Source organism: Nyctereutes procyonoides, unplaced genomic scaffold (genome assembly GCF_905146905.1).
Source record: "Nyctereutes procyonoides isolate TBG_1078 unplaced genomic scaffold, NYPRO_anot_genome, whole genome shotgun sequence".
NCBI classification, from domain to species: Eukaryota; Metazoa; Chordata; class Mammalia; order Carnivora; family Canidae; genus Nyctereutes; species Nyctereutes procyonoides.
The window spans coordinates 31268570-31340658 of NW_026575132.1; the positions used below are offsets into that span (position 1 = coordinate 31268570).

Sequence of the window (72089 nt, forward strand, 5' to 3'; positions counted from 1 at the left end):
TCTTGCATGTGTGAAAATCCTTTTGGAAACTTCTTTTATCTCTAGAGTCCCCACTCCACACAGCAACTTAAAAGTTTATAACCAAGGCTCCTCATAATCCTGGTGAAGATCTTCATGCCCAGGGGTCCTGTCCCCATACTTTAATAAAAACACCTTTTTGCATGGAAAATGTCTCAAGGATTCTCTCTTGACCACAGGCTCCTGGCCCACAGTACATCACAGGTACATCTCTGAGTTAATTGCATCAGCACATCAGGAAAGTACAGAAGATTTTTGCCTATCTTCTTGTATGACAAATTCCGGAGGGGGATATTCCCATCTGTTCGATCTGGATTTTTCTCTTCCTGGGATATAGCTAGCTAGCTAGGTAGATGATCGAGTGATAGATCTACTGATAGATCAATCCCAGGAACATAAATAGATGTTTATATGAACAAACATATAAACATAAATCTATGTTTCCACGTAATATATTTATTAAATGTATTACTGATAATATAATAATTATTATCTATAAACAGAACTATATATTTATATTTAAATATGCAAAATAAATATTTCTATATCTAATCTCTATACGTCCATATATAGATCTCCCTAAAGAGATAGAGACAAAATGGTCAGAAATAGATGTGTGCATCTTCTCACAGGCATCTAATGTGGATGGTTGAAACCCATCCCCAGGCAGTGTGAAGGACAGGACGTCGGTTCAACTCTCCACAGTAAGTCCGCCTGGAAGACAGATCTCAGCTAGCCTCGCATTATGACGAATTAGAACCTAGCTCCATTCTGGTTGAGCATGTTCCCTGGAAATCCTTGTCTTGACCTCAGATACACCATGGCTCGTGGGCCCGCGACATCCACATGTTTTCACACACCTTCTGCCAGCATCGAAACTAAGGATGTTGGCAGCTACACCTAAAGACTGTTAGGATGTGGGAGGGTCCTGCGGGAAGCTCATCTCACAGAAGTAGATATGGCGTCAAGGCAGCTTTCCACTAGCTTCATTCTTCTTAATGTTAGAAGCCAGCTCGATTCTGGGTGAGGTGGTTCCACGAAATGTGCTGTACCGTACTTGGAGAAACAAGCCATCTAGGCCTTCAGCCTGCTATTTGCCTCTCATGGTACTTCTGAAAGGCATGTAAATGCAGGTGGTCGAAACGCTATCCACAGGCAGCGTAGCAATGAGAGGGACAGCACCTCCGCTCAGCTCTCAAAAGTAAGCGTGCCTGAAGACACATCTCAGCTAGTCTCTCATTTCGGCGAATTGGAACCTAGCTGCATTCTGAAAGAGCGTGTTCCTAGGGAATCCCGGTCTTGAACTCGGATACACCAAGCCTTCTGGCCTTGCAACATCCACATGCTTTCCCACACCATTTACTGGCATCTAAACTAAGGATGTTCGAGGCAAAGCCTATGAGGCATCATGATGCCGGGGGTCCTGCAGGAAGCTCAACTCACAGAGGTTTAGTATGTGTTGAAGTCAGCTTTCCACTAGATTCATTCTTACTAGTGTTAGAACCCAGCTCCTTTCTGGGTAATTGGTTCCATGAATTGTGCTATACTCTATGGGGAGAAACAAGCCATCTAGGCCTGCAGCCTGCTCTTTGGCTCTCATGTTCCTTCTGACAGGCATCCAAATGCAGGTGGTCAAAACACTATCTACAGGCAGTGTAGCAGTGAGAGGGACAGCACCTCGGCTCAACTCTCAAAAGTAAGCGCGCCTTGAAGACACATCTCAGCTAGCCTCTCATTTCGGTGAATTGGAAACTAGCTGCATTCTGAAAGAGCGTGTTCCTGGGGAATCCCGGTCTTGAACTCAGATACACCAAGCCTTCTGGCCTTGCACCATCCACATGCTTTCACGCACCGTCTGCTGGCATCTAATCTAAGGATGTTCGAGGCAAAGCCTATGAGGCGTCACGATGCAGGAGGGTCCTACAGGAAGCTCAACTCACAGAAGTAAGCATGCGGTGAAGGCAGTTTTCCACTAGTTTCATTCTTCTTTGAGTTACAACCAGGCTCGATTCTGAGTGAGGCGTTTCCATGAATTGCACTGTACTACACGAGGAGAAACAAGCCATACAGCCCGGAAGAGTCTTTCTTGCGCCTCTTGATTCTTCTCACAGGCATCTAATGCGGATGGTTGAAACACATCCCCAGGCAGTGTGAAGGACAGCACGTTGGTTCAACTCTCCACAGTAAGTCCGCCTGGAAGACAGATCTCAGCTAGACTCTCATTTTGATGAATTAGAACCTAGTTCCATTCTGGTTGAGCATGTTCCCTGGAAATCCTTGTCTTGACCTCGGATACACCATGGCTCGTGGGTGGGCCCGCGACATCCAAATGCTTTCACTCACCTTCTGCCAGCATCAAAACTAAGGATGTTGGCAGCTACACCTACAGACTGTTAGGATGCGGGAGGGTCCTTTGGGAAGCTCATCTCACAGAAGCAGATACGGTGTCAAGGCAGCTTTCCACTAGCTTCATTCTTCCTAGTGTTAGAAGCCAGTTCGATTCTGGGTGAGGTGGTTCCACGGAATGCGCTGTACCGTACTTGGAGAAACAAGCCATCTAGGCCTTCAGCCTGCTATTTGCCTCCCATGGTCCTTCTGAAAGGACCAAAACGCTATCCACAGGCAGTGTAACAGTGTGAGGGACAGCACCCTGGCTCAACTCTCACAAGTGAATAGGCCTTGAAGCCAGATTTCAGCTAGCCTATCATTTCTGAGAACTACAGCCTAGCTCCACTCTGAATGAGAATGTTCCTGGGAAATTGTAGACTTGAAGTGGATACACCAGTGTTCTGGGCCCGAAAAATCCAAATGCTATTATACACCTTCTGCCAGCATCTAAACTATGGATGTTCGCAGCTATGCCTATGGCCAATTAGAACCTACCCGAATTCTGAAAGAGATTGTTCCTGGGAAATCCCGGTCTTGAACTCGGATACACCAAGGCTTCTGGCTTTGCAACATCCACATGCTTTCACACACCGTCTGCTAGCATCTAAACTAAGGATGTTCGCAGCTGTGCCTTCGGCCTCTCAGGATGTGGGAGGGTCCTGCAGGAGCCTTCCCTCACAGAAGTAAGTATGTGGTGAAGGCAGTTTTCCACTAGCTTCATTTTTCTTCGAGGTAGAACCTAGCAGCTTTTCTGGATGAGGCGGTTCTATGAGATACGCTGTACTGTCCTCGGAGACACAATCCTCCCAGGCCCACTGGTTGCCGCTTGTCTCTTACACTGCTTCTGATATTCATTTAAAATGAACATGTTAGAAACTAAATCCCCAGGCAGGGTAGAACTCAGAGGGACAGGTCTTGTGCTCAACTCTCAGTCATAAGGATGCGTTTGAGTAAGTTTTCGACTAGCCTCTGGTTGATGGGACTTTGTATTTAGCTCCAATTTAAATGAGTCAATTTCTAGGAAATCGCTGCCTCTCATGCTAACTTGGAGATACAAGACTTCTTTCTCTGCTACTTTCACTTGCCTCTCACACAGGTTTTGTCAGGCATGGATTATAAGGATTTTAGAAGCAGGGTCTACAGGGAGTCTGGTCAAGGGAGAGTCCGGCCATAAGCTGAACTCATGCAGGAAATATGCTTATAAGCCAGGCTTCCGCTAGCCTCTCATTTCTGGGGCATAGAAACTAGCTCCATTCGAAGGGACAATGTTCTTTGGAAATGGCTGAATGGCACATGGAGACACCAGATCTCTTGGCTTGAAACATTCACTTGCCTCTCACACAACTTCTGACAGACATGTCCTATACATTATTTGGAAGATAATTACACATGCAGTGTTGTACCTTGAGGGATAGGCCCATTGCTCAACACTCAGATGTAATTATGCCTCAACGCCAGCTTTCAGCTAGATTCCTTATTATGGGAGTTAGAACCTAGCAGCTTTCTAGGTGCCTTCCATGGAAAGCACTCCAGAGTAACAGAGGGTAAAACCTTCCATGCTTGGAGCTTGCCGCTCGCCTCTCCTGCAGCTCTTTTTTTTAAAAATTTTTTTTTAATTTTATTTATGACAGTCACAGAGAGAGAGAGAGAGAGAGAGGGGCAGAGACACAGGCAGAGGGAGAAGCAGGCTCCATGCACTGGAAGCCCGACGTGGGATTTGATCCCGGGTCTCCAGGATCGCGCCCTGGGCCAAAGGCAGGCGCCAAACCGCTGCGCCACCCAGGGATCCCCTCTCCTGCAGCTTCTGATGATCATCTAAAATGAGGATGTTAAAAATGGATTGCACTGGCAGGGTGGAACTGTGAAGGACAGTACTGGTGTCCAACTGTCAGAAGGAAGTATGTCTTGAAGCCAGCTTTTACGAGCCTCTCATCTATGGGATTCAGAATGTAGCTCCATTCCTAGGGAGGAGGGTCCTAGGAAATCACTGTACTGAGCATGGAGACACAAGTCTTCTGGACCTGTAACTTTCACGTTCGTCTCACATGGCTACTGTCATGCTTTAAACATAAATATGTGAGACGGTAACTGTACAGGCAACCAGGATGCGGGAGGTCCAGACCATAAGCTCAACCCTCAGAAGGTAGTACGCCTTGAAGCCAGCTTACACGTAGGCTTGATCCTCTGGGAGGTAGTGGCTGACTTCATTCTGCCCTAGGATTTGCCTTGGCAAAAGCTGTATCGACATTGGAGACTCAAGGCTTCCAGAAATGCAGCTTGCTATTTGCCTCTCATGCTCCTTCTGACAGGCATGTAAATGAGGATGGTGGAATAGCAATCTGCAGGGAGTGTGGCAGTGTTAGGGACAGTACCTCACCTCAACTCTCAGAAGTAACTAGGCCTTGAAAACAGACTTCAGCTAGCCTCTCATTTTGCCAAATTAGAACCTAGCTCCATTCTGATTGAGGACGTTAATGGGAAATACACGTCTTGAAGTTGGATACACCAGCCTCCTGGGCCTACAAACCCACATGCTATCACACCCCTTCTGCCAGCATCTAAATTAAGGATGTTTACAGCTATGCCTATGGGCCACCAGGATGCGGGAGGGTCCTGCAGGAAGCTCAACTCACACAGTAAGTATGTTGTGAAGACAGCTTTCCACTAGCTTCATTCTTATTACAGTTATAACCTTGCACCTTTCTGGGTGAAGCTGTTCCATGAAATGTGCTGTACTGTACTTGGAGACACAAGCCTTCAGCTTGCTATTGGCCTCTCATGCTCCTTCTGACAGGCATCTAAATGGGGATGGTGGAATCGCAATCCACAGGGAGTGTGGCAGTGTGAGGGACAGCATCTCGGCTCAACTCTCAGAAGAAGGTAGGCCTTGAAGTCGGAATTCAGCTAGTGTCTCATTTCTGCGAATTAGAACCTTGTTCCATCCACATGCGTTCACACACTGTCTGCTGACATCTAATCTAAGGATGTTCGAGACAAAGCCTAGGAGGCTTCACGATGTGAGAGGGTCCTGCAGGAAGCTCAACTCACAGAAGTAAGTATGTCTTGAAGCCAGCTTTCATCTAGCTCATCCTTTTTTTTTAATTTATGATAGTCACACACACACACACAGAGAGAGAGAGAGAGAGAGAGAGGCAGAGACATAGGCAGAGGGAGAAGCAGGCTCCATGCACCGGGAGCCCGACATGGGACTCAATCCCGGGTCTTCAGGATCGCGCCCTGGGCTAAAGGCAGGCGCCAAACCACTGCGCCACCCAGGGATCCCCCATCTACCTCATCCTTATTGGATATAGCACTTAGCACCTTTCTGGGTGAAGTGGTTCCATGAAATGTGCTGTACTGTACTTGGAGACACAAGCCTTTCAGCCTATAGCTTGCCAGTTGCCTATCACGCAGGTCCTGAGAATATTCTAAAGTGAGCATGTTAGATACTAAATCCCCAGGCAGAGTAGAACTGCGAGGGACAAGACATGTGCTCAACTCTCAGAAGTAGGGATGCGTTGAAATCAGTTTTCGACTAGCCTCTCATTGATTGGACTTCGTATTTAACTCCGTTGTAAGTGAGTCAATTTCTAGGCAATTGTTGCCTTGAACTTGGAGACACAAGACTTCTTTCCCTGCTACCTTAATTTGCCTCTCACATAAGTTCTGCCAGGCATGGACTCTAAGGATTTTAAAAGCAAGGTCTACAGGGAGTCTGCATGCGGGAGGGAGTGGCCATGCCCTGATCGTGCACAAGGAAGTATGCCTTGAAGCCAGCTTTCTGCTAACTTCTGATTTCTGGGACATAGATTCTAGCTCTATTTGAGGGGATGATGTTCCTTGGAAATGGCTGTATGGCACATGGAGACACCAGATCTCTTGGCTTGAAACATTCACTTGCCTCTCACACAATTTCTGAAAGGCATGTCCTATAAGGTTTTTGGAAGATAAGTACACATGCAGTGTGGTACCACGAGGGATAGGCCCGTTGCTCAACACTCAGATGTAATTATGCCTCGAAGCCAGTTTTCAGCTAGCTTCCTTATTATGGGAGTTAAAACCTAGCAGCTTTCTAGGTGAGTGTCTTCCATGGAAAGCGCTCCACAGTAACAGAGGGTAAAAGCCTTCCATGCTTGGACCTTGCCGCTTGCCTCTCCCGCAGCTTCTGACGATCATCTAAAATGAGGGTGTTAGAAACGAATTGCACAGCTGGGTGGAACTGTGAAGGACAGTACTGATGTCCAACTGTCAGAAGGAAGTATGTCTTGAAGCCAGCTTTCATTGAGTCTTTCATTTATGGGAATCAGAATCTAGTTCCATTCGGAGGGAGGATGGTCCTAGGAAATCGCTGTACTGAGCATGGAGACATAAGTCTTCTGGACCTGTAACTTTCATGTTCATCTCACATGGCTCCTGTCATGCTTTAACATAAAGATGTGAGATGGTAACTGTACAGGCAACCAGGATGCAGGAGGTCCAGACCATAAGCTCAACCCTCAGAAAGAAGTATGCCTTGAAGTCAGCTTACACATAGGCTCGATCTTCTGGGAGGTAGTGGCTGACTTCATTCTGCCCTAGGATTTGCCTTGGCAAAAGCTGTATTGACCTCAGAGACACAAACCTTCCAGGCCTATTTCTCACTATTTGCCTCTCATGCTCCTTTTGTCACACATTTCAATGTGGATGGTGAAATTGCAATTCCAGGCAGTGTGGAAGTATGAGCTACTGTACTTTCACTTAACTCTCAAAAATAAGTACTCATTTAAGTCAGATTTCAGATAGCCTCTCATTTAGGCCTTTAAGAATCTAGGTTCTTTCTCATGGATGATGTTACTGGGGAATCACTCTTTTGAACTCGGGTACACCAGCCATCTGGGCCTGCGACATCCACATGCATTTCACACAACTTCTGCCAGCATCTAAGCTAAGGATATTGGAAGCCTCTACCATCTGTCAGGATTCGGGAGGGCCCTGCAAACCTCAAATGTCATAAATAAGTATGTTTTGAGACTAGCTTTCAACTACCCTCTCTCTGATGGGAGTTTGAAACTGGCTCGATTCTTGTGAGTAGGTCCATGGAGCATTCTGTATGAACTGGGAGACCAAATCTTTCCTGGTCTGCAGCTTATCATTTGTGAATCACAGACTTCTATCAGGTATCTCACACAAGGAGTTAGAAACTGAGTCCTCACACAGTGTGGAATTATGAAGGACTAGTGAGCCTGTTTGCTCAACCTCCAGAAATATGCATGCCTTGAAGCCAGCTTTCACCTAGCCTCCCTGCCATGGAAGTTACTGAGTAGCCCCATTTTAGATGAGTACATTCCATGGGAATCTTTGTCTTGGACTCGGAGACATAATCCTTGTAGGCCTGCAGTTTGCCACTAACCTCTAACACAGCTTCTGACAGACATCTACCATAAGGGTTTCAGTAGCTAAGTCCATAGGCAGTGTGGAGGCGCAAAGGACAGGCACTCTGCTCAAGTCTCAGAAGTAAGTAGGACGTGAGGCCAGCAGTCAAGCAATCTCTTTTCTATTAGAGTTAGAATCTACCTCCATTTAGTTTTTGAGGCTTTATGAGAGCACTGTGTTGAACTCGGACACACAGGACTTTTGGGCTTATAGCTGGCCAATTGCCTCTCACACAGCTTCTGACAAGCATCTGAGCTAAGGGAGCTAGAAACTATGTCCACAAGCAGTGTGGACGTTCAAGGGACAGAAGCTTTGGTCAACTTTCAGAAATAAGTAAGCTTTGAACACATCTTTCAACTAAAATGGCTCCTAGGGGAGTTAGAAGTTATCTCTATTCTAGGTGAGTAGGTTCCATGGAGAGTATATTGAACTGCTGACACAAGCTTTCCTGGTCTGAGATTGCCAGCTGCCTCTAACACAGGGTCCGTCAGACATCTAACATAAGATAGTTAGAAGCTAACTCCAAAGACAGTGTGGAACCGCAAGGGCAAGACCTCATGCTCAACTCTGTGAAAAAAGGATGCCTTGAAGCCAGGTTTCAACTACCCTCTTTCCTATGGGGGTTTGAACCTAGCTCAATTCTTGTGAGTAGTGGAGGAGCATGCTGTATGAACTGGGAGACCAAAGCTTTCCTGGTATGCAGCTTGCCACTTGACAATCACAGAGTTCTATAAGGCATCTAACATAAGGAGTTAGAAACTAAGTCCATGTGCAGTTTGGAGCTCCAAAGGACAGCCTGTTTGCTCAACTCGTGGAAATATGTATGCTTTGAAGCCAGCTTTCAACTAGCCTCGCTGCTATGGGACTTAGAGGGTAGCTCCATTTTAGATAAGTACCTTCCATGGAAATATCTGTATGGAACTCAGAGACAAGCCTCCTGCAGCTTTCCCCTTGCCTCTTACACAGCTTCTCACAAGCATCTAGTATAAGGGAGTTAGAAGCTTAGTTCACAGGCAGTATGTAGCCATGAGGGACAGTAACTGCACTCAACTCTCAGAAAAGTTTAAGCCTTGACCCAGCTCTCAACTGTATCTATGTGAGTTAGAACGTAGCTCCATTCCAGGTGAGGAGGTTCCTGGAAAGTGCTTTATTGAAGTCAGACAAACAAGATTCCAACCCTGCAGATTGTCCCTTGCCTCTCACACAGCTTCTGACAAGCATGTACTATACGGTGTCTGAGGATTAGTCCACAGGCGTTGTGAAGCCTCATGGGACAGGCACATTGCTCAACTATCAGAAGTAAGTATGCTTTGAAGCCAGAACTCAACTATCCTCATTTCTATGGGAGTTACAATCTACCTCCATTTTAGGTGTGGAGGTGCATTAGAAAACCCTCTATTGAACTCGGACACATAGGCCTCTTGGGCCTACAGCTTGCCACTTGCCTCTCACACAGCTTCTGTCAAGTATCTACCGTAAGGGAGTCTGAAGCTAGGTTCACTAGTAGTGTGGAGACATGAGGGACAGCACATGTGCTTTGTTCTCAGAACTAAATGTGCCTTGATGCCAGCTTTCTAGCATCTAGGCTCTCCCCTAATGGAGGTAGAACCTAGCTCCATTCGAGGTGAGGAGGTTCTATGGAAAGCGATGTATTGAACTCAGAGACAGAATCCTTCCAGCACTGAGGCTTGCCACTTGCCTGTCACACAGCTTCTCTTGGGCATGTGACTTAAAGGAGTTATAATCTAAGAGCACTGCAGTTGGAGCCGTGAGGGACAGTGCCTATGCTCAACTCTCAGAAATATGTCTACCTTGAAGCCATTTTTTAGCTAAACTCACTCCTTTAGGAGTTTGAAACTAACTCTATTGTACATCAGAGGGTTCATGGAAAGTGATGTATGGAACTGGGAGACAGAATCCTTCCTGGTATGAAGCCTGCCACTTGCCTCTCACTCACTGTCTCTCTGGCATTTAACATAAGGCATTTAGAAGCTAAGAGCACTGCAGTTTGCACCCGTGAGAGACAGTACCTGTGCTCAACTCTCAGAAATACGTATGCCTTGAACCCAGCGTTCAACTAGTCTTGCTCCTAGGGGTTTAGAACCTAGTACTTTTCTCAGTGAGGATGTGTCATGGAAAACTGTATTGAACTTGGTGACACAAGTCATATAAGCGTGCAGCTTGCGACTTGCCTCTAACACAGCTTCTGACAAAGCATCTAACATAAAGGAGTTAGAAACTAAGTGCCAGAGGATCCCTGGGTGGTGCAGCGGTTTGGCGCCTGCCTTTGGCCCAGGGCGCGATCCTGGAGACCCAGGATTGAATCCCACATCAGGCTCCCGGTGCATGGAGCCTGCTTCTCCCTCTGCCTGTGTCTCTGCCTCTGTCTCTGTCTCTCTCTCTCTCTCTCTGTGACTATCATAAATAAATAAAAAAATTGAAATAGTAAAATAATAATAATAAAAAAAAGAAACTAAGTGCCAGGTAAGGTGGAGCCATTAGGGACAACAAGTGTGCTCTACTCTCAGAAATAAGTAAGCTTTGAACACAGTTTTCAACTAGAATCACTCCTGTTAGAAACTAGCTCTATTCTACATGAGGAAGTTCCATGGAAAGTGAGGTACTGAACTCGTGACACAAGCCTTCCTGGTCTGCCCCTGGTCACTTGTCTCTAACACAGGGTCCGTCAGATATCTAACATAAGAGAGTTATAAACTAACTCCACAGGCAGTGTGGAGCTGCAAGGGAGAGGACTTTTGCTCAAGTTTCAGAAAGAAGTATGTCTTGAACACAGCTTTCAATTAACAGTGTTACCATGGGAATTAGAACCTAGCTCCATTCTACATGAGGAGGGTCCATGAAAAGCGATGTATTGAACATGGAGCCACAAGCCTCCTGGGCCTGAATTCCAATTGCCTCTCACACAGCTTCTGACAAGTATCCAACATAACCGTGTTAATTGCTAAGTCCAGATTTAGTGTAGAGGCCCTTTGCTCAACTATCAGAAGTAAGTATGCCTTGAGGCCAGCATTCAAATAGCCCCATTCCTATGGGAGTTAGAATCAAGCTCCATTCTAGGTGTGGAGATGCAATGGAAAGTGCTGTATTGAACTCCAACACACAGGCCTATTTGGGTCTACAGCTTGCTACTTGCCTCTCACACCATTTCTGCCAAACATCTACCTCTGGGAGTTTGAAACTCAGTTCACTAGCAGTGTGTAGGTATGAGGGACAGCACCTGTGCTTAATTCTCAGAATTAAGTGTGCCTTGATGCCAGATTTCAACTGCCCTCTCTCTTAATGGAGTTAGTACCTAGCTCTAGTCTAGGTGAGGAAGTTTTATGGAAGATGATAAGAAGCTTTTGCACAACAAAGGATACAGTCAACAAAACTAAAAAAGACAACCTACAGAATGGGAGAAGATATTTGCAAATGACATATCAGATAAAGGGCTAGTTTCCAAGATCTATAAAGAACTTATTAAACTCAACAGCAAAGAAACGAACAATCCAATCATGAAATGGGCAAAAGACATGAAAAGAAATCTCACAGAGGAAGACATAGACATGACCAACATGCACATGAGAAAATGCTCTGCATCACTTGCCATCAGGGAAATACAAATCCAAACCACAATGAGATACCACACACACCAGTGAGAATGGGGAAAAGTAACAAGGCAGGAGACCACAAATGTCAGAGAGGATGTGGAATAAAGGGAACCCTCTTACACTGTTGATGTGAATGTGAACTGGTGCAGCCACTCTGGAAACTGTGTGGAGGTTACTCAAATAGTTAAAAATAGATGTGCCCTACAACCCAGCAATTGCACTGCTTGGGATTTATCCCAAGGAACAGATGCAATGAAATGCTGGGATACCTGCACCCTGATGTTTCTAGCAGCAACGTCCACAATAGCCAAACTGTGGAAGGAGCCTCGATGTCCATTGAAAGATGAATGAATAAAGAAGCTGTGGTTTATGTATACAATGGAATATAACTCAGCCATTAGAAATGACAAATACCCACCATTTGCTTCGACGTGGATGGAACTGGAGGGTATTATGCTGAGTGAAATGAGTCAATCAGAGATGGACAAACATATCTTCTCATTCATTTGGGGAATATAAATAATATTAAAAGGGAATAGAAGGGAAGGGAGAAGAAATTGGTAGGAAATATCAGAAAGGGAGACAGAACATAAAGACTCCTAACTCTGGGAAACAAACTAGGGGTGGTGGAAGGGGAGGAGAGTGAGGGGTGGGAGTGAATGGGTGACGGGCACTGAGGGGGGCACTTGAAGGGATGAGCACTGGGTGCTATTCTGTATGTTGGCAAATTGAACACCAATAAAAAATTTATTATTAAAAAATGTGGTTTATGTATACAATGGAATATTCCTCAGCCATTAGAAACTACAAATACCCACTATTTGTTTTGACGTGGATGGAACTGGAGGGTATTATGCTGAGTGAAGTAAGTCAATTGGAGAAGGACAAACATTATATGGTCTCATTCATTTGGGGAATATAAAAAAATAGTGAAAGGGAATAAAGGGGAAAGGAGTAAAATGAGTGGGAAATATCAGAAAGGGAGATAGAACATGAAAGACTCCTAACTCTGGGAAATGAACTAGGGGTGGTGGAAGGGGAGGTGGGAGGGGGGTGGGGGTGACTGGGTGACCGGCACTGAGGGGGGCACTTCATGGGATGATCACTGGGTGTTATTCTTTACGTTGGCAAATTGAACACCAATAAAAAATAAATTTATAAAAATTTGAGATATATGTGACATAAAACAGCATAATAGTTTGATATACATAATGATTCAGTATTTGTATATCCTGCAGAACAATCCTCACAGTAAGTTCCGTTAACGTCCACACACAGTTAAATTTTTTTTCTTGGATTAGGACTTTTAAGATCTACTCTTTTAATGATTTTCAAATGTGGAACACAGTATTATTAACTCCAGTCACTCTGCTGTACATTAAATCACCTAGACTTCTTTTATAATGGAAAGTTTGTACCTTATTTGGTCCCCTTTACCTATATCGCCTACCTCTAACCCTCCCTATAACAGCCACCAATCTGTTTTCTATGAGTTTGGCTTTGTTTAAATTCCACGTATGGATGAGTCCATATCGTATTAATCTTTCTGACTTATTCCACTTAGCATAATGCCCTGAAGGTCCATCCATGTTGTCACAAATAGGAAAATTTCATTTTTTGTGTCTGTATTGTATTCATGTGTGTGTGTGTGTGTGTGTGTGTGTGTGTGTATCACATCTTTATTCATTCATCCATTGATAATCACTTGGGTTGTTTTCATATCTTGGTTATTATAAATAATGGTGTCTTTTCTATATATGTATTTAAGATTCTAAATTCTCTTCTAAATACTGCTTTAGCGGTCTCATAAGTTTCTCAATGTAATATTTTCATTACCAATTTAAGAGTGATTTGATTATGATTATTCTTTTGTTCTATTATTTGAAAATACATTTCTTAAGTTTCAATTATATGGGGCCTTCACAGTTATCAGTACTAATGTCTAGCATAATTGCATTTCGTTTAGAAAATGCCTATGATTTCAATATGAGTTTTGGAATAAATTGGAACTTACATTATGTTCCAAGGTATGGTCATTTTGGTGGGAGCATACTATATGGGTCACAAGGGTTTGAAAATTTACATTCTGCAGTAGTTGTGTGCAGCTACTATATATGTTCTTTGGTTGACTAAAGGTCCAAGAACAACGTGCCAGTAGGATTGATTTCTTCTGATGCTTCTCTCTGTAGTTTCAATATATTTTTTTAAAGATTTTATTTATTTATTCATGAGAGACATAGAGAGGCATAGGTAGAGGGAAAATCAGGCTCCCAATAAGGAGCAGGATATTGAACTAGATCTCTGGACCCCAGGATCACACCCTGAGCCAAAGGCAGATGCTCAACCAGTGAGCCACCCCAGGCATCCCTGTAGTTTCAATAATTTTTGTTCACTTGTTCTATTACCTACTAAGAGAGACTGGTGAAAATCTCCAACCATTATTTGTACTTGTCTATCTCTTTAGAATTTTCTAGTTTTAGAGAGAGGAGTAAGGATGGGAGACACACACACACACACACACATGCACACACACATGCACACACACAGACCCTATGCTTGTCTCATACCTCCAACACAGCTAGTTATCAAACAATTCTGAAGCCCCCAAGAAATCAGAGAGATGAAAGAACAAAAACTGTAAGTCTACATGTAGAATTTTCTTTTTTAAAATTTTATTTATGAGAGAGAGAGAGAGAGAGAGAGAGAGAGAGAGAGAGAGACATAGGCAGGGAGAGAAGCAGGCTCTATGTAGGAGCCTGAGGTGAGACTTGATCCCGGACCCTGGGATCACACCCTGAGTCAAAAGCAGATGTTCAACCACTGAGCCACCCCGGCATCCTTACCCGTAGAATTTTGTATATATGCTTTATGTATTTTAAGGTCCTGTTATTAGGCATATGCAAATTTAGAATGGTCATATACTTCCAGTGAACCTCTCCAATAATGCCTTTTGTCTGAATTCCATGCTGTCTAAAAGTAGCATACTACACCAACTTTCTTTTGGCTGGTATTTGCATCATTTTTTTTAATTTTATTTTCAGTCTTTTCATGTCTTTGTGTTTTAGATTTGTCTCTTGATGTTTTTCATCATTTACCTTAAGCACTTAACCCACATATCACTTATTGTAATAACTGATGTCTTTGGGCTTCAAGCTATTCTCTTACATGCTTTTTATTTGCACCACCCTCTATGTTTCTTTTCTTTGTTTTCTGTCCTGCCCATTGTTATTCTTCTTAGTTTGTAGATTACATGCTCTTTTTCTATTCTTTTAGCAGCTATAATAGATATCATAAAGAGCTTTTTAAAGTTATCAAAATGTAACACTAACTGGTAAATTTACCCTTCTCTTGGATAATGCAAGGACCTTAGAATGTTTTATTTTTATTTATTTTTCTTTTTTAATTTTTTTAATAATAAATTTATTTTTTATTGGTGTTCAATTTGCCAACATATAGAATAACATCCAGTGCTCATCCTGTCAAGTGCCCCCCTCAGTGCCCATCACCCAGTCACCCCCACCCCCCGCCCACCTCCCCTTCCACCACCCCTAGTTCGTTTCCCAGAGTTAGGAGTCTTCCATGTTCTGTCTCCCTTCCTGATATCTCCCACTCATTTTTTCTCCTTTCCCCTTTATTCCCTTTCACTATTTTTTTATATTTCCCAAATGAATGAGACCATATAATGTTTGTCCTTCTCCGATTGACTTATTTCACTCAGCAGAATACCCTCCAGTTCCATCCACGTCGAAGCAAATGGTGGGTATTTGTCAAATTCTAATGGCTGAGTAATATTCCATTGTATATGTAAACCACATCTTCTTTATTCATTCATCTTTCGATGGACACGGAGGCTTCATCCACAGTTTGGCTATTGTGGACATTGCTGCTAGAAAAATCGGGGTGCAGGTGTCCCGGCGTTTCATTGCATCTGTATCTTTGGGGTAAATCCCCAGCAGCGCAATTGCTGGGTTTTAGGGCAGATCTTTTTTTAACTCTTTGAGGAATCTCCACAGAGTTTTCCAGAGTGGCTGCACCATTTCACATTCCCACCAACAGTGCAAGAGGGTCCCCTTTCTCCACATCCTCTACAATATTTGTGGTTTCCTGCCTTGTTAATTTTCCCTATTCTCACTGGTGTGAGGTGGTATCTCATTGTGGTTTTGATTTGTATTTCCCTGATGGCAAGTGATGCGGAGCATTTTCTCATGTGCATGTTGGCCATGTCTATGTCTTCCTCTGTGAGATTTCTGTTCATGTCTTTTGCCCATTTCATGATTGGATTGTTTGTTTCATTGCCATTGAGTTTAATAAGTTCTTTTTTTAATAAATTAATTTTTATTGGTGTTCAATTTACCAACATACAGAATAACACCCAGTGCTCATCCCGTCAAGTGTCCCCCTCAGTGCCCGTCACTCACTCACCGCCACCCCCCGCCCTCCTCCCCTTCCACCACCCCTAGTTCATTTCCCAGAGTTAGGAGTCTTTCATGTTCTGTCTCCCTTTCTGATATTTCCCACACATTTCTTCTCCCTTCCCTTATATTCCCTTTCACTATTATTTATATTCCCCAAATGAATGAGAACATACACTGTTTGTCCTTCTCCGATTGACTTACTTCACTCAGCAGAATACCCTCCAGTTCCATCCATGTTGAAGCAAATGGTGGGTATTTGTCGTTTCTAATGGCTGAGTAATATTCCATTGTGTATATAAACCACATCTTCTTTATCCATTCATCTTTCGATGGACACTGAGGCTCCTTCCACAGTTTGGCTGTTGTGGACATGGCTGCTAGAAACATCGTGGTGCAGGTGTCCTGGCGTTTCATTGCATCTGTATCTTTGGGGTAAATCCCCAGCAGTGCAATTGCTGGGTCATAGGGCAGGTCTATTTTTAACTCTTTGAGGAACCTCCACAGAGTTTTCCAGAGTGGCTGCATCAGTTCACATTCCCACCAACAGTGTAAGAGGGTTCCCTTTTCTCCGCATCCTCTCCAATATTTGTGGTTTCCTGCCTTGTTAATTTTCCCCATTCTCACTGGTGTGAGGTGGTATCTCATTGTGGTTTTGATTTGTATTTCCCTGATGGCAAGTGATGCAGAGCATTTTCTCATGTGCATGTTGGTCATGTCTATGTCTTCCTCTGTGAGATTTCTTTTCATGTCTTTTGCCCATTTCATGATTGGATTGTTTGTTTCATTGCCATTGAGTTTAAGAAGTTCTTTATAGATATTGGAAACTAGCCCTTTATCTTATACATCATTTGCAAATATCTTCTTGCATTCTGTAGGTTGTCTTTGAGTTTTGTTGACTGTATCCTTTGCTGTGCAAAAGCTTCTTATCTTGATGAAGTCCCAATAGTTCATTTTTGCTTTTGTTTCTTTTGCCTTCGTGGATGTATCTTGCAAGAAGTTACTGTGGCCAAGTTCAAAAAGGGTGTTGCTTGTGTTCTCCTCTGGGATTTTGATGGAATCTTGTCTCACATTAAGATCTTTCATCCATTTTGAGTTTATCTTTGTGTATGGTGCAAGAGAGTGGTCCAGTTTCATTCCTCTGCATGTGGATGTCCAATTTTCCCCGCACCATTTATTGAAGAGACTGTCTTTTTTCCAGTGGATAGTCTTTCCTCCTTTGTCGAATATTAGTTGACCATAAAGTTGAGGGTCCACTTATGGATTGCTTTTTTAAAGATTTTTTTTATTCATTCATGAGAGACACAGAGAGAGAGGAGACACAGGCAGAGGGAGAAGCTCCCCTGAGGGGAGCCTGATGCAGGACTGGATCCCAGGACCTGGGGATCTCCACCTAGCCAAAGGCAGATGATAAACCAGTGAGCCAGGCTGAATCCCCTATGTTATAGCTTTAATCTGCTTTTTGGTCATGTCTTTCTGGTGTACCTTCGTTACCTGTAGGGATGCTATTTTAGTAATTTGTATGGAATTTAATCATGATACTTTTCTAGTGCTGTTTTTATGTGAATTTAATTCTCCTGAAATTTTAGGTGTTTTGTCCGTATAGCTCTGGTAACTTCATTGAGCTTACCTTCTGAGGTTTTCTGCCTCTGTTCCCCTGTTCACTTTTATATGGACCTTCTCTTCATTTCACCAATATTACCCCTGTTTTGCTCAATCTTGATTCCACAGTTTCTCCTCAGTGTGGGACTTGGTTATGGAAGGGAGTCTTAGCTGATGATCTTTTAGAATAGATAAAAGTTAGATTATCTCAATCCCTGTAGGCTTTACCAAGTGCTCCTTACACTTACTCACTTTTGAAGTGGACAATCATCTAGCTTCAGCTGCTATCCTCAAATTAGCCCACCACATTTCCCAGTAAATATCTGATGGGTATTTTGGCTGTTGGGGGTCCATCTGTTTGTAAACAAAGTGAGTTCTTTACGACAGAGTTTGAGAAACACTGATGAAGGAATCAGAGCAAGGAGAGATGAGTATTAGGAGGCTTCATGGAAGAGGTGGCTTTTAGGCTGGGCCATGAAGGGCAGTCAAGGAATGAATGTTGACATGCTCCAGGACTCTGCCCTTGGTCTCCATCTCACTTTCTTTGGGGAGCTCATCTATTCCCATACTTTAAAGTATTGCCTTCAAGGCAAACATTCTTCAGGATCTAGGTCTTCAGGCCAGACTTGCAGAGCCATTTGGAGGTCCCCCCATAAGCATAACAAATTCAGCATGGCCTAAGTTAAGCAAATGACTCTCTCCAAAATAAATGAAAATATGTCACTGCACTCCACATGTTCTGTTTTTATTTTCATTTATTTCAAAATATTTTCTAACTTCTCTTGTGATTTTTTTTCTTTGACTCATAAGTTATTTAGCAGTATACTGTCTAACTTCCAAATATTTTGGAATTTTTTTTTATAAATTAATTTTTATTGGTGTTCAATTTACCAACATACAGAATAACACCCAGTGCTCATCCCGTCAAGTGTCCCCCTCAGTGCCCGTCACCCATTCACCCCCACCCCCCGCCCTCCTCCCCCTCCACCACCCCTAGTTCATTTCCCAGAGTTAGAAGTCTTTATGTTCGGTCTCCCTTTCTGATATTTCTCACACATTTCTTCTCCCTTCCCTTATATTCCCTTTCACTATTATTCATATTCCCCAAATGAATGAGAACATACACTGTTTGTCCTTCTCCGGTTACTGTGGCCAAGTTCAAAAAGGGTGTTGCCTGAGTTCTCCTCTGGGATTTTGATGGAATCTTGTCTCACATTTAGATCTTTCATCTATTTTGAGTTTATCTTTGTGTATGGTGCAAGAGAGTGGTCCAGTTTCATTCTTCTGCATGTGGATGTCCAATTTTCCCAGCACCATTTATTGAAGAGACTGTCTTTCTTCCAGTGGATCGTCTTTCCTCCTTTATCGTATATTAGTTGACCATAAAGTTCAGGGTCCACTTCTGGGTTCTCTGTTCTGTTCCATTGATCTATATGTCTGTTTTTGTGCCAGTACCACACTGTCTTGATGAACATAGCTTTGTAGTACAACCTGAAATCTGGCATTGTGATGCCCCCAGATATGGTTTTCTTTTTTAAAATTCCCCTGGATATTCGGGGTCTTTTCTGATTCCACACAAATCTTAAAATAATTTGTTCTAACTCTCTGAAGAAAGTCCATGGTATTTTGATAGGGATTGCATTAAACGTGTAAGTTGCCCTGGGTAACATTGACATTTTCACAATATTAATTCTGCCAATCCATGAGCATGGAATATTTTTCCATCTCTTTGTGTCTTCCTCAATTTCTTTCAGAAGTGTTCTATAGTTTTTAGGGTATATTTTGAGAACCATTTGAATGGTAAATGGTTCTCCAACCTTTTATTTTCAGGTTGTAGGTGTCCTTCTGTCTAAAATGAGTCTCTTGTAGACAGCAAATAGATGGGTCCTGCTTTTTTATCCAGTCTGAAACCCTGCGCCTTTTGATGGGGTCATTAAACCCATTCACGTTCAGAGTTACTATTGACAGATATGAGTTTAGTGTCATCATGATATCTATTTAGTCCTTGTTTTTGTGGATTGTTCCACTGAACTTCTTCTTAAAGGGGAGTTTTAAGAGTCCCCCTTAAAATTTCTTGCAGAGCTGGTTTGGAGGTCACATATTCTTTCAGTTCCTGCCTGTCTTGGAAGCTCTTTATCTCTCCTTCCATTTTGAATGAGAGCCTTGCTGGATAAAGTATTCTTGGTTGCATGTTCTTCTCATTTAGGACCCTGAATATATCCTGCCAGCCCTTTCTGGCCTGCCACGTCTCTGTGGAGAGGTCGCTGTTACCCTAATATTCCTCCCCATGAAAGTCAGGGACTTCTTGTCTCTTGCTGCTTTAAGGATCTTCTCTTTATCTTTGGAATTTGCAAGCTTCACTATTAAATGTCGAGGTGTTGAACGGTTTTTATTGATTTTAGGGGGGGATCTCTCTATTTCCTGGATCTGAATGCCTGTTTCCCTTCCCAGATTGGGAAAGTTTTCAGCTAGGATTTGTTCAAATACATATTCTGGCCCTCTGGCCCTTTCGGTGCCCTCGGGAACCCCAATTAAACGTAGGTTTTTCTTCCTTAGACTGTCATTTATTTGCCTTAATCTGTCTTCATGGTCCCTTAATTGTTTGTTTCTTTTTTCCTCAGTTTCCCTCTTTGCCATTAACTTGTCTTCTATGTCACTCACTCGTTCTTCCACCTCGTTAACCCTCGTCGTTAGGACTTCTATTTTGGATTGCATCTCATTCAATTGATTTTTAATTTCTGCCTGATTGGATCTAAATTCTGCAGTCATGAAGTCTCGTGAGTCCTTAATGCTTTTTTCTAGAGCCATCAGTAGCTGTAGAATAGTGCTTCTGAATTGGCTTTCTGACATTGAAGTGTACTCCAGATTTTGTAACTCTGTGGGAGAGAGGGCTGTTTCTGATTCTTTCTTTTGAGGTGAGGTTTTCCTTCTAGTCATTTTGCTCAGTGCAGAGTGGCCAAAAACAAGTTGTATTGGAACACGGGGGAGTATCACTGGTCCGTCTAGCTGGTCTTCTGGGGGAGGGGCCTGCTGTGCTGATTTTCAGGTGTTAGCACTTGGGGGAGCTGCTCTGCCCCTGCCTGCTGCAGGGCTCAGCGGGGGTTGTTTACCCCGTGGGGCCCCAGGAGGAACAGCAGCAGTTGCTATGGCAACTCTGGAAGCCTGGATTTAGCCTCCGCAGGAACTACGGGGCTCGGGCTCTCGGTTCTCCGGTTCTCCGTCCGCAGGGCTTGGAGGCTCCGGGGCGGGGCCGCTGATCTGCTCAGCTCGGGGCAGGAGCGTCCTTGCTGTCCTGGGCCCTCCCGGCCTCTGCCTGTCCCGGGGGAGGCTGGATCCTGGGCTGTGTCCCGGCGCCCTGTGCTTCGGGGCCTGCGCTGTTGGATTCGCGCTCCCGCCCCGCAGCCCCCTCCGCGGAGCCGCCGCCCGAGCCCCTCCGAGCTGCTCCGGTCGGTCCCGCCGTGCGCGCTGCAGCCCTTAGGGAGCTCGGAGCACTCTCCTGCGCGCGCAGGTGCCTGTTAGTGTCCCCGGGAGCCCGAGGGCATCCCCGCCCTCCTGGGTCCTGCTCTAACTCCCTGCGGGCCCCTTTCCGCCCGGGAAGGTTGGTGCAGCTCCTGCTCCTCCGGGACGGGGATCTCCTGTCCTGGGGACACTCGCCCCGGCCTCAGCCCGGCTCCTCGCGGGGCCCCTCCCCCTCGGAGGCCTTTTGTTCCTTTATTTCTTTTCCCCCGTCTTCCTACCTTGATAGAAGCGCGGACTCTTCTCACTGTAGCGTTCCAGCTGGTCTCTCTTTACATCTTAGGCCGAATTCGTAAATTTTCAGGATGGTTTGAAGGTTATCTAGGTAATTTGGTGGGGACAGGTGATTTGGGGACCCTGCTCTTCCGCCATCTTGCCCCTCCCCCTATTTTGGAATTTTTGAAATATCTTTATGTTATTGATTTCTAGTTAAGTCCATAAGCATACTTCTATAGTTCCTTTCCTGTGAATTGTATTGAGGTTTATTTTATGACCCAAATATATAATCACTCTTGGTGAATGTCCCTCAAGCGCTTGAAAAAAAATGTGTGTTCTGCTGTACTTTGGTGCAGTGCTCTAGAAATGTCAATTAGTTCAAACTGGTTTAGAGTGTTGTTCAAATCTTTTATATCTTTACTGAGGTTTTTGTTTACTTAGTCTATCAATTACTAAGAAAGGAATGGTGAAATCTCCAAATACAATTGTGGCCTTGTCTATCTTTCTAGTTTTATCAGTTCTATCAGTTTTTGCTTCATAAAATTTGAAGCTCTGGATTTGAAATGCTACCTTTAGCATACAGTAGACTCACAAATATATATGAGTCTGTTGAGTCTCCTTCTTGACTATTTCATTCCATTGATCCATTTGTATATCCCTGAGCCAGAATCACATGGTTTGAATTAACTGTGCCTTTAGATAATACTTTGATTATTGCTCTCTCCCACAATTACCTTCGCTTATTCTTTTCTTAAAAAAAATTTAAAATTTAAATTCAATCTACTTAACCTCTTCTTTTTCAAAAATATCTTATATCTTTTCATGTATTTCCTGTTCATTAGAATGTGAGCACCAAGGGGTCAAGTTCTTGGAAAGTTAAGTCTTAAATCTTAAGTATTTTATATATTTTACATCTTCCTGTTGCTCAGAGGCATTTTTCCTATTGAAGATATAGAACAGAGGGTGGCTGACTTTTCCTTTAAAGGGCCAGATGGTAAAGAGTTTTGGGCTTTATGGGCCATATGATCTCTGCCACTGCTAACTGGCCATTGCCACTATAGCACAAAAGCAGCCATAGACAATATATAAACAAATGGGCATAAAATTTTATTTACAAAACAGGCAAAAAGTCATTGTCAGATTTGACATGTAAGCCATAATCTGATGACCCCTGATATAGAAAAAGATTAATTTTTACAGTCATCTTGTCTCCAGACATCGGAATGATATTTCCAATACCACATTTTAGTTGAGTCTATTATTTCTATGTGGGAAAATATACAAACAAAAGATCATTCTGTTCTAACTTTCCAATATTTATACCAGTTATTACTTTTTGTAGTTCTTCTGCAGTGGCTATCCAACTCTAGAGCAATCCTATAGTGCTAACAGGAGTTACTGTTTTGCTAATGAGAAGGCTCTATTTTTTTCACCTCCCAAAATGATGTTGCTATTAGTTTATTTAAAAAAAATGTTCTTTATCACGTTCAAATTTCAGATACAGTAGTTACATTAGGTATGTTTTAAGATCCCTTGTAATTCAAATTGTTTCATGATGAGGTTACTCACTGCTTTTTGATTATTATAGTTGTAGACAAAGGGGGTACTCCACTGAGTGCCACTGACCTGTTTCTACTTAATGAATACTTTCCAAATTTTCTGGTTCCATTACTTAATCCTCAAGACAACATATAAGAAAAGTAATTCTTCCCAGGGATTATGAAAAAATAAGTCAGAAATGAAACCATTATGTTTTAGAGTTACTTAAGGCATTTTCATTTAAGATTTTTCAGTAAGAATAAATCACTAAAATGACCTTTGAGTAGTAAATGTAAAGTTAATTGAAAATTCAATAATGTTCTAGATAGATTAGGGGTGAAAAGCCCAGGTAAAAATAAATTACCAAGACTTATATGAGAATAAAACCTACAATGTTTATTTCTGAAAAGCTTTGGCCCAACATGTAAGTCCATCAAGCATATGCAACTTTAAAGATATATATTTAAAGTTGAAAGTTAATAAATGCATATATGCTTTTATTTAAATAGTTTAAAAGTTCATCTAAATAAGCTTTCATATACTCACAAAGGTGTCAGTGGGAGTTTCATATTCATATCCTAGGCTAACATTGATTTATTATTGGTAGGAAAATTAGTATTTCAATTAGTCAATTAGTTTTCAATTTGGAGTTCACTTTCCAAAAATTAAATAAAACAAGTGCAATCAGTATTTCCACATTATCTTATTTAATTTACCTGAAAAGCTAAAAATTAGCCCAGCTATAAAAATATGGCACACATTAAAGAAGAAACATGTTTACCATCAAAATTGTGGCATTTTTCTTTACAAGAACATTTCAAGACCTAGATAATAAAAATGCTTCAGGCAATACATAGTAAGTCTTTTCATTTAAATAACAGCATAGAACCTTCTCAGGAATATTGTTGTACATTATATCTATTATTTTACAGTAACAGAGAGAAAATAAAATTTGGTATACAAATATTAAGGGCCAATCATCAAAATGAAATTAATGTTTAGCATAGACTATTATTTAAATGAACAACATAAATAGAATTATCAATTAGATTTAATATAAAATACATTTCTGGAATAAAATTATTTCTAAAATGAAAATTATCAAGTTTAATTCAACAAATTCAAATATCCATTCAGCCAAGGGAATAAAATAAGCCTCTTAAAAATTCAAGATTTACATTAATATTAGAAATTTTCTCAATATAATACAGAATATTCTGATCTCCACTGAATTACATTGTACAAAGACATGTAGCAAATGCTTTATAGCTTATAATCAGGTATAACTGATCACTAAAATTCCTTGACCAAAATATCACTGTAATTATATGAGGCAAAGTTCTATAATAATATGGATGTAATAACGGCAACATATTTTCAATAAGAGAATATGGAAGTTTTCATTTTCACAACTATGACTTTGGTTTTCCAAAACCTGCCTCTCAAAGCCAACTTCTAAATGTTACAGCAGAGGTGGGGCAGTAATGGAAAAGAATGACTTCATGGAACTCTGAAAAAAAAACTATTATAGATCTTAGTTTGAGAAATATATCTGGTGTAAGAGATACACAGAATTATGTAATGATGCTTATATCAAAGTTTATTGGTTAGATAAAGGGCAAAGAGTAAGAAGCAAGTAAACTATAATAGGTGCTTTTAACAAAGCAGACTGAGTAATATGTCAAGTGTTAGGGTGGGATAGGAAAGAACTCAAGCTGAGCAAAAATCTCCTCTTGGACTTTTCTATATAAACAGCTATTTTAGTTTTGGACTGTTCATCAGTGAGCTCATGTGATGGAGCAGAGGAACTCTGCCCACCCATGAAATACTTCCCAGACCAACAGGTCCTTGTGCAGCTGCTCTAACAAGGCAGCTTGTACTCTGAGGTCCCTGGAACCCCCGTTGCCCCCCCACCCCACCCCAAGAGCATGAAACTATAGGAAAATGGAATTCAATGTGTGTAGAAAGTCAATCCATCCTAATTAGGGAACTGAGTTATTCAAATACCAGCTAAAAGTAGAGACTCTAGCTAAAAAACATGGAGAAGTATCCGTCTTGAAAAGGCCTGTAAGACCTCGTGATGTGATCCTGCATTTATTGGCCCTGTATTTCCCCCAGATTACGGGCTTTATAAGGTCCTGGAAACTCTCAGCTCCCTTTAGCTGCCTGTCCAAATAACATATTAATGAATATAGTTTAAGTCCTTTATTGGGTTCCATAATCCCTGCAGCCAAATAGGCTGCAGTTGTTTTATGCAACTTTTGTTTCACTGGAAAATGTGGGAGGGTATTTTGATATTATCTAAGTAAGATTAATGGATAAACACTGTTCACCCCAAACTAAATGATGCTGCCTTCAGGAAGTTGTCAGAAAGAAAGTCAAATGATACACCAAGAAAGCACATTGTGTGCATCAGCAAAGCCCTTCAGCACAGCTAGAACATGTCCTTTATGAGGCAGCTCCAAGCCACTTGGTAATTTCAAGAGTGAGGCAACAGAAGTCTTTCTTAATCGAAAGTCAGAAGCTTCTGAAGAACTTCAAGCACAACTTTATAACAAAAGAAATACTGCTCCTAAATACATATATATGAAAAACAACAGAATGTTAAGTAGTTGAATACTAATATCCATTTTCAGAAGACATAGCTGTAATTTTCAACCATAAAGGAAAGCTCCTAAAAAGAGCAAATGTTTAACCAAGAACTTATTCATGAAAAAATATATTTTACTTGTGTTTATTTAAATTCAATTTGCCAACATATAGTATAACACCCAGTGCTCATCCCATTAAGTGCCATCTTCAGTGCCCATCACCCAGTTACCCCATCCCCTGACCCACCTCCCCTTCCACAACCCCTTGTTGTTTGTTTCCTCGAGTTAGGAGTCTCTCATGGTTTGTCTCCTTCTCTAATTTTTCCCACTCAGTTCCCCTCCTTTCCCTTATAATCCCTTTCACTATTTCATATACTCCCCGTATGAGTGAAACCATGCGACTGTCCTTCTCCAATTGACTTATTTCACTCAGCATAGTACCCTCCAGTTCCATTAAGAAAAAAATTTTTTTTCTAAATATCAGGAGGAAACTGATTATAATATGGTGCTTGGTCTAGAATGAGTTAACTCAAGGCTTAACTGAACATAGGGGAAACACCCTCAATCTCAACCTCCTTATATTTCCCTGGATAAATTACATTAAAACCTTTTTTTTTTAGGTGTAGCCTCAGGTCTCTCAGGTGACCCAAGTTCAAATAAAATGCTTCTTGTCATTTAACATTGGCCTAAAAAGAGGTCAACCTAAAGATTTAGGAGTTCTTGTTTGTTTTCATTATTCATACTCTCTTGATTCCCCCTCCCAATGATTAATAACTAATCTGTAACATAAATGCTATCTTTTTTATGACAAGCCTATGACTTCTATAATTTAGAGGCTATCAGAAACCTATGAATAACTTTAGATATATTACTTAAATAACATGACATTATGGACAAAGCATTTGGGCACCAGGAAACCTGTTTCCCTCCTGACTCCTCTACATGCTATATGAATAATCCCTCAGAACAGGCTTAATTATTCTGAACATGAAGGTAATATTAGAAAAAAATTAATGTCTACCCCAAACAGTGAGAATTCAATGACATCCTGTAGGTAAAAGAGACTTACAAATTGTAACATGCTATACATGTTAATCTTTATATTCATTAATCTTTTTATTAGAATTTATGTAGTGAGAGCTTACCTTTGTTTGAATCATGCCATAACGCTGTTCTCTCATTTGGGCCACTATATTCCTGATGTTGAACTGCAACAGGATGACAGTGATTTTGTATTATTCACATAGGTGGAAAACACAAACCCACAGACTGCCAAATGAGTACTCCATAATTCTTTCCAGTAAAAGAGATGTCAAGATTTAACCAGAAAGCTCTCATTTTCAGCTATAAGAAAGTGTACTATTTTTAACCTCATCTAATGGATAAGGAAGACTTTAGTTTAAAATGGTTTCCAGGAAAAAGCAGGAAGCAATAATTTATGATGAGAATGCTCTCCAAAAGAAATGACAACAAATTTGCCCCTGTGTCTACTTTTCTGTTCTCCAAAGGGAAAACCTAAAGCAGCACTATAATTCTGGAAAGGGGGCAGCCTGGGTGGCTCAGTGGTTTAGCACCGCCTTTGGCCCAGGGCATGATCCTGGAGACCCAGGATCGAGTCCCAAGTCAGGCTCCCTGCATGGAGTCTGCTTCTTCCTCTACCTGTGTCTCTGCCTCTCTCTGCCTCTCTCTCTCTCTCTCTCCCCCCTCTCTTTCTCTGTGTGTGTCTCTTATGAATAAATAGATTTTTAAAAATCTTAAAAAAAAATCTCGAAAAGTCTGAAGCATAGAATACTTTTTTTCTGGCCACATAGTAATACAGCTATTTCTCATTTGAAGAGCCCTCTCAACTCAAGAGAGACTCCGAGCACTGTTAGCCTAATACCAGACTCTGCAGCTGTGCATGGAGACCAGCTTACCCAGTGAGGTTGCTAAACTGGTGCAGGTGTGCACCAGTTACTATTCCACAGTAATATGAGTCCAGAAACTGGTAGTAAGTGTTTAGAAACTCTATGGTAATCTGACAGTGGCGCAGCATCAAGGAGCATCACCAGTGGAACAGGATAATAGACCAGCTCAGGTGTTGCTGAACTTGCCTGGAGAGTCACAAGTGGTGCAAGCTGAGGACCAGTCATGTTCAGCAAGACCACATCTCTCTTTCCCTGTGCCCCTACCCCTACCTTGCACTTGTGCACTCTTTCTCTCTAAAAAAAGAAAAGAAATTGTAAAAATATTTTCTAGAATGGGTACATACCATTTTATATTCCCATAAGCAACAAATGATTAATTCAGTTTCTTCATCTCTTACCCAGTGTTTGGTGGTATCATTATTTTTTATATTAGTCTTTCTGACAGATGTCTAGTGATATGTCATCATAGTTTTACATAGTTTTAATTTCATTTTCCCAAAAGTTAATGAAGCTGAACATCTTTTCATATGGCAATTTGTCATCTTTTAATCCTCTTTGATGAAATGTCTGTTCGTATCTTTTACCCATTTTCTTCTTTTTTTTTAAGGTGATAGCTGGTCTGGAGTAGAGAGAAGCAAAGGCCTTTAACAAAACTTTTTGGGTACCACTGTAGGCAGAATTTTCCTGGGCTGCCTTGGGTCACTCTACATGTGGCAAATGAGGAAAATGCATCCTTGCTAATACTCATTTATGGCATCTATGTTCCCACCCGTCCCTCTGGTGACTACAGATGAGGGAGAATAGGATGTTGCAGCTTCCATATAAGGCATTTGGGAGGAAAATACTGCAGGTGATTTTTTTTTCTTTTACCCATTTTCTAACTGGGCTGCCTTTTTGTTTTTTGTTCTTTACTACAGAGTTTTGAGGATGCATTCTATTTCTAAATGTAAGACCTTTGTTGGATATGTGATTTTGCAGTTTCTCCAAATCTGCAGTTTGTCTTTTCATTCTCTTCAAAGGTCTTTCACAAAATGAATTATTTTAATTTGCTTTCCCCCTAATATTAATGATGGCAAGAATGTTTGCTTTCACCACCTGTATTTAAACTAATGCTTAAAGTTCTAGGTAGCTTAATAAGGCCAGAAAAAAGAAATAAGAGGCATACATGTTGGAAAGGAAGAGATAAATCTGTCCCTATTTGTAACTAGATTATCTACAGAGAAAATAGCAAGGAATCTAGAAACAGAACAAAGTAGAAACACCCTCCCCCCCAAGAAAACCCTCTTAGAACTAGTGAGTTCAATAAAATCACAGCATACAAGATTAACACAAAACATCATATTTCTATATACTAACAATGAATATGTGGAAGCTGATAGTAAAAACACAATACCATTTACAATTGCTCCAAGAAAATGAAATATAAATATAACAAAACACATATAGAATCTATATGCTAAAAATGACAAAATGCTGATGAAAGAAATCAACGAAGATGTAAATAAATTGAGAGACATACTATGTCCATGGATTGGAAGATTCAACATAGCAAAATGTCAATTCTCCCCAAACTGATCTAAAGATTTGAGCAATTCCTATCAAAATCCCTGTAAGCTTTTTTGTAGCTGTAGACAAGCTAATTCTAACATTTATATGGGAAAACACAGAAACTAAGAGTTAAAACAATTTTGAAAAACAAGAATAAAGGAATTACTCTACCTGATGTTAAGACTGTATACAGGAATCTATGGAGTGGTATTGGCAGGATACCAAGATCAATGGAACAAAATACAGAACCAGAAAATGGCCCATACAAACATACCCAGTGATATTTGACAAAGTGCAAAAGCAATTTGGTGGAGGAAGAACAGCTTTTTCAACAAATGGTGCTAGAAAATTAGACATCTGTAGGCAAAAAATAAAGTAAACCTTGACTTAAACTTCACATCTTATACAAAAATTAACTCAAAATGGATTATGGACTTGAATGTAAAACATAAAACACAGAAAAAATACAGTTAAAACACCATTTTTTCTCCCATACTGTGCTCACAGCCCACTGGTGGAGAGGCTGGGCAATGGTTCAGGGCTGCATGCTCCACTGGCCTGGATAAACTGGGAGAGGCCACAGAAAGTATCGTTTCCTAATGATATGGCAGCTTGACAAATTCAGGGACTGGGTAATGATACTAGCTCATGAAGCAAATAAAAGTATCGAAGTATTTACCACTGCAACTTAATGAATACAGAGATATTGCCAACATTGATTCTTTCTGTATATGTGTTATTTGAACATGATTACTGACTAACTAGCTCCTAACTATGTAGAAATGCAAAGTATTACATTATTAACAAATGTGATTTGGAGCTTGTGTTTTGTGTAGGGATTATGTTCTGGTAGCAGAGCTGCAGTGACAAGAGAGCAGTCTGAGGTATTACACAGATCAAGGAATTTTTGGCAGAAGATAAATCATATGGCTTCATCAAGAGAATCTTGCTACAAAAACAAAAACTAACAAAACACAAAACCTGCCAGGTAAATTTGGTAGTGTGCATAGTGGTGTAGTAAGAATTTTTAATTATATAAAGGCTAATGTGCTAAATTTTGGAATATTCACTTCATTATATGGTAATATGGTAACTGATAATGAACAACTCTTCATGCATGCTAGACTATTAGAGGGGAAAGAATGTTTCAAATACAGAGCAATCTCAGTGTTTCTGCAAGATAATAGCCAGTTTGTTTCCAATATTTTAAGAATTTTTAAGTGGACATGATTAAAAATGAAAATGGCAGATGTGGTTTATGTATACAATGGAATATTACTCAGCCACTAGAAATGACAAATACCCACCATTTGCTTCAACGTGGATGGAACTGGAGGGTATTATGCTGAGTGAAGTAAGTCAACTGGAGAAGGACAAACATTATATGGTCTCATTCATTTGGGGATTATAAATAATAGTGAAAGGGAATAGAAGGGAAGGGAGAAAAATGAGTGGGAAATATCAGAAAGGGAGACAGAACATGAAGACTCCTAACTCTGGGAAATGAACTAGGGGTGGTGGAAGGGGAGGAGGGCGGGGGGTGGGGGTGACTGGGTGGCAGGCACTGAGGGGGGCACTTGACGGGATGAGCACTGGGTGTTATTCTGTATGTTGGCAAATTGAACACCAATAAAAAATAAATTTATTATTTAAAAAATAAAAATAAATAAAATAACATGTAGAAAAAGAAAAAAATGAAAATGGCTATAAAAATAACAATTAGACAAGAAATAAATGGTTACATATTTTTAGCTTTTCATATCCTTTAGAGTTGTAATCTTGCAATGCTGCAGGTCACAACTGTCTGCCTAACATAGCTGGTATGCAGCTTGCTGCAATATACACCTCCTCATGTGAGTTCCACAACACACAAACTGGTCTACACCCTATTTGCTAAGACCAGTCCACTGGTCATGCTCTTGGATATCATAGCAATACAGCAAGCTGCTTTGGAAGTTTCTAAATGCTTACTCTCAAATTCTAGGAACTTATCTTACTGTAGAAAACAAACATCCACAGATTGGTGCTGGTCCAAGACTACACTCTTGAGTAGCTCTGGTGGACAAAATTTCTGAAATGAATAGAAAGGGGCATCAGTAAGGACATTTAACAGTTCAAATGTCTATGGAAAGCCAGTTAGGAAAACAATGGATATATATTCTATTTCTTAATTACTCTGTCAAATCTAAGCATCCTTAATTACCACATGCATCATTATTTTCTGTACCACTAAGAAAAGCTTTGTCAATTAAACTGACAGATGACTTATTATAAAACACATTATAAAACAACAAGGCAATGTTTCTGGCAGCAATGTCCACAATAGCCAAACTGTGGAAGGAGCCTTGGTGTCCATCGAAAGATGAATGGATAAAGAAGATGTGGTTTATGTATACAATGGGATATTACTCAGCCATTAGAAATGACAAATACCCACCATTTGCTTTGACGTGGATAGAACTGAAGGGTATTATGCTGAGTGAAATAAGTCCATTGGAGAAGGACAAACATTATATGGTCTCATTCATTTGGGGAATATAAAAAATAGTGAAAGGGAATAAAGGGGAAAGGAGAGAAAATGAGTGGGAAATATCAGTGAGGGTGACAGAACATGAGAGACTCCAAACTCTGGGAAATGAACAAGGGTGGTGGAAGGGGAGGTGGGTGGGGGTTTGGGGTGACAGGCACTGAGGGGGGCACTTGGCGGGATAAGCACTGGGTGTTATGCTATATGTTGGCAAATTGAACTCCAATAAAAAATATATACAAAAAACAATAAAAAAATAGAACAACAAGGTATAATGAAAAAGAAAACAGTGTTCCTTAGGATCATGAAGTATAATATTTAGAGTTTTTACAAGAAAATAAGGACAAACATAAACCAATTATTTAAGAAATTATGTTGGGGAATATATAAAAGAAAATTATACCAACACATTTTCTGCTAAAAGGATCAAACAATGTTATATATGGGAATGGATAGTATCAGACTTATACTACTTAAATTTTCAGCACACTGGTCTTTTTGTGGGGGTAGGGGGGGCTCTCTAGTTTACATTCATTCTCTGAGTTTGCTTTGGAAAACCATTCCTCTCTCACTCTCAGCCTTGTGCCTGGAGTAGTCCTGACTGGCTTAAATAGACCAGTGTCTCCCACAGTGATTAGTTCAGGGGAAGGGGCTGCAACTCAGAAGCAGTGAAATGCTAGGAGGTATTGAATGCTCAAGCTTCTGACAAAAAGAAATTCCCTCTGTCCTCCAAGGAGTTACTGGGAGAGGCCCTCTTCCCACCTGCCCACATAATATGGCCTGAGGATGGTAAGTTCTAGAACAATTCTGCTGCCATAGGAGAGCCCCTGCCACGGTTAGGGTTTAATTATAGAAGACCCGAGAGAGCAGACATTTAACTGCTGTGACAATAAAGTAACTATGGATTTTGCCTGGCAGGGCAAATACCTGGTAGTCCATTTTCTCAGGCACCTGCTAATAAACAGATGTCTTCCCCTTTGCACTTCCGCAGCACAGGAAAAACAGTTCAGTGAGTCACTGTTCTGGCCACAAATCTCAGCTTACATTCCCTAAGCAGTTTAATCAACAGTAAAGGTAATAGTATAATCAATATCTGTCTAATGCTTGGGTCTATCTCTCTAAAATTGGTTCCAAATTTAGGAGGAAAGCAAAGAATTGTTAATGATGGATGCAAAACGTCATAACAATGTTATTATACTTATTTTACAAATGAGAAAATTGGGTTTCAAAGATGGTGAGCAGTGTGCACAAAGTCACCAAAATTATGAGGCAAAACTGGCAGGCAAAGCTAGGGACCTCTCATTAAAACTCTAAGGCCTACATTTTTTTTTACAAGCTCATGTGCATGCATTTGTATTCATTAAAAACAGGCACACTTCATCAACATTCTTTAACAAGACTTAAAAATCTATCTCTTTGGGTAGAAGGAAGGAAAGGAAATGAACTCGCATTCACTGTGCCTCTACAGTGTTCCCAACACTGTTCCATGCCATTCATTTGCATTCTGTAATCATCACAGCCACCTCCAGGAACCTACAGCACTGAATTTAGAAACAGGTCCCCAAAGTTCACAGGCTTTCTCTTTACTGAGTTCTCCTGAAGGTCAAGTCATGGTCTCCAGGTATTAGAAAGCTGTTACAAGTAGAGTGTTTACTAACAGCATCGGTTATCTGTTTAATTCACACACTTACGGGAAAGTTCTTTTCAATGGCACAGAACACAACATCCACACATAGGAACACTCCCGTCCGGCCCACGCCAGCACTGCAGTGAACAAGGATGGGTCCTGTAAGGTGACTCTTCCGCACGAAACGCACATACTTTATGAAGCCATCTACTGAGGCAGGAGTGCCATGGTCTGGCCAGTTGGTGAACTGCACATGTTTTACAAAGTGACTAGTTCCTGTCTGTTGAGAGAGAAGGGGAGGGAGAGAAGGGGAGAGAGAAAGAGGAAGAGGGAGGGAGGAGGAGGGAGGGGGAAGAGATTTATCAATTTCTTATATTAAAGATTTCAATTCAATTTCTAATATACTACTTATATACATAAATAATAATAATAATAATAATAATAATAATGGTTCTATGGTCATACAACAATGAAAATTACAATAGTAACAGGTAGCATGAATTAAGTGCTCACGGTGTGCCAGTTACCATGTAGAGACATTACATGCATTCTTTCATTTAATCCTCACATCAACTCTGGGAAGTAGGTATTGTTTTATTCCCATCTTACAGATGATTAAGGATTACATGATGAGTAAGGATTAGGGTGATTGGGAGATGTATGCCAGGTCAGAAGGCTCACATGTTTAGAGCTGGGACCATAATGTGGGCCTCCTAAAGGCAAATCTACCATTTTTTTTTTTTTGGACCACGGTACTGCAGAAAAACCAAGAGCCCAAAAACTCAGAGTGAAAGATGGCGTAACATGTCAAGAAAAAACATTCTCCTAGCTTAAGTATTATTATATAAAATTTCATTTGAATAAGTCAGTACTGCCAGGTTGCTTGACCAGCGGGACTGCAACCTCTTCTGGTGATGACAGGGTAGGTAGGTGATGACCAAGTGAGTGAACTGTGACCCTACTCTTGTGCTTAGCCCCCTGAGAGTACAGTCATGAGACTCTCCTCAGTGTTGACAGATAAAGCACTTTGAGTTTACCCATCATACCTTCCAAAGGGACCGTGCTTTCCCAATGTGGAGTGCTCATTTTACTTCACTGGGGACCCTTGTTGGAAAACTCAGGTCGGGTTTCTGACTCTTACCCTGCTTCTCCCTAATGCACCCCTTTTTCCTGAGTTCCAAACAGAAATGAAGTTATCCTAAGTCCCAAATAGAAAACTCAAGTTTGAATCATTGGTACATGAAATTGAGTAATACAAACAATCCTTGCAAATCTTGTGAAGGCCCCAGGTTGAGGGCAGCTCTAACCCTACCACATATTTCAGGGGTTAAATCTCTCCTGACACTGGTAACCACTAAGAATCTGCACAAATGTGGACCTCACCACTTTTCTGACCTAATACCATTTGGACAGAAATGCTGATGCAGATTCTTCAAACATGAAGCTTGTGGGCCTCCGCCCAAAGGCCACCAACCCCTTGCCAAAGCTCCACAGCAAACAGATCATTTGAGTCCTTGCAAACAGATCATTCCTCTGTGCCTCACACTTGCCTATTCTCTCCAAGCAGGCTGTCTTTCTTCTGCCATAACATGTGCCTCATGTGTCAGCTGGAACTTCCTTTCCCACTAGACCCTAAGTACTCTAAGACTTGAGACTGTGTCTGTGTTTTGTCTCCAGCACCCTGCACAGTACCTGGCTAATATAGGAGGGAGTCAACAAGTGTTAGGGGAGTGAGGGCTGAGGCGAGTCTCCAGATGCATGACCAAGTGCAATGCCTAGCACACAGCCAGCAAGCCATTAGTGTGGGCCATCGTTCTTGGTCTCCCTGGTCACCATCTATGTGCCAATCCTCATCCTTTTCAATTCCATCTTTCCCTCCCACCCTATTCCTTTATCTCATCAACTTCTCCCTTTGCACTCAGGTGCCACATTCCCCAGTGAACTCTTTGAAACTCTCATTATTTCCCTAAAGACTTCTTCCACTTCCTTCCTTGCCTCCCAATAGCACCTCACTCTTTACAGCCTCCTTATGGAGGTCATCTATTCTCCCATTCTCCAGGTCTCACGGAGCAGAGAGATTAGGTTGCAAACTCCTTGCTGCCCACTCCTTTTTCCAATCCATCATTTCTTCTGTGTAAAAACCCCCTCTTCCTACAGAGTTTCATATCTTTTAGCTTCAACTTTTCATTGCTATCACCCAGTGGCTTTAGCTTCCTGTGCATCTGCCACATTCACTGAAGGGCCTGACATTCTCTCTCCCACAGACTCTGACATCATCCAGGGCAAATCTGGGGTCTCAATAACCCAATGGATGCTCTAACCTCATAGCATTTGTATTTCTCTCTTGCAGGGGATACTAGTCCTCACAGTGATGGTCATTCCTTGAACTTACCACTACCTATAATGTCTAGTATCAAAAATCTTTTAGTTCTTAAATTCCAACATCACTTTCTGACCAGAAGCTCATGTTCTACCACCCCATCTGTGCTTCACTTCCACTCTAGCAACAATGTGACCAAATGGAGCTCCTCTGTCCTTTATGCCGTCCACTTATTCCTACTTGACTGGCTCCTGGTTCCATCTGTCCTCCTAAAGTTAGACTTCATGGCTGATTATGGGAATAATTCTCCTACCAAATTGTTAACTCTTTTCATCCTTTGAATTTTAGCACACGTAGTGGACAACATCCCACCCTGGGTCAGTACATGAGCCTGTGCTCAGGAGCCCCATAGTTAGGCTGCTGGGAAGAAAATCTTCATGTAGGTACATATTTATTTTATTGCTATAGAAAATTTATGGGTTCCAACTTCAGCATTTCCAGCAATTCTTTTCCCAGTTACTGTTTGGACTCCAATCAACTTCTTTGGTGATGACTCATCAGTCAGGCTTCCTGTTTAACTCCCATTCCTTTTATTCCTGTTGAACACATGTATCACCTGCCTACTAATCAAATCCACTTAGAGTAATGTCACTCATCACCTTCTCCTATAAGCCATTTCTTTTCTATTTTTTGAATCTATTAAAGCTATGAGGGCAGCCCTGGTGGCGCAGCGGTTTAGTGCCGCCTGCAGCCCGGGGTGTGATCCTGGGGACCCGGGATCGGGTCCGTGCATGGGGCCTGCTTCTCCCTCTGCCTGCTTCTTCCTCTGCCTGTGTCTCTGCCTCTCTCTCACTCTCTGTGTCTATCATGAATAAATAAAATAAAATCTTTAAAAAAAAGCTATGAGTTATTCTAGATCAACACTTCCCAACAGAACTTTCTACAATGATGCAAATGTTCTACATCGGTGCTGCCCAATGTGATAGCCACTAGTGAAATGTAACTAAACACTAGAAATGTGGCTACTGCAAGTAAGACACTGAATTTGTTGTTTCATTTAACTTTAAATAATTTAAATTTAAGCTTAAATAGCCACATGTGGCTATTGTATTGGATAGCTTAATTTTGACCACTCCTTCTGGTCACTTATAAGTCACAAGTCATAAAAAAAGTCACAAGTCACACAAATGTCTGCCAACTTTATATAAAAAGATACTAAAGTCTCTGCTTTCCATCTCAATGTCAACTGCCCTGGTTGATCATGGCACCTCCCTATGGAAATTCTTCAATATCTCCCAATTATCTTCATGATAAAGTTTGTGCTCCTTAACCAAAATCCAAGATATTTTACATTTTGATTGGTCTCTGCTTACTTTCTATAGCCTCATATCCCCTCTCATTATTCCCTGACATTAAACTTTTACATTCCTGAAACACTTAACTGCCTATAATTTTCTATCCATATCCCATGGTATTTTGAATTTTGATTACTTGCTTTTTCTTTCCATCTTTCTCATTTGGGTAGTTCTCCACCAAGATGTTCCGTCCTCCAACAAACCTTCCCCCAAACCCTAAGTGAAGCTAAGTACTTCTATTCCAGGCCCTAAAAGCATCCCACATTACCATGGAGCACAGTAACTGGATGTATCAGTAAGCATACCCAAATCTCCACTAGTTGGTAAGGTAGTGAGTGCCTGGCACAGTGGTTAGAAATTTCTTTAAAGTATCTTAAAGACTCAATACATTATCTCTCACAACTCAGCAGAAGCAGCCAAAGGACATCCCAGGATTAGGAAACTTCTAGTACTGATGCTTCCCACCCCAACTCTTCTATTTAGGTTTTTCATTTCTCCAGTCAGAGTTTGGTAAAGCAGAAACAGACACAGTGGTGTCTTAGCTTCTGGTACCAGGGAGAAACAAAAACAAGTTACTCAAAAAGTACCCCCAGTCTATAACACATCCTAATCCTAACTTCTCATCCTGACTTGTGGCTTATCTAATGAAATATATATCTCTTACTGATTTTTTAAAAACTTACAGACTTCCTCACAACTTGAAGTATTCGGATGATGAAATATTGAAGTATCTGGTAGTTCTCCAGGAAGACCTGATAGTTTTTCAATTCCAAAGGCTTCTTCATAGAAATGGGCCAGTAATGGTGGCATTTGATAACTCCACCTTCTATCTCTCTGGTTATCATGACAATAACATTAGAGTTATTCTCTAAAACCATTTGCCAAAAGTCATCTGTGGTACTTGGCAGTGGTCCTTGAGAAGCAATATAAAAATATTCTTCTCCAGAATTGACTATTCTAATATAGCTAGCATTGATGTAGTCCTTGTTTTCTCCAAGAGGAACGCGTGTTGAATCATCTATCATAAAAACAGAAATATCTGGTTGATAAAGGAAAAGTAGGAGAACAATACACCCTGGATTCATGAACATATTCCACACTGGTAAATCCATTTCTCTCTTTGACCAGTTGAGAAGATGGCATAGGAGGAATTATATGAGTCCATGAATTTAAATTCTTCCCTCTTCCAAACCTATTGGCATGACCTACAAAATATACAATGAGGAGTATTATTTGTTTCCATCTTTTTCTACTGATCAGAGAAGGATGCCATCAGTGTCCAGACACTTTGGGAGATTTCTGTTAGGTACGGCACAGGTAGGATTAGGCCAAGGGAGTTACCTACTAGTCTGCAACTGAACACAGCAAAGGAGGAGTCATCTGAGGGAGCAAGTGAATGCTATTCTCCTACAAATGCAGAGAACCTGCAAGCCCAGAGCAGTAGAGACCAGAATAAGAAAAAAATCAACCGTGATAGTTGATCAGACACAACCTCTAGGATTAATGGAATTCTACCAATGCCCAAAATACATGGCAGCCAACTTTTATGTCCATCCTCAGCATTCACTGGGTGAAGCAGCATGCTAATCAAAGCAAAGTTGACAAAATGTTGCTATGGAGGGGATTTGTTCCAAGTAACATGGAAATCACCTAACATGGACTCCTGCAACAAATATGAAAAAGGACGCCTCTTCCAGAGCTGCCATAGCAACTGCGGCTGTTCCTCCTGGGGCCTCACGGGGTAAACAACCCCCTCTGAGCCCTGCACCAGGCAGGGGCAGAGCAGCTCCCCCAAGTGCTAACACCTGAAAATCAGCACAGCAGGTCCCTCCCCCAGAAGACCAGCTAGACGGACCAGTTCCAGGGGAAATCAAGGGACTTAAAGTCTACAGATTCAGAAGACACTCCCCCGTGTTTTTTTGTTTTTTTTTTCTTTTTTCTTTTCTTTTTGATTTCTGATTGCTTCCCCCGCCCCCTCTTTTTTTTCACCTTTCTTTTTATTTCTCTTTTTCTTCTATTTTTTCCTTTTTCTTCTTTTTCTTTTTACTTTTTCTCTTTTCTTTCCTTCTCTCTCTTTCTCTCCTTTTCCCAATACAACTTGTTTTTGGCCACTCTGCACTGAACAAAATGACTGGAAGGAAAACCTCACCTCAAAAGAAAGAATCAGAAACAGCCCTCTCTCCCATAGAGTTACAAAATCTGGATTACAATTCAATGTCAGAAAGCCAATTCAGAAGCACTATTATACAGCTACTGGTGGCTCTAGAAAAAAGCATTAAGGACTCACGAGACTTCATGACTGCAGAATTTAGATCCAATCAGGCAGAAATTAAAAATCAATTGAATGAGATGCAATCCAAACTAGAAGTCCTAACGACGAGGGTTAACGAGGTGGAAGAACGAGTGAGTGACATAGAAGACAAGTTGATGGCAAAGAGGGAAATTGAGGAAAAAAGAGACAGACAATTAAAAGACCATGAAGACAGATTAAGGGAAATAAATGACAGCCTAAGGAAGAAAAATCTATGTTTAATTGGGGTTCCCAAGGGCGCCGAAAGGGACAGAGGGCCAGAATATGTATTTGAACAAATCCTAGCTGAAAACTTTCCCAATATGGGAAGGGAAACAGGCATTCAGATCCAGGAGATAGAGAGATTCCCCCCCAAAAATCAATAAAAACCGTTCAACACCTCGACATTTAATAGTGAAGCTTGCAAATTCCAAAGATAAAGAGAAGATCCTTAAACCAGCAAGAGACAAGAAATCCCTGACTTTCATGGGGAGGAATATTAGGGTAACAGCAGACCTCTCCACAGAGACGTGGCAGGCCAGAAAGGGCTGGCAGGATATATTCAGGGTCCTAAATGAGAAGAACATGAAACCAAGAATACTTTATCCAGCAAGGCTCTCATTCAAAATGGAAGGAGAGATAAAGAGCTTCCAAGACAGGCAGGAACTGAAAGAATATGTGACCTCCAAACCAGCTCTGCAAGAAATTTTAAGGGGGACTCTTAAAATTCCCCTTTAAGAAGAAGTTCAGTGGAACAATCCACAAAAACAAGGACTAAATAGATATCATGACGACACTAAACTCATATCTGTCAATAGTAACTCTGAACGTGAACGGGCTTAATGACCCCATCAAAAGGCGCAGGGTTTCAGACTGGATAAAAAAAGCAGGACCCATCTATTTGCTGTCTACAAGAGACTCATTTTAGACAGAAGGACACCTACAACCTGAAAATAAAAGGTTGGAGAACCATTTACCATTCAAATGGTTCTCAAAAGAAAGCAGGGGTAGCCATCCTTATATCAGATAAACTAAAATTTACCCCGAAGACAGTAGTGAGAGACGAAGAGGGACACTATATCATACTTACAGGATCTATCCAGCAAGAGGACTTAACAATCCTCAATATATATGCCCCGAATGTGGGAACTGCCAAATACTTAAACGAATTATTAACCAAAGTGAAGAGATACTTAGATAATAATACACATATACTTGGTGACTTCAATCTAGCTCTCTCTACCCTCAATAGGTCTTCTAAGCACAACATCTCCAAAGAAATGAGAGCTTTAAATGATACACTAGACCAGATAGATTTCACAGATATCTACAGAACTTTACATCCAAACTCAACTGAATACACATTCTTCTCAAGTGCATATGGAACTTTCTCCAGAATAGACGACATACTGGGTCACAAATCGGGTCTGAACCGATACCAAAAGATTGGGATCGTCCCCTGCATATTCTCAGACCATAACGCCTTGAAATTAGAACTCAATCACAAGAAGAAGTTTGGAAGGACATCAAACACGTGGAGGTTAAGGACCATCCTGCTAAAAGATAAAAGGGTCAACCAGGAAATTAAGGAAGAATTAAAAAGATTCATGGAAACTAATGAGAATGAAGATACAACCGTTCAAAATCCTTGGGATGCAGCAAAAGCAGTCCTGAGGGGGAAATACATCGCAATACAAGCATCCATTCAAAAACTGGAAAGAACTCAAATACAAAATCTAACCTTACACATAAAGGAGCTAGAGAAAAAACAGCAAATGAACCCGACGCCCAGCAGAAGAAGAGATTAATTAAAATTCGAGCAGAACTCAATGAAATTGAGACCAGAAGAACTGTGGAACAGATCAATAGAACCAGGAGTTGGTTCTTTGAAAGAATTGATATGATAGATAAACCATTAGCCAGCCTTATTAAAAAGAAGAGAGAGAAGACTCAAATTAATAAAATCATGAATGAGAAAGGAGAGATCACTACCAACACCAAGGAAATACAAACGATTTTAAAAACATATTATGAACAGCTCTACGCCAATAAATTAGGCAATCTAGAAGAAATGGACGCGTTCCTGGAAAGCCACAAACTATCAAAACTGGAGCAGGAAGAAATAGAAAACCTGAACAGGCCAAGAACCAGGGAGGAAATTGAAGCAGTCATCAAAAACCTCCCAAGACACAAGAGTCCAGGGCCAGATGGCTTCCCAGGGGAATTCTATCAAACATTTAAAGAAGAAATCATACCTATTCTACTAAAGCTGTTTGGAAAGATAAAAAGAGATGGAGTACTTCCAAATTCGTTCTATGAGGCCAGCATCACCTTAATTCCAAAACCAGACAAAGACCCCACCAAAAAGGAGAATTACAGACCAATATCCCTGATGAACATGGATGCAAAAATTCTCAACAAGATACTAGCCAATAGGATCCAACAACACATTAAGAAAACTATTCACCATGACCAAGTAGGATTTATCCCCGGGACACAAGGCTGGTTCAACACTCGTAAAACAATCAATGTGATTCATCATATCAGCAAGAGAAAAACCAAGAACCATATGATCCTCTCATTAGATGCAGAGAAAGCATTTGACAAAATACAGCATCCATTCCTGATCAAAACTCTTCAGAGTGTAGGGATAGAGGGAACTTTCCTCGACATCTTAAAAGCCATCTACGAAAAGCCCACAGCAAATATCATTCTCAATGGGGAAGCACTGGGAGCCTTTCCCCTAAGATCAGGAACAAGACAGGGATGTCCACTCTCACCACTGCTATTCAACAAAGTATTGGAAGTCCTAGCCTCAGCAATCAGATAACAAAAAACATTAAAGGCATTCAAATTGGCAAAGAAGAAGTCAAACTCTCCCTCTTCGCCGATGACATGATACTCTACATAGAAAACCCAAAAGCCTCCACCCCAAGATTGCTAGAACTCATACAGCAATTTGGTAGCGTGGTAGGATACAAAATCAATGGCCAGAAATCAATGGCATTCCTATACACTAACAACGAGACTGAAGAAAGAGAAATTAAGGAGTCAATCCCATTTACAATTGCACCCAAAAGCATAAGATACCTAGGAATAAACCTAACCAAAGAGGTAAAGGATCTATACCCTAAAAACTACAGAACACTTCTGAAAGAAATTGGGGAAGACACAAAGAGATGGAAAAATATTCCATGCTCATGGATTGGCAGAATTAATATTGTGAAAATGTCAATGTTACCCAGGGCAATTTACACGTTTAATGCAATCCCTATCAAAATACCATGGACTTTCTTCAGAGACTTAGAACAAATTATTTTAAGATTTGTGTGGAATCAGAAAAGACCCCAAATATCCAGGGGAATTTTTAAAAAGAGAACCATAGCTGGGGGCATCACAATGCCAGATTTCAGGTTGTACTACAAAGCTGTGGTCATCAAGACAGTGTGGTACTGGCACAAAAACAGACACATAGATCAATGGAACAGAATAGAGATCCCAGAAATGGACCCTGAACTTTATGGTCAACTAATATTCGACAAAGGAGGAAAGACGATCCACTGGAAGAAAGACAGTCTCTTCAATAAATGGTGCTGGGAAAATTGGTCATCCACATGCAGAAGAATGAAACTAGACCACTCTGTTGCACCATACACAAAGATAAACTCAAAATGGATGAAAGATCTAAATGTGAGACAAGATTCCATCAAAATCCTAGAGGAGAACACAGGCAACACCCTTTTTGAACTTGGCCACAGTAACTTCTTGCAAGATACATCCATGAAAGCAAAAGAAACAAAAGCAAAAATGAACTACTGGGACTTCATCAAGATAAGAAGCTTTTGCACAGCAAAGGATACAGTCAACAAAACTCAAAGACAACCTACAGAATGGGAGAAGATATTTGCAAATAACATCAGATAAAGGGCTAGTTTCCAATATCTATAAAGAATTTATTAAACTCAACAGCAAAGAAACAAACAATCCAATCATGAAATGGGCAAAAGACATGAAGAAAAATCTCACAGAGGAAGACACAGACATGGCCAACATGCACATGAGAAAATGCTTTGCATCACTTGCCATCAGGGAAATACAAATCAAAACCACAATGAGATACCACCTCACACCAGTGAGAATGGGGAAAATTAACAAGGCAGGAAACAACAAATGTTGGAGAGGATGCGGAGAAAAGGGAACACTCTTACACTGTTGGTGGGAATGTGAAATGGTGCAGCCACTCTGGAAAACTGTGTGGAGGTTCCTCAAAGAGTTAAAAATAGACCTGCCCTGTGACCCAGCAATTGCACTGTTAGGGATTTACCCCAAAGATCAGATGCAATGAAACGCCGGGACACCAGCCCCCCGATGTTTCTAGCAGCCATGTCCACAATAGCCAAACTGTGGAAGGACCCTCGGTGTCCTTTGAAAGATGAATGGATAAAGAAGATGTGGTTTATGTATACAATGGAATATTACTCAGCCATTAGAAACGACAAATACCCACCATTTGCTTCAATGTGGATGGAACTGGAGGGTATTATGCTGAGTGAAGTAAGTCAATCGGAGAAAGACAAACAGTGTATGTTCTCATTCATTTGGGGAATATGAATAATAGTGAAAGGGAATATAAGGGAAGGGAGAAGAAATGTGTGGGAAATATCAGAAAGGGACACAGAACATAAAGACTCCTAACTCTGGGAAATGAACTAGGGGTGGTGGAAGGGGAGGAGGGCGGTGGGTGGGGGTGAATGGGTGACGGGTACTGAGGGGGACACTTGACGGGATGAGCACTGGGTGTTATTCTGTATGTTGGTAAATTGAACACCAATAAAAATTAATTTATTAAAAAAAAGAAATAGGATACCTGCTACTTGGCCTACTTATAAAGTTCACTGGCCCTGGAGCTCTCTCTTCATTTTACATAGACAGCTGGACCTGTGGCTCAAACACTGCTCCCACAGAGATATTAAATGCCCTCAGCAAAGGATAGAGCTTTCCTGCCATGCAGCAGTCTCACTCTTAGCCTCTCCCTACTACTCAAGAGGACCACTTATCTGGCCAATAGGGTATAACAAAGATAACTGAACAGGACCTTATACAATTTCTGACAGAACCCTTCTCAGATCCCAACATAGTAAACATAAACTTCCCCTTGTAAATATGAATAAATTGGAAAAACAATCACTAAATATATAAAGATAGCCAGTAGTTCATAAAAACGGAGACAATTTTTAAAAATCATAGCAAATGTTCTTTCTATGAGGGAAGAATATTTTTTAAAAACTTCTATTTTTATGAAATAAAAACTTCTATTTTTATGAAAAAAAATTCTATTTTTATGAAAATGAAATATAGGGAGTGTCTGGGTGGCTCACTCAGTTAAGCATCTGCCTTTGGCTTAAGTATGATCCCAGGGTCCTTGGACTGAGCCCTGTGTCAGGTTCCCTGCTCAGTGGGGAGCCTACTTCTCCCTCTTCCTCTCCCTCTACTTGTGCTCTCTTGCTGGCTTGCTCTCTCTCTCACTGTCAAATAAATAAATAAAATATTTTTAAAATGAAATATAAGAACATTATTTTATTATAAAAGAATAACATATCTACAGTTATTGATACGTTATATTTTTAAATTATACAGGAGATAACAAAAATATTATAGTGCGATCTTCCATCATATATACAAATCATACATATATGTCATATATAAACATATAATAATAATAATAATAATATATAATAATAATAAACCTGGCAAGTATTCACCAAAATATTAATAGTGACTATTTTATTATCTAAATTTTTGTAGTGAATATATACTACTTTATAGCAGAACAGCATTTTTATATGTAAATGGAGATGAAATGTGTGAAATTTAAACAATATAGAATAATAAAAGCTTGCTTTCAATTTTATAATTGAGAAATAATTTCATTGTTCAGTTGCATTCCACTTATTAGTGACTTTTCCCAAATCTGTTTATTGATTTTTGGATCTATTGTGTGCCATAGAAAGCACCACAAATTAGGTGGCTTAAAACTTTAGAAATGAATTTCTCCTGTTCATATACAGTTCCAAAGTTTGTGGGGCCTTCCATACGACGTTCTGTCTGGAACCTGCAGAGAAATCCTTGCTTCTCCGTGACTGTGAGAAATTTGAGGACAAAATTTGGGGTTCCCATTTGGTGGTTTATAGAGGCAGGCCATCATCGTGGGAGGTGGGTGCCTCCCTTGTCTCCATCTGACTGTCTTATTACAAGCACACCAGTCAGTTGAATTAGGAGTTACCCACCCCATCATCATCTCATCTTTACTAATTACAACTGTAGTGCTCCATTCCTAAATAAGGTCACTTTCTTAAGTCCTAAGGTCTACAACTTCAAGGTATGTTCTTTTGGAGGATACAATTTAATCTAGGATATAGATTATCCTAGACAGGAAGAATCCTTTCTGAGATGCTTATAATTGTTAACATTTTTATTTTTTTTTTTTTTTTTTTTTATAAATTAATTTTTATTGGTGTTCAATTTACCAACATACAGAATAACACCCAGTGCTCATCCCGTCAAGTGTCCCCCTCCGTGCCCGTCACCCATTCACCCCCACCCCCCGCCCTCCTCCCCTTCCACCACCCCTAGTTCATTTCCCAGAGTTAGAAGTCTTTATGTTCTGTGTCCCTTTCTGATATCTCCCACACATTTCTTCTCCCTTCCCTTATATTCCCCTTCACTAGAAGATGTGGTTTATGTATACAATGGAATATTACTCAGCCATTAGAAACAACAAATACCCACCATTTGCTTCAACGTGGATGGAACTGGAGGGTATTATGCTGAGTGAAGTAAGTCAATCGGAGAAGGACAAACAGTGTATGTTCTCACTTATTTGGGGAATATGAATGAATAACATTTTTAAATATGCAACATAGTTGCTTTGCACTGAAATGAATCCTAATAAAGTAAACATTAAGGCAATTAAAAAAAGCTTGCTTTCAAATAAAATCCACAATGACTCAATTAAAACGTCTAAAATGAGAAGTGTATGGAAAAAAAATCAGTGATTTAGAAAACTGGCTTAGGAATTTTCCCAGAACTCAGAAAAAAAAAAAGATGAAAAACATGATGATAATGATTAGAATGTTAAAGAGTACAGAACATGCAAAGAAAATACAAAAAAAATAATTTCAGAAGCAAGCTATGGAATACACAGCAGAAAAGAAATAACTCAAGTGATCATAGGAGAAAGGTTCCCCAAGAGAAGACACAACTGTAGAATTCAGTGCAAATATGCACGCCAGGTCCAAGTAGTATTTATGCACTCTCTCTCTCTCTCTCTTTATATATATATATATATATATATATATATATATATATATATATATATCACCTCATCTGAACTTCAAAACAATCCTTTGAATGAATTACATTATTCTTTCTTTTCAGATGTGAAACCTTTACTCAAAATGGCTAAGTAGTATGCTCCATATTATACAGCAATTCTTCTAGACTCCACAGTCTACAACTAAGTCCATCAACTGATGCCCCTCAAGGAAGACTCAAGTTTGAAAATGGAAAGACCACATCAAATACCAGACAACATTATTGAAGACAGCCACTAAGACCTCAAGACTAGCAAAGCATAAGGTCATAGACACAGGAAGCAAAACTTTGCTACTATATCACTAGCTTAATGAGTTGCACCACTCCCATTTCCAGTCCTCGATTCCTGAATCCTAGCTATGGCAGAAATAGCAACATATACTGGATGCTAATTTGGAGCATATACAACCTCTGAGAGAACACTGTCCCAGCACTTTGAGATACTGCCACCTAGCTGGCACTGTAACTGAGTCTTTAAAGAAGAAGCCATTTCATGGCCAGCTGCTTCAGGAGGATGAGGAATATGTTAAGACCAGTGAATTCCACGAGCATGAGCCCACTGTCACAAATCATTTGCCTCAAGGTGAGCTCCTTGGGCACAAGCAATGCTGTGTGGACTAATGATGTTACATAAAGCATTCTGTGGGCCCATGGATGGTAGATTTGGTAGAAGTACTGCATGCAGGGATGCAAATCCACATTGTGTCCATTCTGGAAAAAAAAAAGTACTGAAAAAAGCACTGTTCCTTCTATTATAGAAGTAGTTCAATGTAATCAATCTACTGTCAGGTATTGGTTGAACCCCCAGGGAAGTAGTGCCATGCTGGGGCCTCAGCGTTGAGGTCTGCAGCTGACAAACTGGGCACCCAGCAGTGACCACAGCAAAGTCAATCTGGGGGACTAGAAGTTCATGTTGCTGAGCCTATTTATTCATAACTTCTATTCCCACTAGCACATCCACTTTGGTCATTAATCCATTGGGTAATGACAGGATTGGCTGGGAAAGAGACTGACTGGTATGTACAGAATGGATCATTCTATCCACCTGATTATTAAAATCTTCTCCTTAAGTCACCTTTCAGTGAGCATGGCCATATGGCACAAATATGTTCATGTTTTTTTGCTCATTCAGAGAGGTCTATCCACACACCTCTTCTTCAGACCTCCCTGTAACCAACTTTCCAATCATGTTCCTTCCAAGTCCCTGACCACCCAGCTAAGCCATTGGCCACAGCCCCTGAATTAGCCCAGATTTGCACCTCTGGCAAATCTGCTCCTTCTAAGCAATTTGTTCCTTCTAAGCAAAATGGACAATCAAGTATACTGCTCAAAGTTCTACCAACTAGGAAGATTTCCCTTCATCACTGTCTTTTGGGGATGTCCCCTCCAAAAGGCTGTAGTGTTCCTGCTGTCTGCTTCTGAGTGGTGCCTGCATATGGTGCAAAACCATCTGTAAACCACTTCATAGTTTTCTCTTTCTTGGTCAACTAATAATAGGGAACTCCTCTTGAGGCCACAGATTCAGACTGGAAGAGAGAAGGTAATGCAGCAGGAAAGGGGACCATGCACATTTTGGCTCCTTCATCTAACTTACTCGTGCTCTCAAATTCTGTTCAAACCCAATATTGTATATACCACTTGCATTTGATGACAGAATGCTGCTGTCCACAGTTTACTTTCTGGTTTGATGGCCTATGGTCAAATGTCCAGTCTCTAATAATACCTCATAGCAGGGCAAAAACTGTTCCTTAAAATGAGAGTAGTAATACAGAGATTGGCAGTGGTTTGTTCGAAAAGCCCATGGCATGAGCTATGATTCATTCACTTGTAGGGGCCTGCCACAGGTTCCAAACGGTATCCCTAGATACCACTGACATTGTATCTACTGGATCATATGGTCCAAGTGGCAGAGCAACTTGCACAGCACCATGGACTTGCTGTAAAGCTTTTTTTTTGTTGTTGTTCTGGGCCTCACTCAAACTAGCCTTAGTAAAATGAGCCAGGGTAACACACTGAAATGAGGAATATGTTGTCTCCAAAGTCCAAAGAGGTCATTAGGCATTGTACGTCTTTGGGCTATAGGAGGAGTCAGATGCAACATCTTATCCTTCTCCTTAGAAGGGATTATTTTGGCATTCCCCACACCATTGAACCTCTAGAAATTTCAATGAGGTAGAATTTTTGCTGGGCTAATTTTCCCCTGTGACTCACAAATGTCTTATTGGTAAGTCTGGATAAGTTAATTCCTAATTCTTATTCCCTAGATTCAATCAGCATAATGCCATCAATAAAATGTACCAGTGTGATGTCTTAAGTAGGGAAAGGTAATCAAGGTCCCTGGGAAATATATGATATATAGGGCTAGAGAATGGATCTATTCCTGAGATAGGGCAGTGGAGGTACACCACTGGCCTGGCCTGCTGAAAACAAGCTGCTTCTGGTAGTCTTTACATGGAGAAAAAGCACTTGCCAGATAATATACACTAGGTACTAGGGGATGTACTGATTTTCTAAAGCAATGAAATCACATCTGGTACAACAACTGAGGTTATAGTCACCACCTGCTTAAGTTTATAATAATCTACTGTCATCCTCCAAGATCCATTTGTTTTCTCCATAGGTGAAATAACTGAGATGAATGGGAATGTGGTGGTACTCACCACCCTTGCACCTTTCCAATTCTTGATGGGGACACTAATCTCTGCATTCTCTCAGGAATCCAGTATTGTGTCTGCTTTACTATTATCCCAGATAGAAGCAGATCTACAGGCTTCTACTTGGACCTCACCACCGTAACTGGCCATCCTCCACAGGTCAGACACCTGTGTGGGGATTCTGCCAGTTGCTGAATATGTCTATTCCAGAACTGTAGAAATAACCACAGTGGGTCAAAATCCACTGGACCTGTGAAATGGACCCAAGCTAAAACTCCATTGCTTATCTGACTTCTATAATCATTACCCTTACTGGTGGATCAGGGTGACACTTTTGGTCTCCTGGAACTACTGTCAGATTAGTGTCAGTGTCAGTAAGAAATGGCAAAGAAGACCTTCAGTGTTCAGGGGTTTGATGTGCCCATCTTCATCAGGATCTTCCCATATGTTTCCATTCTAATTTTCAGAAACCCAGTCCTTCTCAATCAACGCCCTCCCTTTAACAGCAAACACCTTGCAAGGTGGGGAATTTGACTTACATAGTAAGGCAGGCATTTACAGGATGAGAGTGTGGATTTGATTTTCAACAGTCTCAGCTCCATGGCTATAGGAGATAAAGGTTTCTTTCAAGGAAAACATGAAAACTTTTATGTCATTTATGTGGTGCTTGGGCTGGAAATTCAAATCCCTGAGATCATTCTTTACTTTCCTACCTTGGCTAGCACAATTAGAATTAACCAGCCAATCTCATTATACTTGTTAGTTTGACAAGAATGTTCTAAGGTATGGAATATAGAGTCATCCAAATCTTCCTTCTTATAAGTATTTGAGAGGGAATACCCGGTGGTGAGATTCTGTGTATTTGTATTGCCATTATCACACCATGGATTACCATTGCTCTATTATTGGAAATAGAGTCATTAATGCCCTTAAGTTTTATCAGAGTAGGAAACCAATTCATAAAACTCATCCTTAAGATTCTGTTCCTGTAGAATCACTCTTGGTACCAAAATTTGTATTGGTCAGTGTTCTCAGAGAAGCAGAATCAATAGGCTACACACACACACACACACACACACATACACACACACACACATACAGTGAGAGAGATTTATTTTAAGGAGTTGGTTCCCATGACTGTGGGGACTAGCCAGTCTGAAATTTGCAGGGAAGGCTGTTAGGCTGGAGAATCCAGTCAAGAATTGATGTTACAGTCCTGATTCCAAAGACAATCTGGAGACAAAATGGCTTCTTTCTTGGAAGACCTTAATCTTTTTCTCTTAAGGCCTTCAATTGATTGGATGAAGTTCATCCATATTATAGAGGGTAACCTGAACTACTCAAAGTCCATGGATTTGAATGTTAAATATATCTACAAATACCTTTACAGCAACATCTAGACCAGTGTTTGACCAAATATCTGGGTAGTGTAGCCTAGCCAAGTTGACATGTAAGAGTAAGCATCACACAAGCTAAAAATTTTAGTAGATGATTTGAAGGAGGAAGATCTTTCTTGAAACTTAATTTAGTTCCCAAGAAGACCAAGTGAAAAAAAAAAAAACAATAAAAAACTAGACGGGGGGGGGGTATGTGGAAAAATACAAAGAGGCAAAAGTAAAGAAATAATTAGAGAAAAGATGAAAGCCTTAGAAGACAGATCCAAGAGGCTAGCCCTATAAATCATAGGAGCTCCAGAAGAAGAAAAATGGAGCAGGGAAAGGAAGAACAATTACTAAATAACTGAACAAGCTTTCCTATAGCTAATGGAAGACTGAGTCTTCAGATTAAAAGGCTCTATGGAGGGATCCCTGGGTGGCGCAGCGGTTTGGCGCCTGCCTTTGGCCCAGGGCGCGATCCTGGAGACCCGGGATCGAATCCCACGTCGGGCTCCCAGTGCGTGGAGCCTGCTTCTGTCTCTGCCTCTCTCTGTCTCTCTGTCTCTCTCTCTCTCTATCATAAATAAATAAATAAATAAATAAATAAATAAATAAATAAATTTAAAAAAAATAAAAGGCTCTATGGATTCTAGGTAAGACCAATGAAATGAAATATACATAGTAAGGTTCCTAAGCTTCAGGAAAAAAATAAAATGTTACCAGGTTTCAGAATGAAAGAATATGTTTCTTATAGAATAAGATGACATTTTCATTATATTTCTCACCTAAAACACTACAAGCTGGAGGACAATGAATTAACACTCAGAAAAACTTAGAGAAAAGGACTGGAATCCCACAATTATAAAATAAACAAAGATATTCACTTGTCAGGGAAAAAAGGGAGAGAATGCATGCACATGTGAGAGAGAGGGTGAGAGAGAGAGAGAGATGCAGATTGAATTTGAGGCAACTATATCAACTATATAGCCTATCTTTAACCAAACAACTAATGAATCAGAACAGAGACCTCAAATTAAGGGAAAAGGGAAAGAAAGAAAAAGTGTACAGAGTAACAAGCTTTGCAAAACATAGTTTTATACCTATATAAAGAATGACTGAGAATCTATCATTTAAGTGCTAAAACTGGTTCTTGAAATAGAAAATAACATACAGCACAATAAAATCTTTTTGTAATCTAGAAAAATATAGAGAAGCACTATTTCATAGTGGTTAAACCTAAGTTTGAATGCCAGACCTCTCTTATTTGCAGTGTGACTGTGGAGAAGGTAATTTATTTTAGACTTTTGGTAAAACAAAGATACTGTTAGTATGAACATCATAGCATTGTGGTGAGAATTAAATGAGTTACATAAATAAATTACAAAAAATTAAAAAAAAAAAGGGATCCCTGGGTGGCGCAGCGGTTTGGCGCCTGCCTTTGGCCCACGGTGCGATCCTGGAGACCCAGGATCGAATCCCACATCGGGCTCCCGGTGCATGGAGCCTGCTTCTCCCTCTGCCTGTGTCTCTGCCTCTCTCTCTCTCTCTCTCTGTGTGACTATCATAAATAAATTAAAAAAAAAATAAAAAAAAATAAATGAGTTACTGTGAAGGACTTAGATCAGCCCTGAGAACATACAAACATATTACTACTACTACTACTACTGGTGGTAGTGATGTTGGTAATAATAGTAACAAACATAGAGGGGTGCCTGGTGGCTCATTCGGTTGGGTGTCTGACTTAATTTTGGCTCAGGTCATGATCTCAGGGTCATGAGACTGAGTCCCACTTTGGGCTCCATGCTCACTGGAGAGTCTTCTGGAGGTTCCCTCTCTCCTTCTGCCTCTGTCCCTCCCCTCCCCCACTCTCTCTCTCAAATAAATGTTAAAAAAAAAACCAAAAACATGCAGTGGGCTCACTAATGTATGGCACATGGATACTTGTTAAATCTCTCCCTTAGATAGCCTGTATTTTTTCAGCTATGTATATAATGGTAAACTGTACAAAATATTAAAAGTGTAATACATCTTTTGCACTCACTATCTTTTTAAAGTGTATTGAGGTATAATTGTCATACATGCACACCCATGAAACCAATACTATCAGAGAGATAACCAAACATCTCCATCACTGCTACAATGTTCTCATGCCCTTTAGTAATCTATCCTACTTGCTCTACTCCTGCCCTCAAAGCAACAAATGATGAACTATGAATTACTATGAATTTTCTAGAATTTTATGTAAATGGTGTGATACAGTGTATCAGTCTGATCGATACCACAGACTGGGTAGCTTAAATAACAGACATTTATTTTCACAGTTCTGGAGGCTAGATGTCCAAGATCCAGGCATCAGCAGAATTGGTTTCTTATATGGCCTCCCCTTGGCTTAACCAGGCCTGCCTTTTGTAGTGTCCTCATGTGGGCTCACATTGTTCTGTCCTCATACATTCCTGGTGTCTTTGGAGTGTCCTAACTCCTCTTCAGTCAAGATTGAATTAGGGAACACCCAAAGAGCCTCATTTTGTTTTAATTACCTCTTTAAAGGCCCTATCTCGATCTGACTCCTGGGGGCGGGGCAAGACGGCAGATGAGTAGGTAGGGTCCTCAACTCATCCAGCCTCACCAACTAACTTTCAAAACATCCTGAACACCTACGAATTCAACCAGAGACTTATAGAAAGAACAGCTGGAACACTACAGAGAGAAGGATTTCCACTGCTAACAAGGTAGGAGGCAGAAAAAAATAAAAAAGAATCAAGTGGAGCCCTGCGAGGAGCCAGGCTAAGGCTGGTTGTTGAGACCCTCCGGGACAGGAAAGCCTGGGCCCGGAGAAGGGGGAACTTTAAAAATCTGTACCAGATTCTTCCCAGACAGAAAAGTGATCAGTAGGAAAACTGGGCAGAACCGCAGGAGGGGCAGGGAAGCCTCCAGATTCCCAGGGTCACTAATAGAGGAAGTGCGGCCCAGGGTAAAGTGCACCTCACACCACGGGCCCATCTTGGTAAAGGGCTAAAGCGTGCAGCCAGTGGGGCCTCGGGGAGAAGCTAGTAGGTCAGGCAGGGGCTCCGGGTGGAGGGGTCTGCGCCCTGCTGCCTTCGGGAGTCATGGACCCGGGAGCAGATTCCAGCAGTAGAGGCCCGGGATCCCAGGATGCCAGGAAGACACAGCCCAGGATCCTGTGCTCCCCGCAGGATAGGTGGAGGCAGGGAGGGCACAGGACAGCGAGGACTCTCTTGCCACCAGGCTCCCCCAGCTGTGCAGGTCAGTACATCTGCCCCAGGAGCATCTAGGCCAGACTGTGGTAGTTACTGCAGAGAGCTGACTCCAGGGCTGGAGAGCTGGCTGCCACCAGTGTTGTTCTTCCTTGTGTCACCTTGTGCCTGGCCAGCGGGTGGGCAGGGGGAGGGGGACAGTGCCATGGAACAGAGGCCTCATGGGGATAAATAGCTCCCACTGAGCCCAGCACCTGGTGGGGGGTGGGGTATATCCCCAGGTACACACCTGAGAATCAGCACAGCTGGCCCCTCCCCCAGAAGACCAGCTGGAAGGACAGGGGAAGAGCAAGTTCTTGACCAAGCAGTGCTGGAAAGCTCCAGGTCTGAGGGAAAGTAGTATACAGACTAAAGGGTCCCTTTTTTTCTTTCTTTTTCCATTACAACTCGTTTTTATATCAGACTAAAAATATCCAATATTTTTTCTTTTTCCCACCTTAATAACAATATTTTACCACCTCTTCATTTTTAAATCTTTTCCTTTTTGACTTTCATATTTCTACAATTACATGTCTTAGATATATTTTCCACTTCTGGATTCCGTTCAATGTATTCAATTTAATTTTTATAGATATACAAGATATGGACTTTTTTTTTGTTTTTTTCTGCCTCATTTTGTTTTACAATAATGGAAGTTAGTACTTTCTAATGCACGACCAACATACAACCAGAACCAAGTGGAACACCTTGTTGGTTCATTCTGTGAGATTATATTCTCTCTTCCTTCTCATTCTGCCCCCCTCTCTTATCTTGTTTATGTTTTGGTGGTCAGTGTTGGGGCTTTATCTAAGTTGCTGGTTTATATAAATTTGGGACTGAACATCTACTAACATAGAGAACAAAATACACTCAGAACCAAGAGGATCACCCTCTAGGCCCCTCAGGTAGACTACATTCTCCCTCCACTACAACTTCGTCACCACCACCATCCCCCCCCTTTCTATTTTTCCTTTTTCTTTACGTTTTTTTCTTTTCCTTTTTTCTTCTTTGTTTTTGGTTTTTGGGTTTTTGGTTTTATTTTTACTACTTTGTTTTAAAGTTTGTTTTTCACTTTAGTGGCCCTTTTGTTTTATTTTGTTCTGTTCTTTTTCTTTTATTTTCTGGCCTCTGACCTCTTCAGAATCATCTGGGGTGTATTTTACTTAGGTCATGGTTGATATTTTTGACTCAGCCCACTCATACAGCCACACTGCACTGCACAAAATGACTAGAAGTAAGAACTCACCACAAAAGAAAGAACCGGAAACAATACTCTCTGCCACAGAGTTACAGAATATGGATTTTAATATGATATCAGAAATTCAATTAGAAGTAGAATTATAAAGCTACTGTTGTTGGCTCTGGGAAAAAGTGTAAAGGAGTCTAGAGACTGTTACTGCAGAATTGAAATCTAATCAGGCTGAAATTAAAGGCCCTATCTCCAAGAACAGTCACATTCAGAGGTATTATGGGTTAAGATTTTAATACATGAATTTTGAGGGAAAACAATTCAGTATACAATGTACAGTATACACCCTTTTGATTGGCTTTTTTTACTCCACATAATTATTTTGAGATTCATCTATGTTGCTACATATATCATTAGTTTACTATTTTTTAGAGCTGAGTAGTACCTGCTGAATGGACATACCAAATTTGTTTATTCACTCTCCTGTTGATGGATACTAGGTTGTTTTCAGGTTTTTCCTTTTGCAAATAAAACTGATATGGGTATTATTCCTATGGATGTCTATATGTAGATACATGCTTCAATTTCTCTCAGGTAAATACAGAGGAGTAGAAATGTTGAATCATATGCTTAACACTGTAAGTTAAACTCTTCTGTAGCTGGTGTGAAATGTATCTTATTAAAGTTTTAATGTGTGCTTTCCTAATGATTAAGAATATTGAGCATCTTTTCACATATTTGTCACCCATATATCTTCTTTGAAGTAGCCACTCAAATCTGCTCACTTATTGTTGGGTTTTTTTGTCCTCTTATTGAGGTGTAGAAATTCTTTAGATATACTAAATACAAATCCTTTGTCAGATAAACGTTTTGAATGTGTTTTTCTCCCAGTCTGTTGCTTGCCTTTTCATTTTCCTAAGAGTGTACTTTGAAGAGCAATTTTTTATTTAAATCAAAGTGTAATGTGTTTTTTTCTTTTACAGTTTAGGGTTTTTGTGTCCTATTCAGAAAAATTCTGCCAAATCCAAGGATTTTTCTCAAGTATTGCTCAATACTTTCTTCAAGTATTCTTCAGAAGTTTTATGGTTTTAACTAAAATTGGGCCTATGATCTATTTTGAGTTAATTTTTATATAAGGTATGAGATAAGAGTACAGTTCATTTTTAACATATGAATAAGCAATTGCCCAGAACCATTTGTTGAAATTATCCTTTTCTCATCACTTGCATCCTTAAATTCAGATATTATCATCTGCACTGCCTTCCTTGCATGACTCTAGACAGCACTCAATATGTTTAAACATGCTCTGTAAAGTGGAGAACTACTAGAAATTTAAGTTACTATTATTATTAGTTAGTTCTGAGTAGATCCTGACCCAGAGACAAGTAACAGAAAAAGTATTAGGCCACAAATCAGAGAATATGACTTGTGGTATGGCCCCACTCATTTATTCGCCTTCAAAACACCTTTTAACTCAGAGCTTATTCGCTCTTCTGTGAAGTAGGAATTATGGAATCCAACAGTCTACTTCAGAGATATTTTATGAAGAATATATACGATTATGCATTTTAAAATGCTTTGCAAATTGTAAAGCACTATAGAAATGCAAGATGTTGTCTTTATATCTAAAAATCTCCAGACTACATAATGAGGTACATTCTTGCCTTGCATAGTAGCATAGGGCCATAAATATGACCATGCAAGCTGAAGCCATACAAAATATTTTAATAATAAATTAGACAAACTATGATTGTTCAGCAACCTTTTCCAGGGCAAGCTATTTTTTCTATAATGCTATTCATATTCCATTAGGATTTCACTTCCAGTATTACTAGTTTTATTTTCTTTTTCAAATAATAAATTTATCTTTTATTGGTGTTCAATTTGCCAACATACAGAATAACACCCAGTGCTCATCCCATCAAGTGCCCCCCTCAGTGCCCGCCACCCATTCACCCCCGCCCCCCGCCCTCCTCCCCTTCCACCACCCCTAGTTCGTTCCTAGAGTTAGGAGTCTTCATATTCTGTCTCCCTTTCTGATATTTCCTACCCATTTCTTCTCCCTTCCCTTCTATTCCCTTTCACTATTATTTATATTCCCCAAATGAATGAGACCATATAATGTTTGTCCTTCTCTGATTGACTTATTTCACTTTTACTTTCTTTGCTTCAATTTTATCTCTGTTGACAAATCAACTTTTGATAATCCATTTTTGTAAAATGTGATATAGACTTATCACTGAAAAATAAGGAGGTGACACAACTACATGCTTTGGTATCTGCATGAGCTGAATAACAGGTACATAGTACCAACTGCAGACATATTTTAAAAGAAGCAAAAAAAGAAAAAAGAAAAAAGTGACATGATTAGTCAGTGATCGTGATGAGCATCTGTTATTAACATAGTAATTTGCAGACCAAGAATTAGACGTGAAGTTTGTACTTTATGCAATTACTCACAGTTAATATATTGTGATTACTGAAATCTGAATCATGTTAATACCTCCAGAACCCTCCCCATCTCTCAGTTCCCACTGCTGCTAACTTAGATCAAGCCTGTTTCATCTCTCAGCTGGTCTGTCTGTGTCACTGCCTCCATGCCCATCTACTCACAGCAGCAACTGAAATGATTTTCCTAAAGTACAAATCCCTTCAAAGCTTTTCTTTGGCTCTCTGCTATTATCATGGTAAAGCAGGACTTTATAATTATAAAAGTAATGAGTATCTTCCCAGATAACTAAAATAATTTATTCTGCTATCTTCTGTGGGAACAAGAACCTTGATGAATATTTCTGAAATCACAGTAATGAACCACTATTATAGACATTTTAAGAGATAATGCCAACAATTTGGTGCTACTCTGAGAGATCAAAGGTCCCAATTATATAATTCCTGTCCCTACCTGTGCAATTGGAGGTATTAAGGAAGTAGACTCAAAAGGACTTTATGACCACTTTTAAATATTGCAGGTGACTCAAAGTTTTTTGGCTTGGACAATGGGGTGGCTATATTAAATAAGTGAGAGAATAAAGAAGGAAGGTCAAGATGGAGGAGGAAGAAGGGTAAAGTACTTAGAAAATTTTTTACTTTGAAAGGAATGTGAGGCATAGAATGAGATTTCCTAAGATTAAAAATGTGCTGTATTTTGTTTCTGCTCTTTGGATGGCCTGAGATAGAGAAATCCTGTGAGTAACTGGGTAGGGAGGTGAGGGGCACTAGCTTCACAAAGCACAGGGTCCTTAGAGACAAACAAAGAGCAGCCTTCTGTTGGAGGGCAGACTGGCAGCTTTATTGTCCAGGACAAAGGATATAAATAGTTCCATTGTATTTGAGTGTCTAGACAAAACAAATCAAGGCTTGGATTACCAATAGTGACAGATGTCTCAGACTATTAGGCTTAATATTTTAGATGGTTCCTGGCCTGAGAAGTAGAATGTGCATAAGGATGAGTCTGAAGGACTTCTATAAATAAACCTATGATAGTTGCTGGAAGAAGTACCTGAAATGGAATACTTGAAATTCATCATGTGTTCTAGGATGTTCAAGAATATGCCTAGGCTATCCATTACTAACTACCAGAGCTCTTCATCATGGTCACAAGTCACAAGGCTGGTACTGAAAGCCATACAATCCACTTTTTATCTTTTCCAAACGTAAACAGGAAAATAATCATTTTTTAGCTTACATGGAAGAATATCCCGATATCTGTTTTTATCTCTGTTGCGTAGTTCATTTCCAGAGTTGAACGCACCAGGTAGGCTCTTAAAATCTAAAGTCTTTAAAAGGTAAGAAATATAAGTCATGTATTTACTATAACAAGAAAAAGAAAAAAATCTGCCCTGTTTAGTGTTCATGATTTTTAAACCTCTATATGGCATGACCAATGTTAAATGTATTGTATGATAAGTGAAGTCAGAATCCCATTAAAAAGTACTATATAAAATGTCTCATATTTGAGATGTTATTCAACAAGCTGCTTGATAAGAAAATGTTAATCTCTCTGGAGGTACTTTTTCCCTTGAACTTCAATGTTTTTCCTTTTCATAAAAAAAAACCAATATAGTACATTCACTTCTTAGGACCTATTCATTAATCTACCATTTTATAAACAAAAATAACAAAATAACATCCAGAAAAATATATAAACATATAAACAAACAAATAAACAAAAACCAGTCTCACAATTTATTCCCTGCCCCATGAAAGAATTACAGCTAGGATACCAATTAAAGAATTCTTCCTTTCAAAAAAAAATCATTACCAAATGTGAATTCAGTAAACATTTACTGAACATTTAGTACATACTAAGCATTTTTCTAGATTGGAATAAAAAGATGAATCTGAAAATGGCCCCATCCTTAAGGAGTTATCAAAGCAGTCAGAGGTGTGATCAACGTACAGAGATGCGAGTATAATGGTAGTGCTGATGACCACTAGTCATCATATGAAGTTAGTCATATGAAAGTCTGTGTGTGTGGAAGAAAAGGAGAGCAGAGGTGAGCAGGTATCACTCCAGGGGGAAAGGACAGGAATAAAGGGATGGGGGCATACATCTCCCCTTGCGGAAACAGTGAATATGGTAACAACAGCACAGAGAACATGACCTAGCCCAGAGTGAAACTAAAACTACCTAGGAAGGCCTTGTTTCATATATAAAAGAAGTGGAGATGTATCCAGTTCTACACTATTAGGATATTTGTACTTTTCAAAAGTTTTTCAGTAACTCTTGGGTAGCCAACTTGGCACCACCAGTCTTTAACTAAGTGTTGGCAACTATTGGCATGGCGAATGAGAAGCCAGGGAAAGTTTTAAGCCATAGGATAATATGATAAGATTTTTACCTTTGTTACTCAAGCCAATTATAAAATTAACTTGGAAAAATATCTATTGGAAAAACTAGAACAATTCTGTAAAAGAAGACTAATGAGAGAAGACTAGTCTTCACAATCAGAAAAGAGAACATAAAGTTATACTAATTTAAAAAGTTTGGTACCAGTACATGAATAAAAAAAATCAATGGAAGAAGTTCAAGAATAAGTTAAAATTTATCTAAAACTTCAGTATATAATAAAAATGGCCTTTTACAACACTGAAGAGCATTTCAAGAGGATCTTGAGACAACAGGATAGCTATATAATGCCAGGTCCCTACCAGATACCTTTTAACAAATTAAATTCTAGCTGGATCAAAGATTTGCACATTTTTTTTAAAAAAAAATAACAAAATATTAGAAAAAGACATGAAGTAATTATTATGATCCTAGAGTAAAAAGAGCATGTAACGGATATGGAAAATCCTGGAGTCCCAAAAGACTGCCATATCTGACCATGAAAAATTAGCTATTTCTTCCTACTAAATGTGTATGTGTACGCCTGCACATGTGTGTGTGGCACAAACAAGGGGGGAAATTTCCATATACATCACATACAAAAAAGACAATTTCTTCACTATATAAAATTATTAATTGACAAGAAAAAGAATAAACAGAAAATTGGGCAAAGAATCAGAACTAACAGTTCACCAAAAATAAATATAAAAAAGGCTTTAAAACATATATTCCTTTGTTTTCAAATCAATGTCAGTATACATCAAAAAGGAATCATCTGTCATATAAGAGATAAGCAAAGACCCAGACAGGATGAAATGCTAGTTGTCTTTCTAGTAACTTGTTCTAAAGAATACTCCTACATATGCATAGGCATATGAAGAGGGGTAACTGCTGTTCATAAATAACAAAGACTAGAACAATCTATACAGGGAACTACTTAAAGAAAAGAAGGTAGAAGGTCTTCATCTATATAATTAATTATACTATGTAACACTTAAGAATAATGAGATAAAAAATGAAATAGAGCTATATGTACTGATAATAATTTGGAAAATTATTTCCTATGTGAAATATTTTTCTCTAAAAAAAGGAAAGAAGGGGTAAAATAGTAAAGTACATGCTAACACTTTTCTGGACCTTATACAACAAACTTCATAGTGGCAGTGGTCTAGGAACTCAAGAGGAAAAAAAGATACTTTATTTTTTTATGATCTTTTCATAAAAGAGATTTTTAAATCTCTTTTATAAAATTAGACTTTATATTTTATACTATTTGACTTTTTTTTACTATATATACCTATTCCTTTAAAAACAAACAATATTTAAAAAGAAAAACTAAGGGGATCCCAGGGTGGCGCAGCGGTTTGGCACCTGCCTTTGGCCCAGGGTGCGATCCTGGAGACCCGGGATCGAATCCCACGTCAGGCTCCCAGTGCATGGAGCCTGCTTCTCCCTCTGCCTGTGTCTCTGCCTCTCTCTCTCTGTGTGTGTGTGTGTGTGTGACTATCATAAATAAAATAATTAAAAAAATTAAAAAAAAAGAAAGAAAAACTAAGTACTCAATCTAAAAGAAAAGAAAAAAAAAAAGGAAAAGAAAAAAAACCCTCTATTAGTAATGTGGAAAATCACATATAGACTTTTGTTAAAACCAAAATATTTACCATAAATTCCTGGAGGATTTCATATTCTGCTACTTTTTTCTCAAGCATTTTAAAAGAATCCTTGATGATTGATTGCTCATGAAAACTGAATTCTAATGGTCGAACCTGAGCCAACTGAGCTAGCTCCCTTTCAGAAACAATTTGTATACCTAAGAAAAAGAAAAATTCACATTTGTAAGTTACTCATACGTATGTGAAGGGAGATTTTATTTTTGTTGTGTTTTCTCTTAAGTAAAGGCACAACCACTTAAGATTACTAGAAACTTATTTTTCCAGAGTGAAGAGTCTATTACTTTGAAAGGAAGTATCCTTATTTTAGAAAAATCATGATTATGTGCCTTAAAATTACACAAAGCCCACTCTTCTTAGAAAATATTGTTAAGTGCTATAAATATATAAGATGCTATAGACTGAAAAGTGTTCTGCTTTATAGTGTGAATTAAGTATATGTACTGATAATTGTGCCAAGACAAGCATATACAAACAAGGCTTGGATGGGAAAAAGAACTTTTGCCCTCCCTTAGACCAAGTACTTGAAGTCCCTGGAATCTGAGAGGGGAGGATGTGGAGAGTCTAACACATCTCTTACTCTAAAACAGATCAAGCACACATATGCACACACAGACAAACATAACACACATACACACCCCCCAAGGATAGGGAGGCAGATATGATATAATTCATAAGACTAAAAAATACATATAATATGCAATATAATTATATATTATATATAATTATATAAAATATGCAATATGATTATATAAATATTTTGATATATATTATATAGTTACTCATGCATAACCAATAATAGAAGTGAGTGCATGCTATTTAATAGTACACATGGAGATTTTTTTTATTTTAATGATGATTTTTTAGACCATGTTTACAGTCTAGATTCCAAATATCTGAAATTTTACAGGTCATGTCCACTAACCAAAATGCAATAAATTAATATTACAATAATTTTTTTTAATTTCAGAATTTTGAGGTAAAATACTCAAGTGAAGCAGTTCTCAAAATCTCTTCCAAAGCCAACTAATATGAACAAAAATCAGTTAATACTAGCAAAAAATATACAAGAAGCAATTCTACAAAAGAATGGACAAGATTCCATCAAAATCCTGGAGGAGAACACAGGCAACACCCTTTTTGAACTCAGCCACAGTAACTTCTTGCAAGATACATCCATGAAGGCAAAAGAAACAAAAGCAAAAATGAACTATTGGGACTTCATCAAGATAAGAAGCTTTTGCACAGCAAAGGATACAGTCAACAAAACTCAAAGACAACCTACAGAATGGGAGAAGATATTTGCAAATAACATATCAGATAAAGGGCTAGTTTCCAAGATCTATAAAGAACTTATTAAACTCAACACCAAAGAAACAAACAATCCAATCATGAAATGGGCAAAAGACATGAACAGAAATCTCACAGAGGAAGACCTAGACATGGCCAACAGGCACATGAGAAAATGCTCTGCATCACTTGCCATCAGGGAAATACAAATCAAAACCACAATGAGATACCACCTCACACCAGTGAGAATGGGGAAATTTTTTTTAATATTTATTTATTTATGATAGTCACACAGAGAGAGAGAGAGAGGCAGAGACATAGGCAGAGGGAGAAGCAGGCTCCATGCACCGGAAGCCCGACGTGGGACTCGATCCCGGGTCTCCAGGATCACGCCCCAGGCCAAAGGCAGGTGCCAAACCGCTGCGCCATCCAGGGATCCCGAGAATGGGGAAAATTAACAAGGCAGGGAACCACAGATGTTGGAGAGGACGTGGGAAAAGGGAACCCTCTTACATTGTTGGTGGGAATGTGAACTGTTGCAGCCACTCTGGAAAACTGTGTGGAGTTTCCTCAAAGAGTTAAAAATAGACCTGCCCTACGACCCAGCAATTGCACTGCTGGGGATTTACCCCAAAGATACAGATGCAATGAAACCCTGGGACACCTGCCCCCCGATTTTTCTAGCAGCAATGTCTACAATAATCAAACTGAGGAAGGAGCCTCTGTATCCATCGAAAGATGAATGAATAAAGAAGATGTGGTTTACATATACAATGGAATATTACTCAGCCATTAGAAACGACAAACACCCACCATTTCCTTCAACGTGGATGGAACTGGAGGGTATTATGCTGAGTGAAATAAGTCCATTGGAGAAGGACAAACATTATATGGTCTCATTCATTTGGGGAATATAAATAATAGTGAAAGGGAATAGAGGGGAAGGGAAAAGAAATGGGTAGGAAATATCAGAAAGGGAGACAGAACATGGAAGACTCCTAACTCTGGGAAATGAACTAGGGGTGGTGGAAGGGGAGGAGGGCGGGGGGTGGGGGTGACTGGGTGGCAGGCACTGAGGGGGGCACTTGACGGGATGAGCACTGGGTGTTATTCTGTATGTTGGCAAATTGAACACCAAAAAAAATAAATTTATTATTTAAAAAAAGAATGGTCATAAAAAAAGACAGGAGTTTCTAAAAATATGCACAGCCTTGTTAAATTCTTCCGGTCTTGGAACCCTACTTAACCGAAAACTCTTTATAAGGGTGGGAGAAAGGGACTGTTGGTTTGGAAAGGCAGTCACAGAAATCCTAAAATTTCTCACAAATATCTCTAACCTTAGTATGAGAGGAGGTCTAGGAAGCCCAGAGGGGGAGATAAAATTCCACAAGCGTAGAAGCCATTTTGATAATCTCTGATCTCCAACAGAAAAGTCCTTAGAGCTTCCCATGTGTTCCAGCCTTGCTAGACAGAAGCTGAGAGCAGGGAAGGAAGAGAGGAATGAAAAGGTAGAATGATTGTAATGGACACTGTCATTATCTTCTCAACACTGATTCTAACCTGATGCTTAGAGCCATAGAGGATCATTCCACAATAATTCCCTTGCCCATGAATAATTCAGCAATAGGTAGGTGATTTGAGCCACTGGAATGTAAGGAGACGTTTATTCAGGGCTTATGGGCAAGAGAAGTAAGCTTCTCTCCCATCTCCATCCACTGGTTAGACACAAGTTAAGACATATAAGACCTGATTATTATAAGCAGCTCCACTGTGACATAAAAGGAATGAACTGAATATTGTAAACATGAAAAGAAAAACATAAAGAATCTATGGTGTTAATGACATCACTGAGCAATTGATCAGATTGAACTTGGAATACTACCTACCTCTGTACTTCCATTATGGAAGAAAATGTATTTCTTTATTGTTAACATCATTTTGAATTTGGATTCTTTTTATTGCAGCCTGGTCCAACAATTCCAATCAAGGTAAACAGGTCAGGCTTCAGCTACAGATCAGGGCAATCTTCACAGAAAGGGATTTTTGTAGAAAGGCAGTTTACAGAAAGGGATTTTATCTAGCTATCTGGTGCTGACATCATTGGACAGGTTAGAGGAGCAGATGCTTCCCCCCATCATGGTCTAAAAATAACACCACAGGCCCAAGTCCCTGCTCTGCTGTGTCGGGTACACTTGGACCCGAGCTCGAGCTTGTAAATAAACCCTCGTGTGTTTGCATTGGTGTGGGCTCCTCGGTGGTTTCTCGGGTTCACAATCTTGGGCACAACATTTGGGGGCTTGTCTGGGATCTGAGAAACCCCCAGGACCCCATCCGGAGGGTTTCATGCATGGTGAGTGCACTCAACTTTTTCCACCTTTTGTGTGCATATTTTCTGAGAGCTCCAAACTGTACTTTTACCTGTAACAATTCCAATCTGTATTGGGTTGATATTGGCTTAGGCGGACGCGCTGGCAGGCCGTCGACCGGGGGTCTTGAGGAGACGTCCCTTGCTCCCGCCTGGAGGAGGAGGTCCTCATCTGTAAGGAGGACGGAGGTCCTCATCTATAAGGGGGACAGAGGTCCTCATCTGTAGGAGGACGGGGGTCCTCATCTGTAAGGAGGACGGAGGTCTTCATCTGTAAGGAGGACGGAGGTCCTCATCTGTAGGAGGACAGGAGTCCTCATCTGTAAGGAGGGCCGGCTGCCAGCCCTTCGGGTTGCTTTCTGTTTTGTCTCCGCGGCCACACTGAAACACTTGTCTGTTACCGTGTTCTTGTTATCTGTTTTGCGCACTGGTCTGTGTTACTATGTCCTTGTTAACTGTTTGTGCATTTGTCTGTGTTACTGTGTCTTGGTTAACTGTCATAACTGTTTACATAAGGAGACAGAGATTTCAAATTTATTGCATATCAGAATGGCCAACCTTTGACGTGGGATGGCCCCGAGAAGGAACTTTCCACCTACCTACTATCTTACAGGTTAAGGCCATGACCTCAGGGCAAACCAGATGGCCACCCTGACCAGATGCCCAACATCTGGCCTGGCAGGACATGACCGAAAATTCCCCTCCTTGGCTAAAACCCTTTTTACCCCCCAAAATGCACAACTCGGCTGAAGGTAAGGAGAGACCCCGGGTCCACTGCCGGACTCTAGGGGCAGGTCTCCAGGCTGCCGCGTGCAAGCCTACCAATCTGGCCAAGGTGTATGATGTGAGACAGGGTAAGGATGAGAGTCCAGCAGCCTTCTTAGAATCATAGAGGCTTTTAGGCATTATACCCCTATGAACCCAGAAGCCCTGGAAACAAAGGCCGCAATTATCATGGCTTTTGTTAACCAGGCCAATCTGGACATTAAAAAGAAATTGCAAAGGGTAGAGAGACCGGGAGAGAAGAGCTTGCAGGACTTAGTGATAGTAGCAGAACGAGTCTATAATAATAGAGAAAGTCTGGAAGAACAACAAACCAAACTAAGTGACCAGCAGACCCGAAACCTGGCCAAGATCCTGCTGGCCACAACCATGGATGATCCACAGGAAAGACGGAGGCACCTCAAGAAGCTGGCTTCAGGGACAGGAAAGGAGGATGGCCCTGGTCCCCCTCAGGAGCGCCCTAAGCTGAACAAAAACCAATGTGCTTATTGCAAAGAAGAGGGCCACTGGGTCCTCTGGGTTAGCTCTAGGGTTAAGCCCTAGGTTAACCCCTCTAGGGTTAGCTGCCCTAACAAAAGATCTAAGGCCCCTGCCAAGATCTTGAAAATGGAGGACCTGGATGATTAGGGGAGTCGGGGTTCGGCACCCCTCCCCAAGCCCAGGGTAACTCTTAAAGTTGAGGGGCAATCTGTTGAATTTCTAGTGGACACTGGGGCACAACATTTAGTTTTATTACAACCCCAAGGGAAATTGGCAAATAAGACTTCATGGGTGCAAGGGGCCACGGGCACCAAACAGTACTCATGGGCTACCTGAAGAACTGTGGATCTCGGCATGGGCCGGGTATCCCACTCCTTCATGGTCATCCCTGAGTGTCCCTACCCATTGTTAGGTTGGGATTTGCTCACCAAGATGGGGGCACAAATTCACTTCCACCCCGAAGGGGCAAAAATCCTAAACAAAGAGGGGCACCCGATTCAGGTGCTTGTCCTGAGTTCAGAAGACAAATATTGTCTCCACGAAACACCCTCAGCCCTAATGACTGACACTGACTGTTGGCTGCAGGAATTTCCCCAAGCGTGGGCAGAACCTGGGGGAATTAGGCTGGCCCAGCACCAACCGGCCATAACTAAAGCTGGGGCCGACCATGTCAGGGTCCGCCAATACCCCATGCCTCTCGTCTCCCTAATCCAGACTGGGACCCCCCCCCCCTCTGCATGACTGTCAAGACATTTTGACACAGGTGCATGGAATCAGAGCTGATCTCCAGGACCAGCCACTGCAGAATGCAGACGCCACCTGGTACACAGACAGCAGCAGTTTCATCTGAGAAGGAATCTGATGCAGTGGCAGCTGTAACCATGGAAACGGAGACCCGATCTGGGGGCACCGAACCTGCCTGACACCCCCAACTATACTGATGCTGATTTACACTGGATCAAACACTTGCCCATGACTCAGTGCTTGTGTGGCTGGTGGAGGGCCACAGACTCCAGCATCATCTTGCCAGAGGAACTAGGATGGCGAGTCCTATCCAAAATACATCGGAGTACTCATATGGGAACAAGGAAGATGGAAGACCTCATACGACATGCAAAGATCACTATTAAGGACTCTCGAGCAAAGATCGAGCAGATTGTGGAGAGCTGCCACGCATGCCAGTTAACTAATGCCACCGCCCATGGATCTAACCCAGGCACATGGCTCCAGGGGGACCGCCCAGGAGCCTACTGGGAAGTGGACTTCACTGAGGTAAAACCTGGAAAATACGGATACAGGTATTTATTAGTGTTTGTAGATACTTTTTCAGGATGGACAGAGGCATTTCCCACCAAACATGAAACAGCACAGACCGTGACCGAGAAACTGCTGGAAGACATCTTACCGAGGTATGGTTTTCCTGTTAAGGTTGGGTCAGACAATGGCCCAGGATTCATCTCTAAGGTAACACGGGGAGTGGCACTAGTACTTGGGGCAGATTGGAAATTATATTGTGTATATAGGCCCCAGAGCTCAGGACAGGTAGAGAGGATGAACAGAACATTAAAGGAGACCTTAACTAAATTAGCCCTGGAGACTGGCGGGAACTGGGTGACTCTCCTCCCCTTTGCCCTATATAGGGTGAGGAACTCTCCATATAAGATGGGACTGACTCCCTACGAGATCATGTTCAGTCTTCCTCCACCTATTATCCCCAATTTAAAACCTGAGGTGCTTGCTGAGTTTGATGATCACCAACTTCTTTTCTCCCTCCAAATGTTACAATGAACTCATGAGCAGGTGTGGCCTAAGCTGAGGGCCCTCTATGAGACTGGGCCACCCCCGGACCCCGATCGATATCCGCCAGGTGACTGGGTGTATGTGCGGAGATACCAACACTGGACACTTCAACCTTGCTGGAAGAGACCTTACACCGTGATCCTGACCACTCCCACCACTCTCAAGGTCGACAGGATTACTCCCTGGGTCCACTACACCCACCTCCGGCCAGCTGACCCACATACCGTTCTCAAGGACTTTGTTCCAGAATGGAAAAGCCAACCAGACAAGGACAATCCCCTAAAGCTAAGACGCGCTGTTCTCACTTATTTCCCACCTCCAAGACACCCCAGTCTGAGGTTGTCCTTCAAAATAGAAGGGGATTAGACTTAGTCTTCTTACAACAAAGGGTATGGGGGGAGGGGTTATGAGCTGCCTTAACGTAGGATGTTGCTTCTTTGCTGGAATGTAAATGGGAGCGAGAACAGCAACAAGGTTGGTTAGAATCCTGGTTTAATCATTCCCCCTGGCTCACTCTGAAAGCAACCTGGACCCATGATTGGGTCCTTCCTTAGGTTCCTCTGAGAGGGGGAAATGTGGAGGCTGAGAAAATTAAGGCCATTCCACTTTAAGTTCAGCGTTAGCACAAGTACAGCCATCCCAGGCCCCTGTGAATAAGAGCTGAACTTTACCTTACTTCAGTTACAGGAAGAAAACAGCTTACAGCTTAATGTCCTAGAAAGCCCTATATTAGAATAAAAACAGAGCCCAAGCCAGTGGCAGGAAGCCCCTATTAGAATGAGAACAGAGCTCAATGCCCTTGAAGGCCCCATATCAAAATGTAAGCAGAACTTGAGGAATTGCTCCACCCCTTCTGGAGATCCCCTAGACCAGCCCTTAAAACTAAGATGAAACCCACCTCGGGGGTCCAAGTCCCTGCTCCACTGTGTCGGGTATACTTGGACCCAAGCTCGAGCTTGTAAATAAACCCTAGTGTGTTTGCAAAAAAAATAAAAAAATTAAAAATAAAAACAACACCGCAGAATGGTCTGCCACAAACAGTGCTAGCTTTGCCATAATGAGGAACCTGAAGGAGCTGGACACCACTGCTAAAATCACTAGCTCCTGGATAACACAACTTTAGCAACCATGGAAGAATTAGAAAGTCACCACTACAACTGCTGGCTCAAGTAATGTACCACCTAAGATACTAGGGATGCCATGCCTGTTATGGTATGGACCAGCGACATGGGTGCTTCTCTACACATTTAAGCTTTGGCTAAGTGCAATATGATTTGTCAAACACACACTTACTACTAGAATTCCTGAGAGATGTAATTTTTAGTTTTCTTGCTTGGACCATAAAGACACACTAGGATGAGAATGTGATTGATGCTGAGTAAACTAGTCTATAATATCTGCAACACAACAACTCATTGACACTCTTTGAGTTTTCTGCTCTTTTCCCCCAACCCTTCTGCACACTTGTTATCTTCTCAGGCAAAATCCAGCCCGCAAAGTATAGTTTATAATGGAAGATATCAAATCAAATCAAATAGAATGGAAGTCAACAAGAATTTATTCATGCTCAAACAGCAAAATCAAAGAGATGCAGGACTATACATATTAGTGAACAAGATGGAAATAAAACACAAGATGAAGGAAAAAATTAGTAATACACAATATGGTATGCAAAAAATTTTAATCCATTCCAAATAGAACATAACCTAAATTGCAGATCTATCATCTGTAGGAAGAAGTAATAAGAATATAAATTATTTTATTATATTGTTGTATGTTCCACAACCAGCATGGAGCCCAGTGCAGGGCTTGAACTCAGGACCCTGCAATCAAGACCTGAGCTGAGGTCAAGACTCAGATATTTAACTGATTGAGCCACCTAGGCACCTTCAGAATATAATTTTTTTTAAAATGAGTTTAAAAGTAAGATTAAAAAACAGAATGGGGATGCTTGGGTGGCTCAGTGGTTCAGCATCTGCCTTCAGCTCAGGATGTGACCCCAGGATCCCAGGATTGTGTCCAACATTAGGCTCCTCACAGGGAGCCTGCTTCTCCCTCTGCCTATGTCTCTGCCTCTCTCTGTGTCTCTCATGAATAAATAAAGAAAATATAAAATTAAAAAATTAAAATTAAAAAAAAAACAGAATGACCTCTTATGTGAGGTTCCTAGAGTAGACAAATTCGTAAACAGAGAAAGTAGAATAGTGGTTGTCAGTGGATAGAGGGAGGCAGAATGAGGAATTAGTATTTGATGGGTACAGAACTTCAGTTGAAGAAGAGGAAAAAGTTCTGGAGATGGATGGTGGTGTTGGTTGTACAACAGTAAAAGTGCACTTAATACCACTGAACACTGTACATTGAAAAATGGTGAAGATGGTAAATTTTATGTTCTGTATATTTTGCCACAATTTTGAAAAAATGTCACTAACAACCCAGATTCTTTGCACCACTATACTCTGTTATCCAGGGATCAGCTGCTATTATAAGGGGCAATTCTCCTCAAGCCCATGAGAAAATTGTCAACAGCAATTGGAGCTACCTATTTTCTTGCTTATAATCTCTTAATAAAGCAAGGACGAAGTTTCCCAAAAGATTCTAACAAACCTTAACTTGAATTTCAAGCAAGTTGAGTGTCTGAACCATAGCTGGCAAAAGGTATAAGTTTATTCTCAGTCCAATCAAGTTCACACCTCAGGTTAAAAGTGGTTTCTCAACTTACCTTGCTGTAACTCAATGGAAAAAGAGATGACAGGAGTGCTGAAGAATCAGCCACAGTGACCACTACTGCCACTATACAATGCTTGCAGCAACCTCAAGTCAAGTGCATAGACTAGGGTGAAAAATCTTGTGCAAAATTCAAGCCATCCTTCCAGTTCCTCCCCAGTTGGCCACTCTCAGTGCCAGCAACACACTCCTACTACATCTCAGTTCTGGTGACTCCTCCTGTCTTACACTTCAGTAGCAGTGGAGGTCACATTTTTGGGGTACAAGGGAATAGATGGAGAAGGCATCAGAAAAAAGGCCACATTTACATATGTAGCAATATGGGCCTTGAAAACAGGGATTCCTAGGTCCAAACCAAGAAATGTTGAATCAGAACCTTAAATAAAAATTAAATTTAAAAAACCAGAATGAACCACGTCTTCTTTATCCATTCATCTTTCTATGGATAAAGATGTGGCTTATGTATACAATGGAATATTACTCAGCCATTAGAAACGACAAATACCCACCATTTGCTTCGATGTGGATGGAACTGGAGGGTATTATGCTGAGTGAAATAAGTCCATTGGAGAAGGACAAACATCATATGGTCTCATTCATTTGGGGAATATAAAAAATAGTGAAAGGGAATAAAGGGGAAAGGAGAAAAAATAAGTGGGAAATATCAGAAAGGGAGACAGAACATGAAAGACTCCTAACTCTGGGAAATGAACTAGGGGTGGTGGAAGGAGAGGTGGGAGGGGGGGTGGGGGTGACTGGGTGGCAGGCACTGAGGTGGGCACTTGATAGGATGAGCATTGGGTGCTATTTTGTATGTTGACAAATTGAACACCAATAAAAAATAAATTTATTAAAACAAAAAACAAAAAAACAAAATAATAATATAGATACAATAAAAAATAAAAAAAACGGAATGAGGAAAAAAAACAGAATGAGGTGAAAAATAAGCTTATAGACCTAAGAAAATAAAGGTCAAAAGTACATGATTATAGAAATAATTAAATAAAAAACTACAAGAAACAAAGTAGACAGCTGAAAATGAACTTACTCATAGGACAAAGATGTGTACATAAATTAATGAAGAGAAGAAAAGACAAAAAATGGATAGTGCATGTAAGACATAGGGGCCTCATCAGAGGTTCAGAAGAAAAACTTAAGACAGGTTGGGGAACTCAAGAAATCTTCCCCTCATGGTATAAGCTTGGAGAGAGAAGCAGCAGCTTCTGTAGGAAAGGTATGAAGCCTCATTCAGTTCCCTTTCTTCTATCTCCCCTAAGGATCAAAAGCATAAGCAGTTGGGAAAATGGCGGCAAACCCTATTATCTACAAAGCACAGGTTAAGATACAATAACATTGGGAACTGGGAAGGGGGGAAAGTATCCTCGTTAAGGCCATAACATATCCTCTACACCTAAAGAAAGGA

At 40.6% G+C, this 72089-nt stretch overlaps 1 protein-coding gene across 1 annotated transcript; it reads right to left on the reverse strand.

Annotated features, from left to right (window-relative positions):
• Positions 1-24927: 24927 nt before the first annotated feature.
• On the reverse strand, positions 24928-37614 carry PTPN20 (protein tyrosine phosphatase non-receptor type 20). The gene is made up of 4 exons (XM_055344978.1): positions 37273-37614; positions 32979-33194; positions 26451-26513; positions 24928-25286 (listed from the first exon to the last, which is right to left on the reverse strand). The coding sequence occupies exons 1-4, from the start codon at positions 37612-37614 to the stop codon at positions 25221-25223; spliced, it is 687 nt and encodes a 228-aa protein (XP_055200953.1). The 3' UTR covers positions 24928-25220.
• Positions 37615-72089: the final 34475 nt, after the last annotated feature.

Excerpts from the sequence above, each read along its gene's own strand:
- PTPN20 (XM_055344978.1), bottom strand. The coding sequence starts at position 37,614 with ATGATAGATGATTCAACACGCGTTCCTCTTGGAGAAAACAAGGACTAC. Across the intron at positions 33,195-37,272 it reads TTCAAGTTGTGAGGAAGTCT|ACAGGAACTAGTCACTTTGT; the intron begins GTAAGTTTTTAA and ends CTCTCTCAACAG. Across the intron at positions 26,514-32,978 it reads CCATTGAAAAGAACTTTCCC|TTCAACATCAGGAATATAGT; the intron begins GTAAGTGTGTGA and ends ATCCTGTTGCAG.